Genomic DNA, 59,041 nt, shown 5'->3' with positions numbered 1-59,041 from the left:
AAGTTCAATCCCTGAGCTGACAAGGTACAAATCTGTCATTCTGCCCCTGAGCAGGCAGTTAACCCACTGTTCCTAGGCCGTCATTGAAAATAAGAATTTGTTCTTAAATGACTTACCTAGTCAAATAAAGGTAAAATAAATAAAAATTCAATGCTTAAGTACTCTAAAGTTTTACACAGTATCTTTTCATCTCTTTTTTGCTTTCGTTAAAATAATAATAAAAAAGACTTCCAAAATGTTTATTTTCAACTACTGTACAGTACATCTATACTACCTTTTAGTTGCACTTCCCCCCAGTTCCACCACCACAGGTAAAACCTTGCTGAGGTGATCAATGTATTTGTTGCATTGTTTTATCGTCAGTTTCTTGCTTGTAGGCTTGGAAGAGTTAAACATTTTTCACAGTAAAGTAGGCTAATGAATGCAACAAATTGTTGCTTACTGGAACACCAAAAGCCATCCAATTGATATAACAGGATTTGAAGCAATAGCCTACCCACGTGTGGTCAACTATTTCAGCACCGTTTCGTGCTGCTCTGAGACAAGCATGCGGACTGGTCTTTTTTTATTTCACCCTGAAACTTTGTTTGGGTATTGGTTAGCTTGCAATTGTGGGGTGGAAATGTTAGGATTATTTTTGCTCTTAGTAGCCTAATCCCAACCGTTCACGTTGTACATTACCATATTCCCTAACGGAAACACTGAGGGTTTTGTTTTTTGGTGGAAGAGAGGTGGACCAAAATGCAGCGTGATTGTTATTCATGTTTTTTAATGAAGAAAACTATACATGAATAAACTAACAAAACAATAAATGTGAGAAAAACCTAAAACAGCCTATCTGGTGACAACAAACACAAAGACAGGAACAATCACCCACAAAACACTCAAAGAATATGGCTGCCTAAATATGGTTCCCAATCAGAGACAACGATAAACACCTGCCTCTGATTGAGAACCACTCCAGACAGCCATAGACTTACCTAGAAAAACCCCACTAAGCCACAATCCCAATACGTACGAAAAAAAAACAAGACACAACACACCACATACAAAACCCATGTCACACCCTGGCTGACCAAATTAATAAGAAAACACAAAATACTAAGACCAGGGCGTGACATACAGCCAATATTAAAAACTGTCAAATGCTTCTCAAAGATGCCCTCTGCACTAACTAGCATTACTGGCAAAAATGGCTGACACCGAATAACGTGCCATTGAATTCTGCGGTAGCCCGCAAGGTGTGCTGTAGTATGACGCAACTTTTTTTAAAGAACCGCTGTAGCTGATATGGCTGACTTGGTTAAACAAACGTGGTTTCTACTGACAATTGAGATGTAAAACTATGGCATAAGGGAATGGCGAGCGGATAAGAGGCAATCCATAATTCTATTGTAACGGAGATGCTGTGAGTCGAGAAGCAGGTGCAGGTGAAATGTTTAATAAAACAATAAACATGAAACGAGAACATCACAGTGGCGAAAAGCATTGGAACAATAGTGACTGTGGACAAACGTAAGAGAGGGACAGATGAATGTGAAGTAATGAGGAAGGTCATGGAGTCCAGGTGTGAATCATAATGATAAACAGGTGTGCGTAATGATGAATCCCAGGAACGGTGGTTAGCAGTCAGGCAATGTCGAACGCCGAGTGGAGGAGCAGGACTAGACGTGACAGTAACCCCCCCCCCTGACGTGTTCCGGGCGGCAAAGGTGGAAATCATGGATGATGTTGGGATCCAGAATATCCTCAACCGGAACCCAACACCGCTCGTATGGGCCATACCCCTCCCAGTCCACCAGGTACTGGAGCCGACCCCCACAACGCCGGGAGTCCAGTAGGGATCTGATAAAATATCCCTGACTCCCCTCGATGTCCAGGGGGATTGGGGGGGATGTCGTGGGGGATAGCATCGGCAAGGGGACCAGGAACCACCAGCCTGAGGAGACATATGAAAAGTGGGTGAGATGCGATAGTGACTGGGAAGCTATAATCTATACGTTGACCCTCCGGAGAACCTTGAACAGCCCCACAAACCGGGGGCTCAGTTTCTCTGTCGAGCAGGCAGAGTGGGAACAAGTTCTCATTTACAACTGCGACCTGGCCAAGATAAAGCAAAGCAGTGCGACACAAACAACAACACAGAGATACACATGGAATAAACAAACATAGTCAATAAGACAATAGAAAAAGTCTATATACAATGTGTGCAAATGAGGTAGGATAAGGGAGGTAAGGCAATAAATAGGCCATAGTGGCGAGATAATAAAAATATAGCAATTAAACACTGGAGTGATAGATGTGCAGATGATGAGCGTGCAAGTTGAGATACTGGGGTGCAAAGGAGAAAAATAAATCAAATAACAGTATGGGGATGAGGTAGTTGGTAGTTGATGACCGCAGCAGCTTTCCAATCTTTGGGGATCTCAGATGATACGAAAGAGAGGTTGAACAGGCTAGTAATAGGGGTTGCAACAATTTTAGAATAGATTTTAGATAATTTTAGAAAGAGAGGGTCCAGATTGTCTAGCCCGGCTGATTTGTAGGTGTTCAGATTTTGCCGTTCTTTCAGAACATCAGCTATCTGGATTTGGGTGAAGGAGAAATGGGGGCGGCACAAGCTATTACTGTAAAGAAATACAGTATGTTAGAGTCATTTTTACAGGAGGCTTACGAATAACAGTTAATAACTGTATTTTTCATCATTTGACACATAATGCAGTGCAATCTATAGCATTAATGCTGTAAAACACATGCATGTTATTATACTGTGCATAATACAGTGTTTTACTATTGAAATTACAGAAAAGTCTTACAGTATAACTAAATAGTTAGTTTACAAACGAATGTAAAAAAATGTACCTCATAGCAGTTTGTCAGACAGAAAACTCTCGCGAGCAGTCATCACCAGCCGTCTGCTTTCTTAGATACAGATAATGTGATTGGCAGACATGATCAGCAGCGATAGTACCATGGACAGTACACAATCTTTGATTGATTTACAGTTTAGTACTCAGCGGCATTGGCCTGTCCAGCTAGCGAATATAAAATTAAGTATTTGGAAATAATTGCAAGAATTGACATTGCCAACAAAAGTAAATGAGTTAAACAAATATACACCGCATTTAAAAAACAACCCCTCACTCCTTGTGAGGGGCTGGTTTTACATGCATGCTGACTTTGGTTGCCAGCTGTTCAGTGTTTCCTCCGAACAGATTGATGCGGCTGGCTTACGGGTTAAGCAAGCATTGTGTCAAGAAGCAGTGCGGCTTGGCGGGGTCGTGTTTCGGAGGATGCATGGGTCTTGATCTTCTCCTCTCCCGAATCCATACGGGAGTTGCAGCGATGGGACAAGACTGTAACTACCAATTGGATATCTCGAAATTGGGCAGAAAAAGGCGTAAAACAATATATACAGTACAGTATATAAAAAATATTTAAAAAATATGGAAATAACATGCCAAAAAAAACAGCTCCTCCCTCGATAGAGATCGATTGTCTCAAAAACGAAAGCAGGTACTGCATCTTGGTTTGGCCCACCACCTATGCCGGTTAGTGTGCGTCAGACACGGATCTACTAAAACAGTGATTTTGGCAGACAGCATAGGCAGAAGCTCTATAGAGATGAGATTAAATCAAAATGTCATCAAATAAAATAAATGGAATATACGCAACTGAAACATAAACCACAATAAGAGTTACAAAATAAAAAATTTAGAGGTGGAGAAATTGTTGTTTTCTCTAATGCAAGTCCTATTTGGTGAAAACTCTGGAAGTTTTAGTGAAGTACTATGACAAACTATGAGTAGACCTATTTTGTTTGATACAGTGGAATGTATTCATAGCAGTGGTATTTCGCCTGCGTGTCAGACGGGGCTCCTGTACACAGAGAAGACTGTGTGGGTCTCCTTCTCAGTGGGGTCAAACCACAAGTAACATGTGACAGAAAAGCGCTGACCACACAATGTGACAGACTGATGGGAAAGGAAATTAGTCTGTGATCACAAGCAGAGACAGTTGCATATGTACAGTGGGGTCTGCAATTATTGGATGCCTTGATAAAGGTTAGCAAAAAATATAATACACACCATTGGTGTGCATGGCCAAAGAACTCTATTTTAATGACATCTGACCATATCACTGCCTAGAGTTTGATAAATGCCAATGTCACTTGGATTGGAACCAGTACCTGAAAATAAATCTTGTTGGCCACACACAGCAGCGGTGGGTTTTGCCTATGAAAGAACAATGCATAACGCAGAAAATACCTCATCCCTACTGTAAAATATGGTGGTGGATCTTTGATGTTATGGGGCTATTTTGCTTCAACTGGTCCTGGGGCCCTTATTAAGGTCAACGGCATTGTGAACTTTACAGTACCAGGACATTTTAGCTCAAAAAACTAATTTGAACACAGGATACAGGTCCAATAAAGTGGCACTTCCTCTGCTTGGTCAAACAGTTGCATTTTTTTTTTTACCTGTCTGATTCACTTCTCTAAATGTTGAAAAAGCAGAAGTAACACATAAACACACACACACTCTCTAACAATGATTACCTGATTAGCTGGACTTCTCTGATGCCAGAAAGACTGCAAGCACAGACACAGTTAGTATGCAAAGATACACATGACTCCTGAGTGTTTGCAGAACCTTTCCTGGAGGTGAGCATCTGTGTATCTCTGTCAGTTAGTCACACCCTCCCTAGCCATATATTTACGTTCCTTTATCTGAAGAGTGTAAGTTGACATTCAGTACACAGCCCTCATGGCTACAACTGTTGGCTTTAGCTCTGTGTCAGTGGGTTAATGTGGTATTGAGTTGCACAGACCACCTGCGTTTGATACCAGGCCTGATCTCATTGCAACCAGTTTTGCCCATATGTTATGTTATGTTAAGCCACACAGCACATATAGTATATACTAATGCCTTTGTTATATTCATACAGTCTTTTACAGTATTTGCAAAGTCTGTGGACATTTGAAGCTTGGCGTCGTGGTTCCTCCCACTACCTTTAGGAAAGGTTCTAGATGTGTGTTGTGTTATCTGTTGAGTTACCTCTTGCAGAACAATGAGAGTAGACAAGAGAGCGTGTCTTGTCTTTTACCTCTGGCACAAAGTATCTAATAATGAAACGTATTACTATTTTATTATTTTAACTTTCGTTGCTTTTCTACCACTTTTCTCTCCCATCTCTCTGCCCCTCTTTCCCTGTCCTTTATAGCCTGTCCCTTTCCTACCTCCCTCCCTCTCCCTGTCGAGGAGGAGCAAAAAGGAAAACCAGAACTGGTCTCGCAGTGACAACATAAATCAATTGATGACACACTCCAGTCCTTCCTTAAAATAAGACTTTGAAACAATATGAACATATGTTAAGGGTATTATGGGAGAAATAAATGTTGCGCTTGTGCCATCATTTCAGGCTTCCTGTGTTGGTCATTTCCAGTCTTTCTCATGGGGTGGCAGGAAGCCCAGTGGTTAGAGTGTTGGACGAGTAACTGATTAGTTGCAAGATCAAATCCCTGAGCTGAAAAATCTGCAGTTCTGCCCCTGACCAAGGCAGTTAACCCACTGATCCTAGGCTGTCATTGAAAATAATAATTTGTTCTTAACTGACTTGCCTAGTTAAATAAAGATACAATAAAAATAGGGGCCTCAATGACATCCACTGATACAGACCAGTTCAATAGATATGCATTGAGTTAGTATCAGGATAATCTTTCTTGCCTTTTGTCCCAAATCCCAATGTGTAGGTTAAAACAAATGGAACGTATCTTTTAAACCAATTCACTACCGTGTTTACTATGCTACTGCTCAGCCAAAGCCTCTTCAGTATTGACTGTTCTGTTGTTTAAATGTCAGTTTTAGGTGCCTGCCCTGCCTGTATTTGTTAAAGCTGTTAATTGTTAAGCTTGTCAGTGGATAGCAGCTGTGTATAATATAAATATCAGGTGTTTGAGATAAACCCAACTACTCCTTCAAAGCAGTGGTGGTTAGGCTACAAAATGAAACAAAATGTCCATAGGTTTATTTTTCCTTTCACCATGTAGATTCTATTGAAACATTTCTGAGGGGTAGATATTGATGTCCATTTCGACTTAGAAAGGGATCTCGGGTGTCATTTTACTCTTCGCAAAATGCAGACATGATAAAGCGTAGTTCAGGTCTGGCTCCAAACCCATATTCATTATCCCCAGCACCATGACACCAGTGACTACATGTGAAAGGACACGTTTTAAACTCGGAGACACGTTCCAAAGAAGATCCTACAAGACATGCACACGTCATATAAGTGTTTACTGAGTGACAACTTGTTTAAAGATAATATTTACCCTGGTTCATCTCAAACAGAGAAGGTGGATCTAGAGAGCACAAGACTGTCGGGTGGATCTAGAGAGCACAAGATGGAACTGAAACCTTTCAAGACACAATCTGTAACTAGTTTTTCAGCCCAACGACATCTCCATCAGTTGGTTTTGCTCTGACGTTCATAGATGGAGCTATGGACATAATGAGTCCATGACACCTGTCACGCCCAGGTGTCGCTCATCTTCCCCATTATCCCCTGTGTATTTACACCTGTGTTCTCTGTTGCCAGTTCGTTTTGTTTCGTCATGCCTACCAGCGGTTTTCCCTCTGTTCCTGTCTCTTGATTGTTCCTCTTTTTCCCGGTTTTGAACTTTTCTGCCCACCCTGAGCCTGCCTGCCATCCTGTACCTTTGCCACACTACACTGGATTACTGACCTCTGCCTGACCTGACCCTGCCTGCCATCCTGTACCTTTGCCACACTACACTGGATTACTGACCTCTGCCTGACCTGACCCTGCCTGCCATCCTGTACCTTTCGAAATTGAGCTCAGGTGTATCCTGCTTCCATTGATCATCCTTGAGATGTTTCTACAATTTGATTGTAATTTCAATTGATTGGACAGGATTTGGAAAGACACATACCTGTCTGCTTAAGGTCCCACAGTTGACAGTTCATGTCAGAGCAAAAATCAAGCTATGATATCAAAGGAATCGTCCGTAGAGCTCCGAGACAGAACTGTGTTGAGGCACAGATCTGGGAAAGGGTACCAAAACATTTCTGCAGAATTGAAGGTCCCCAAGAATACAGGGGCCTCATCATTCTTAAATGGAAGAAGTTGGGAACCACCAAGACTCTTCGTAGAGCTGGCCGCCCGACCAAACTGACCAATCAGGGTAGAAGGGCCTTGGTCAGGGTGGTGACCAAGAACCCAATGGCCACTTTGACAGAGCTCCAGAGTTCCTCTGTGGAGATCGGAGAACCTTCCAGAAGGACTACCATCTCTGCAGCACTCCACCAATCAGGCCTTTATGGTAGAGTGGCCAGACGGAAGCCACTCCTCAGTAAAATGCATTTGACAGCCCACTTGGAGTTTGGCAAAGGCACCTATAGGACTCACAAACCATGAGAAACAAGGTTCTCTGGTCTGATGAAACCAAGATTGAACTCTTTGTCCTGGCTGCCAAACATCACAACTGGAGGAAACCTGGCACCATCCTTACGGTGAAGCATGGTTGTGGCTGTGGGGATGTTTTTCAGCAGCAGGGAATGGAAGACTAGTCTGGATCGAAGAAAGAATGAACTGAGCAAAGTACAGAGAGATCCTTGATGAAAATCTGCTCTAGAGGGCTCAGGATCTCAGACTGGGGTGAAGGTTCACCTTCCAACAGAACAACGACCCAAAGCACACAGCCAAGACAACGCAGGAGTGGCTTCGAGACTGAATGTCCTTGAGTTGCCCAACGATTTCCAGGACTTGAACCCAACTAAACATCTCTAGAGATACCTGAAAATCGCTGTGCAGTGATGCTCCCCCTCCAACCTGACAGAGCTTGAGAGGATCTGCAGGGAAGAATAGGAGAAACTCCCCCAAAACAAGTATGCAAGCCTGTAGTATCATACCAAAGAAGAAGGCTGTAATCACAGGCAAAGGCACTTCAACAAAGTACTGAGGAAAGGGTCAGAAAACTTATGTAAATGTTATATTTCATTTTTTTACTTTGTCATTATGTGGTATTGTGTGTAGATTGATGAGGGGGAAAAAACGATTCAATCAATTTTAGAATAAGGCTGTTGCAGTGAATGTTTCAATTAGGGGACAGAGTGGTGCAGCGGTCTAAGGCACTGCATCACAGTGTTAGTGGTGTCACTACAGACCCGGGTTCAAACTGGCTTGCCTAGTTAAATAATTCTTAAATTGTTTTATTAAGATGCTGGTGTTGTCTATTTCTCAGCAAATGAAAGACAGTTTGAAAACGTAACACATCCCTCTGCCCCGTTAGTGCATGCCAACCACCCCTAATTCACAATTTCAAATTCCAGTCAAGCCCCTGCCCATCATTACCACATGGTGCCAGGTAACACATAAAGCACTTTGGAATGGTGTGGCTAATGTTTTTTATTGATCCAATATGGTGTGTCCCCTTATAACCCAAGACAGCAAGATAATAAATTCCATATAAAACACTCTTAGTAAAATATCAACCATATTGTCCATACAGTATTCCTGTAGTGACGTAGTCTTCTTTGACTTTGCATACGTGTTTTATTATATTCTCCTTTGACAGAGAACAGAGGCATGCTTTATCAGGTGAGGTTAGCTACAGTTAAACCTAATGTGATAAAGGCACAGCAAAACCAAGATGGAGGTGAAAATACACTGTGACCTACGACTCTTAAAGTCTGAGAAGGTCACATCCAGACCTAAAATAGAAATGAGGAATGGGGGTAAAGGAGATTGAGAGCATGGTTTGTGGCTTGAGCTGTATTGCGTAAGAGAAGCTGTACAGTGCTGGAGGAAGGTACCACATCGCTCCTATAAGCAAGTGAGAATGAGAGTGACTGACCCATATAGGCTACTGACTACAAAGAGAACAGACAGAGAAGCGATAACCATACGCTATGGTGAGAAAGAAGCTCATTTCTACATAGCATGCAATGCAATCGCACATGCACACATGCATATTCATGCAACCACAATACTATGGGGATGATGAAGAGTTTGATGGAATCCATGTGGGTTGACGTGTTCATTTTGATACATGTGTATTTGTAGTCTTATTTGAGCAACCAGAAGCATCTACCACACTCTCTCTCCATTTGTGCGTGTTGTTATAAGACTAACGTCAGGGGCTTATTCAAAGAACCTTGCAGATAGAACTGTGATGTACAGGAGATCAGAAGTCGTTTGTGTAGGCCTATATTCTGTAAAAGACATTCCTATCAGCTATGCTTCTGATCATATGTAAATAAAATGACCACACCACAGTCATAGAAAGGGACATGCAACTCTGATGGTAGCTGCAGAATGCTGGATAACTTTCAAATATAGTATTTTTTAATCCTGCATAGTGTTGAAAATATATAGAATCTGACAACTCAAACAATTATATTTCTACAAAGGCAATTTGTTTTTCAGTTATTTTCACCATGCAGTTCTGGACGTATTTATTCCATTTTCTTTTGTACTGCGTTGTTTTGTCTTGACACATTTCTAAAATGTTCCATTCTCTCACAATAGACATTAACATTCAGTTACCTTCATTGTAAATGTACACAATACCACAATATATCTGCTCCTTCTATTCTCTTTCCCCAATGCACTAGACAACCAGTTATTATAGCCTTTAGCCGTACCTTTATCCTACTCCTCCTCTGTTCCTCTGGTGATGTAGAGGTTAACCCAGGCCCTGTAGCCCCCAGGTCCACTCCCATTACTCAGGCGCTATCATTTGTTGACTTCTGTAACCGTAAAATACTTGGTTTCATGCATGTTAACATCAGAAGTATCCTCCCTAAGTTTGTTTTATTCACTGCTTTAGCACACTCCGCCAACTCTGATGTCCCAGCTGTGTCTGAATCCTGGCTTAGACAGGCCACCAAAAATTCAGAAATTTCCATCCCCAACTACAACATTTTCCGCCAAGATAGAATTGCCATAGGGGGTGGAGTTGCAAAAGGGGGTGTAGTTGCAATCTACTGCAGAGATAGCCTGCAAAGTTCTGTCATGCTATCCAGGTCTGTGCCTAAACAGTTCGAGCTTCTACTTTCAAAATTCCACCTTTTCAGAAATGAGTCTCTTTTATAAACCCCCCTCAGCCCCCAGCTGTGCCTTGGACACCACATGTGAATTAATTGCCCACCATTTATCATCAGAGTTTGTACTGTTAGGGGAACTAAACTGGGAAATGCTTAACGTCTGGCCATGCTTTCCACCTGGCTACCCCTACCCTGGTCAACAGCTCTGCACCCCCCACAGCAACTTGCCCAAGCCTCCCCCATTTCTCCTTCACCCAAATCAAGATAGCTGATGTTCTGAAACAGCTGCAAAATCTGGACCCCTACAAATCAGCTGGGCTAGACAATCTGGACCCTCTCTTTTTTATCCGCAGCAATTGTTGCAACCACTATAACTAGCCTGTTCAAACTCTCTTTTTTATCGTCTGAGATCCCTAAAGATTGGAACGCTACCGCGGTTATCCCCCTCTTCAAAGGGGGTGACACTCTAGACCCAAACTGTAACAGACCTATATCTATCCTACTCTGCCTTTCTAAAGTCTTCAAAAGCCAAGATAACAGATAGATCACCAACCATTTAGAATATCACCGTAATTTCTCCGCTATGCAATCTGGTTTCCGAGCTGGTCATGGGTGCACCTCAGCCATGCTCAAGGTCCTAAACGATATCATTATAGCCGCCATCAATAAAAGACAATACTGTGCAGCTGTCTTCATCGACCTGGCTAAGGCTTTAAACTCTGACAATCACCGCATTCTAATCGGCAGACTCAACAGCCTTAGTTTCTCAAATGACTGCCTCGCCTGGTTCACCAACTACTTCTCAGATTTTAACTGAACAGAGTTCAGTGTGTCAAATCGGAGGGCCTGTTATCCGGACCTCTGGCAGTCTCTACGGGGGTGCCACAGGGTTCAAATCTCGGGCCCATTCTTTTCTCTGTATACATCGATGATGTCGCTCTTGCTGCTGGTGATTCTCTGATCCACCTCTACGCAGATGACACCATTCTTTATACACCTGGCCCTTCTTTGGACACTGTGTTAACTAACCTCCAGATGAGCTTCAATTCCACACAACACTCCTTCCGTGGACTCCAACTGCTCTTAAATGCAAGTAAAACTAAATGCATGCTCTTCAACCGATCGCTGCCCGTACACGCCTGCCCTTCTAGCATCACTACTCTGGACGGTTCTGACTTAGAATATTTGGACAACTACAAATACCTATGTGTCTGGTTAGACTGTAAAATCTTCTTCCAGACTCACATTAAGCATCTTCAATCCAAAATTAAAACTAGAATCAGCATCCTATTTCGCAACAAAGTATCCTTCACTCATGCTGCCAAACATACCCTCTTAAAACTGACTATCCTACTGATCCTTGACTTTGGCGATGTCATTTACAAAATAGCCTCCAACACCCTACTCAGCAAATTGGATGTAGTCTATCACAGTGCCATCCGCTTTGCCACCAAAGCCCCATATACTACCCACCACTGCGACCTGTAGGCTTTCGTTGGCTGGCTCTTGCTTCATATTCGTCGCCAAACCCACTGGCTCCAGGTCATCTATAAGTCTTTGCTAGGTAAAGTCCCGCCTTATGTCATCTCACTGGTCACCATAGCAGCACCCACTCATAGCAGATGCTCCAGCAGATATATTTCACTGGTCAAAAGCTAACTCCTCTTCGGCCGCCTTTCCTTCCAGTTCGCTGCTGCCAATGACTGGAACGAATTGCAAAAATGACTGAAGCTGGAGTCTTCCCTCACTAACTTGAATCAGAATGAAAACGCTAGCTGATAATACTTTTCCTGAACGATTTGTTCTTCAAAAGCTGTTTGCGGTCTTGAAAAATGACAGTTAGCCCTGTCTTCCTGGTACTAATACCGGGGCAGGCATTCATTTCTTAAATTCTTTGATCGCCTGAAGCAAGAATGTGTCAAGGAATTTACAAAATGTTCAATCACACAAAGACTACTAAATTGAGCTGTGACTTAGGTCTATGATAGTGGGTTGAGAGTACTCGTACCCCGAGGTGTTGTGAGTTTTGGGTCTTGGTATCAGTTTTTGTGTTTGCTGAAAGCCAACTATTTTCTGCTCTGCTTGTGTAGCTAATTCTTCCTTGCCTGGGAAGGATTTGTGTCTGCTAAAATCCACTACTTTCTGCTCTGCTTGTGTAGCCCTGTGCTTCCTTGCTTGAGCAAGATGCCCAGTGGTAAGATTAAGTTCACAAAGGCAAACCAGCCGAGTTTGAACCTCCGGCCATAACCTAGGGCATGTAGTTTCACAATGCAAATTAAAGATACTCAGGAGTGCTGTCCTGTTTGTCCTAGGTAGAAACACGAGGCTTTGGCTCGTACCAATTTGTGTGACCATTGCCTCCGGCTGCGTTCAACTTCCATTGAGTGTTGGGCTGACTTTGTGAGAGAGATTGAGACTGCTGACAAAGGGTCTTCTGGTGAAGAGACCTCAGAAATTGTTAAAGATTTTGCCGATGAGCTAAAGGCAAGGTGTGATACCCCTCTTTCGGTCAAGCTGATGAAATTGTGTGCCGCTCTATGGGACTCCCAATCACAGCCAGATGTGATACAGTCTGGATTCAAACCAGAGTCTGAGATGCAGTGCCTTAGACTGCTGTGCCACTCGGGAGCCGTGTAGAGGGTATGGAGGAGGCGGGGCTTGTTTGCACAACGCTGATGGATGGAAAGCTGGCAAGTTACTTAGCTCAAGATGCTGACAATCTTAGTCTAATGCTTCTGAATAAACACTGTCGGTTCTCAAAGCATCAGCGGAACAAAGGGTACCAAGCTGCGGGAGTCGCTGACAGGTTGTTGAATGTGGTTAATATGCTATAGATGTATCAAATTGATTTGCTGCAAGAGTTTAACAAGAACATGGAGGTGGGGTTCTCATGGCCCGGGTAGTGACTGCAGCGTCATCGTGACCGAAGCATCCTTACTGAGATATGGAGTGCTACTCAGAAAGAGGGATTTGGTAAACAGCGCAAAGAATGCTGCATATTAATTCCCTAGAGATAGACAGTTTTGCTATAGCTGAGGTTTTTATTTCAGATGTTGGAGGACCAGTATGTGCTGGTAAGGTCTGTCATCAAGCAGGGGGATGTGGTCTCTCTTTCTCCTAAACCTGGCACGTTATCTGTTCTTAAGGAGCAGTGCAAATTTCCTGTCGCTCAGGGTGATGTATCTTCACAGATATCTCTATGGCATGGAGACTGCACCCCTCAGTGGTTGAGTTTCTTTGGTGGACATTTTGACGTTCTTGCAATAACTTTTTGTGTAGGGCCTTTCTTTTTCCACATTGAAGGTTTAAATGGCAGCCATTTTGGCGTGTCATGTAGGAATTGATGGCTTTACCCCGGGGTCTCAGCCTCTTGTGTGCAGTTCCTGAAAGACGTGCGTCAGCTCAGACCAGAGTCGAAGGCTATGGCACCAACCTGGGACCTGGCTTTGGTCCTGGACGCTCTATGTGAGCCTTATTGGACTGTGGCTCAGAAAATCCTTTCCTACAAGACTGCCCTGCTCATGTCCTTGGTGTCGGCCAAGCGTGTTCGGGATCTCCACGAGCTATCAGTACACCCTTCCTGTTTGGAGTTCGCACCTGGAAACTCCAAAATGATGTTACATCCTAATGCACCTTTTGCTCCCAATGTTATGCCTACTGTATGTCTTACAGGTCCCACTTTTCAAACTATTCCCTTTCTCATCTCCTCCATATGTGTGTGGCAGCTTCTTGGCTATTGTTCAGGGGCATGACGATTGGTGATAACTGTGCTGCAGTGAATTGGGGTTCCACACATAGCTTTGTAAGGTTTTATAGCTTGGATTTATCTTCTCCCAGTGTTGCTCATAGTGTTAGGTAGCGTACAGGTTGTGCAGTCTGGTAACCCTTATCTGGGTTACCACAGTTCCCTGTGAGTTTGAGCCTTGTGCTGCCTTTAGGTGTGGTAGCACCTAATGTGCACATTATCAGGATTACCTCAGCTTTCTGTGGATTTGAGCCTTTGGTTGCCGTGGCAGCGTGCGAGTATATAGATTTCAGGTTACTGTAGATTTCCTGTGTGTTTGGGCCTCGGGCTGCCATGGTTCATCGACTCTAGTCGATGCTATGCAGCGCACTTGTGTGTTTCACCAAGTCATGACAAGTGTTCTAATGTTTTGGACTTGAGGTTCTGACATTTTATATTCGCAAGGTGAGTATTGTTTTTGAAACCATGGGGTCTATGGAATTGGTCTATATGTGGTTCTGACAGTTCAGGCTTCTTGGGTAAGTATTAGTGAAAAAGGTGGCTTCTGTAACTAGGGCTGCACGATATAGGCAATTGCAATTTAACTTGCAATATATATCAAAACACTTGGATGAACTATTGGAATAATCGAAGTAGGATGATGTATATTTAGAAGCAAAGTGGAAAGCAGCATCATTCTTGTTTGCAACCATCCGTTGACTGCATTTGACATAACAGAACAGCATGCAAACGTATAGTAAATATTACAGCGAAGAGGAGGAATTGTACTGTTTGAGTGGCGGGGCCGGCTTGTTGTGTGTGAAAAGCAGCCGCAAGAGGGGAAAAAACGGAGTAAAAAAAAAGAAAGGACGCGATACACAGCTGGGTGTCATTTCAAAATATTGCATGTCATATGGATATCTGAATTCAATTAATTGTGCAGCTGTAATCTCATTTGGAGCCGGTGGAACCTGTGTGTGCTTCGACTGCTCGGTGTAACCATTATCCCAGAAACACTTGACCCAATCCAATTTGCATACCTTCCCAACAGATACACAGATGATACAATCTCTATTGCACCCCACACTTCCCTTTCCCATCTGGAGAAAATGAACACCTACTTGAGAATGCTATTCATTGACTACAGCTCAGCGTTCAACACCGTAGTTCCCTCAAAGCTCATCACTAAGCTAAGGACCCTGGAACTAAACACCTCTCTCTGCAACTGAATAATGGACTTCCTGATGGGCCGCCCCCAGGTGGTAAGGGTAGGTAACAACACATCTGCCACGCTGATCCTCAACAATGGGGCCCCTCAGGGGTGGGTGCTCAGTCCCCTCCTGTACTCCCTGTTCACCCATGACTGCATGGCCCACACCATCATTACGTTTGCCGACGACACAACAGTGGCAGGCCTGATCACCGACAATGATGAGACAGCCTATAGGAAGGAGGTCAGAGACCTGGCCGTGTGGTGCCAGGATAACAACCTCTCTCTCAATGTGAGCAAATCAAAGGAGATGATTGTGGACTACATTATCATCGACAGGGCTGTAGTGGAGCAGGTTGAGAGCTTCAAGTTCATTGGTGTCCACATCACCAACAAACTATCATGATCCAAACACACCAAGACAGTTGTGAAGAGGGCATGACAAAAAGGGCACAACAAATCTCCCTCAGGAGATTTAAAGGATTTGTCATATGTCTTCAGATCCTCAAAAGGTTCTACAGCTTCACCATCACTATTTTTTATTTAACCTTTATTGAACAAGGCAAGCGAGTTAAGAACAAACTCTTATTTACAATGACGGCCTGCTCCGGCCAAACCCAGACGACACAGTGACAATTGTGCACCAGTCATGGCCAGATGTGATACAGGCTGGATTTGAACCAGATACTATCATGACATCTCTGGCATTGAGATGCTGTGCATTAGACTGCTGCACCACTTGGGAGCCGAATTTAGCCTCTGTTTTGAATATTGGCCAACTGACAAAGCTCACACTTCCTCTTGATCTTTTTCTGACACTGTAACAGGATCAGTGAATTGGGAAACGCCCCCATTATGTATTATTGAAGGAGAATTATTATTATGTTCTATTTAGCCTTTGTTAATCCAGGTTAGTCTCATTGAGATAAAATATATTTTTCAAGAGAGACCTTGTCCAACCAAGATAGCAGCAGGGGTGAGCAATGTTTGATACAAATATCAGACATACAGTAACAACTTACAGACATAGACACACCATAAAAAAGTTACATTTACATAGACAGACATACATTTCAATTACAGAAACATATAATCGTCTTAGATTTGTTTTAAATCTATCATATGTACCACAGCATCAAGTCCGAATGACAATCACATTCCTTAGAAACATGTGTCAACCAAACATTCAAACTCCTCCAAGGAAACAAGATTCTGGAGATTCATGCTGGTCCGGACAGAATTACACAGAATTACACAAAATCACTGGAATTAGTTGCTAAAATACTGTTCTGATTTCAGTAACCATTAAAAGTAAGTAGTGAGACCGTAGCTGGTATTTAATTTTCGGACCTTATCAAAGAAGTTTTCCAAAAATGCCCTTCTAAATCATAGTGTAACAATGTGTAAGTGTAGTAGAGTCAACGACGAACAGCCAATAGCACTATAGAGATCACAGTGATGTGTCAGATGCTTTTGGTTGCTAATAAACCTAAGAGCTGCATGATACACGAAATCAGGGTTGTGCTTGAGGTCTGTTTATACATTACATCACTGTAGTCCAAGACAGACAGGAATATACTCGGTACCAGCTATTTTCTGGCCTCCAAAGAAAAACAACCCTTATGCTGGTTATAAAAACCTATTCTCAACTTGATCTTCTTTACCAGGTTCTCAACATGATTATGGGAACTCAGCTTCACTCGCTCTATGGAATTTCCTTCCAAGGAAGTAATGACATGGTTTTCAGAGTGTTTAGTAATTGGAAAAGACAATGTGTTTTGTTTTAGAGGAATTCAGAAGGAGCTTCAAATCATACTGATTCTGTTGACGGATGTTAAAAGCTGTTTGAGCTTTTTCAAAGTCAAAGTCAAACTGCTGCCACTTGAATAGAGAACAGTGTCATCCTCATAGAAATGTACTGTACATCAAATCAAATGTATTGGACACAGACACATGTTGTTATTGCAGGTGTAGCGAAATGCTTGTGTTCCAACCTCCAACAGAACAATACACACAAATCTAAAAGTAAAATAATGGAATTAAAAAATATATAAAGATTGTGACAAGCCAAGCCAAGTCTGAATGGCATTTTCTGAAAATACAGTATGTACATTATGAAATGAGTAAAACAGTATGTAAACATTATTAAAGTGACTAGTGTTCCATTTAAAGTGACCATCAGCTCTATCAAGTCTTCCAATGTTGTTGGGTCCACCAACAAAATGAAGAACCCTTTGGATCAAATTAAAAGTATGGCAAGTATTTAAGATGCATTTAATGGTATCAGACTGTTGTTCTTTAAAAGGAAATGTCTGTCACGTAGAGAAGCTAGATAGCAGAGCGATAGATAAGATGTTGAGGAAACAGGCAGTGGGATTCACGTAAAACGTCAATGTGGTCAGAACAGTAAATGAGATGGGGAAGATGGTTGAGAATGCTGTGAATGTCTCAATAATGATACTGTTATAGCGTGAGAAGAAAAAAGCTGTGGGTTATGAGGGTATCGCAGTTGTCATAGTGTCATAGTTGAGTGTATGAACGTGGTGAACTGTTCTTGTTCTGGTTAAAAACACTCCCGTAGAACAAGAAAAGAGACGTCTTTAGTACATCTGAATTAACTGACAACTGCTAAATGGTTTAACTAGCTAACATAACCCTCTCAAAATAGGTCGACATGTCTTTTTTGGCCCGGTGTATCTTAAAAAAGTTATAGTTCACCCTATTACAGAAAGAATGCACACAGGATAAGTGCATCTATAACACACTTTTCAGAGACAAATTAACAGGTGTTACCTTTGATGCGGTTTCATCATTTTGAAAAACACTGCAAAGATTACTGGGTACACCACCAAGGCTGCCGCTCTGAAAACAGGATAATATCTCCCTCCATGCCCCTCCTCTTTTTTATGTTGTTTGTGAAAAGCAAATACAGTAAACTCCACCCACCAATGGGAAAGCTTAAACTAACAAACTCAATGTCTGGGCGCTCTTGTCGAGTATCTCAGACTATGTCATGTTATTTGAAGATGATTTAGTGGAACCAGTTGGATGATTGTATGGACTGTAGGCTACAATGCTGTTTTCTCAAAGAAAAAAACTGAAGGTGACGCTGCTGCATCTCTTCGGTATGTGCCCCTTGATTATTGTGACTGTGGTTGTGGAGACTTGAGACTAGAGACAGCTGTGTTAAACTCATGTGTGACACCTTTAGACATTTTTCCATGTGATACAGAAACCTCATATATATATATATATATATATAGGTAATCTATACATTTAGGCTTATTAGTCTTATTAGTTATGTTCCCAAATTTAATTACTATGTCTGCAGGCTTGGCTACCTGATGCTTTATACAATGTTATGGGACTTCCACTGTTGTTCCAGGCGTAGCCTACACCCTCAAGTTACACAGCTGATATAAAAAGGAGGCATCGACCCATTTGCTAATGTTTTAGGGAGTTTTTACGTGCAAAAGCATTTACACAAGCATAGCTATAAAAAGCAGTTTGATGGTGGGGGCTGGGTGCTGTTTCTTTTCCGTTTTTTTCCTTCTTTTTCATTTTTCAGGGGGTGTTACACCACCACTACATCCCGTGGCTATGTTCACAAGCGTTGATGGCTACACCTAACAGTTGTGTGGAAAAAAATTGTGCAGACAAACTCTGTTGTATCTCATAGAGAAAGCGAAGTTGATCAAATTGAGTAACTCAAGGTGACTTTATCTGTTTCTCTGGGACTAATGATCTGACTGCAACCAATTTGCCTCTTATTTGAATGTTGGGCTTGAAGGGGTGGCCGAGTAGTCTAGTGGTTAGGGCGTTGGACTAGTAATTGGAAGGTTGCAAGTTCAAACCCCTGAGCTGACAAGGTACAAATATGTCGTTCTACCCCTGAACAGGCAGTTAACCCACTGTACCTCAGCCATCATTGAAAATAAGAAGTTGTTCTTAACTGACTTGCCTAAGTTTAAAACAATATATAATAATGTGAGCTCATGCAAGTCATTCCCCTCTGTGTTCAGGATGGAGAAGAGAGGGCATTTCCTCTTGGTAACAAGATTTTATCAACTCACTGCATTAGATATTTGTCCAACTTCCCTAAAGTGCTGCTCTTAAACAACTTCCCCTTTTCTGAAACTGTAATATGAACAACTGTGTTTATGTTTCGTATGACGTTTTAAAACATTATTGTCATGATAAGAACTAGAGTTGGGAATCTCCTCCATGGTGTTGTATGATTGAATGACAATGAGCATACTGTAGGTCCATCAACTAAATGAAGAACCCCCGTAGATCAAACATTCAGGGCCTGTTTCCTGGACACAGATTAAGCCCTGGACTAAAAAGTATGCACAATGTAGAATCTCCGTTAAAACAGGGGTTTAGTCCAGGACTAGGCCTAATATGTGTCTGGGAAACAAGCCCTCAAAGTATTTAAGATGTAGTGTGAGAAGGAAATGATGTGGGTTTTCAGGTTTTGGTTTTGTCTGTCAGATCTATCTTGAGTTTCTTGACTGAGGTGCTTGTGAACTGTTAAGGGACTGTAAGGTATTTATAATGAGGGATACCTGGAGAAAATTGGACCTCTCTGAAATGAATATGGATGACCCATCAGTAAAATGTATTTTTACACTCCCTGACCGTTTGAAATGAGAAAAATGACCCTCCCCTGTATCCAAAATAGATTTGTGCTGTCTGCGGGCATGGGAATATAAAAGCATCTGCTATGCTAAATTAACAAACTAGGCGTGCACACCACATGATACTCAAACCAAAGACTGGACAAACTCGTGTTTCTTAAAGTTCATTTAAAGGCACCGTAGAATGACTGTATAGCTTAATAAAGCATTTTTTGTGTCATTATTGTTTAATTCTAAGTAATTGTTATTGGAAATGTATATTTATACAGCCTAAATACAAAATGCATAGGCATGTTGCTAAGGATCGATTTTCTCCTACAATGGCATACCCAAATCTAACTGCCTATAGCTCAGGACCTGAAGCAAGGATATGCATATTCTTGTTTCCATTTGAAAATAAACACTTTGAAGTTTGTGGAAATGTGAAATTAATGTAGGACAATGTAACACATTAGATCTCATAAAAGGTAATACAAACAAAAAAAACATGCAAGGCATACATTGAAATATGACTCTATTTGTAACTTCAATGTTGTCTTCAACATGGCAGCAGTGTGTGTGCAACGTTTCAGACTGATCCAGTGAAGAATTACATCACTACACAAAATGTTGCATTAAGTCTGCGAGGGGTTTACGTGATAAAAGTTTGCCGTGATAGCTACTGTAAATTGGACACTGCAGTTAGGTTAGCAAGAATGTAAGCATCCTGCCCATTTAAGGCATGTCTATGTCCCAGAAAGTTGGCTGTTGTTCTAATCATTTTATCTCATATTGAACAACAACTGTCCCGGTTTAGCCACACTGATCCTGTAGAGGTTTTAAAGGGCTGTTGTTGATGTGTTCTTGAAATGCTGAGCGCTCCTGCCTTCCTGTAGTGTCACAAATGCTTCACAATTAATTTCTCAAATGGCAGGCTATAGCCTTGAAATAATATGAATATAGCCTAAATAATTCATTTTTGTTCCTTCCTAGACTACCTGGCTTACTCCTGACTAGAGATATGTTGTTTAATAGCCTGTTGAAATGTGCAACTTCAATTGATAGTGACAGAATCACACATTACTTCCCAAGCAAAGTAAATGTGTCTCCTCGACTATAGAAGGTTGAAGCGCAACCTTCTAAGTCATAAGTTAGGTTTTCATCCAATTTGGACAGATTTTCATGCAAATACCCTAGAATCTGCATAAAGAAAATCTGCACACCTGTGGTGTTTTTCCACAAAATTGACTTTTCACAGATAAAAATCAGTGTTTGATGACGTAATGAACACAAAATGCACTTTTTAGTTTAACTTTTCATTCACCAAATAAAAATCGAAAGTTCAAAAGTTTCCATTGCCTTTTAAACTATACCAATAGTATAGTTCCTGAAAGACGTGCGTCAGCTCAGACCAGAGTCGAAGGCTATGGCACCAACCTGGGACCTGGCTTTGGTCCTGGACGCTCTATGTGAGCCTTATTGGACTGTGGCTCAGAAAATCCTTTCCTACAAGACTGCCCTGCTCATGTCCTTGGTGTCGGCCAAGCGTGTTCGGGATCTCCACGAGCTATCAGTACACCCTTCCTGTTTGGAGTTCGCACCTGGAAACTCCAAAATGATGTTACATCCTAATGCACCTTTTGCTCCCAATGTTATGCCTACTGTATGTCTTACAGGTCCCACTTTTCAAACTATTCCCTTTCTCATCTCCTCCATATGTGTGTGGCAGCTTCTTGGCTATTGTTCAGGGGCATGACGATTGGTGATAACTGTGCCGCAGTGAATTGGGGTTCCACACATAGCTTTGTAAGGTTTTATAGCTTGGATTTATCTTCTCCCAGTGTTGCTCATAGTGTTAGGTAGCGTACAGGTTGTGCAGTCTGGTAACCCTTATCTGGGTTACCACAGTTCCCTGTGAGTTTGAGCCTTGTGTTGCCTTTAGGTGTGGTAGCACCTAATGTGCACATTATCAGGATTACCTCAGCTTTCTGTGGATTTGAGCCTTTGGTTGCCGTGGCAGCGTGCGAGTATATAGATTTCAGGTTACTGTAGATTTCCTGTGTGTTTGGGCCTCGGGCTGCCATGGTTCATCGACTCTAGTCGATGCTATGCAGCGCACTTGTGTGTTTCACCAAGTCATGACAAGTGTTCTAATGTTTTGGACTTGAGGTTCTGACATTTTAGATTCGCAAGGTGAGTATTGTTTTTGAAACCATGGGGTCTATGGAATTGGTCTATATGTGGCTCTGACAGTTCAGGCTTCTTGGGTAAGTATTAGTGAAAAAGGTGGCTTCTGTAACTAGGGCTGCACGATATAGGCAATTGCAATTTAACTTGCAATATATATCAAAACACTTGGATGAACTATTGGAATAATCGAAGTAGGATGATGTATATTTAGAAGCAAAGTGGAAAGCAGCATCATTCTTGTTTGCAACCATCCGTTGACTGCATTTGACATAACAGAACAGCATGCAAACGTATAGTAAATATTACAGCGAAGAGGAGGAATTGTACTGTTTGAGTGGCGGGGCCGGGCTTGTTGTGTGTGAAAAGCAGCCGCAAGAGGGGAAAAAACGGAGTAAAAAAAAAGAAAGGACGCGATACACAGCTGGGTGTCATTTCAAAATATTGCATGTCATATGGATATCTGAATTCAATTAATTGTGCAGCTGTAATCTCATTTGGAGCCGGTGGAACCTGTGTGTGCTTCGACTGCTCGGTGTAACCATTATCCCAGAAACACTTGACCCAATCCAATTTGCATACCTTCCCAACAGATACACAGATGATACAATCTCTATTGCACCCCACACTTCCCTTTCCCATCTGGAGAAAATGAACACCTACTTGAGAATGCTATTCATTGACTACAGCTCAGCGTTCAACACCGTAGTTCCCTCAAAGCTCATCACTAAGCTAAGGACCCTGGAACTAAACACCTCTCTCTGCAACTGAATAATGGACTTCCTGATGGGCCGCCCCCAGGTGGTAAGGGTAGGTAACAACACATCTGCCACGCTGATCCTCAACAATGGGGCCCCTCAGGGGTGGGTGCTCAGTCCCCTCCTGTACTCCCTGTTCACCCATGACTGCATGGCCCACACCATCATTACGTTTGCCGACGACACAACAGTGGCAGGCCTGATCACCGACAATGATGAGACAGCCTATAGGAAGGAGGTCAGAGACCTGGCCATGTGGTTCCAGGATAACAACCTCTCTCTCAATGTGAGCAAATCAAAGGAGATGATTGTGGACTACATTATCATCGACAGGGCTGTAGTGGAGCAGGTTGAGAGCTTCAAGTTCATTGGTGTCCACATCACCAACAAACTATCATGATCCAAACACACCAAGACAGTTGTGAAGAGGGCATGACAAAAAGGGCACAACAAATCTCCCTCAGGAGATTTAAAGGATTTGTCATATGTCTTCAGATCCTCAAAAGGTTCTACAGCTTCACCATCACTATTTTTTATTTAACCTTTATTGAACAAGGCAAGCGAGTTAAGAACAAACTCTTATTTACAATGACGGCCTGCTCCGGCCAAACCCAGACGACACAGTGACAATTGTGCACCAGTCATGGCCAGATGTGATACAGGCTGGATTTGAACCAGATACTATCATGACATCTCTGGCATTGAGATGCTGTGCATTAGACTGCTGCACCACTTGGGAGCCGAATTTAGCCTCTGTTTTGAATATTGGCCAACTGACAAAGCTCACACTTCCTCTTGATCTTTTTCTGACACTGTAACAGGATCAGTGAATTGGGAAACGCCCCCATTATGTATTATTGAAGGAGAATTATTATTATGTTCTATTTAGCCTTTGTTAATCCAGGTTAGTCTCATTGAGATAAATATATTTTTCAAGAGAGACCTTGTCCAACCAAGATAGCAGCAGGGGTGAGCAATGTTTGATACAAATATCAGACATACAGTAACAACTTACAGACATAGACACACCATAAAAAAAGTTACATTTACATAGACAGACATACATTTCAATTACAGAAACATATAATCGTCTTAGATTTGTTTTAAATCTATCATATGTACCACAGCATCAAGTCCGAATGACAATCACATTCCTTAGAAACATGTGTCAACCAAACATTCAAACTCCTCCAAGGAAACAAGATTCTGGAGATTCATGCTGGTCCGGACAGAATTACACAGAATTACACAAAATCACTGGAATTAGTTGCTAAAATACTTTTTGCCACTATCTGTTCTGATTTCAGTAACCATTAAAAGTAAGTAGTGAGACCGTAGCTGGTATTTAATTTTCGGACCTTATCAAAGAAGTTTTCCAAAAATGCCCTTCTAAATCATAGTGTAACAATGTGTAAGTGTAGTAGAGTCAACGACGAACAGCCAATAGCACTATAGAGATCACAGTGATGTGTCAGATGCTTTTGGTTGCTAATAAACCTAAGAGCTGCATGATACACGAAATCAGGGTTGTGCTTGAGGTCTGTTTATACATTACATCACTGTAGTCCAAGACAGACAGGAATATACTCGGTACCAGCTATTTTCTGGCCTCCAAAGAAAAACAACCCTTATGCTGGCTATAAAAACCTATTCTCAACTTGATCTTCTTTACCAGGTTCTCAACATGATTATGGGAACTCAGCTTCACTCGCTCTATGGAATTTCCTTCCAAGGAAGTAATGACATGGTTTTCAGAGTGTTTAGTAATTGGAAAAGACAATGTGTTTTGTTTTAGAGGAATTCAGAAGGAGCTTCAAATCATACTGATTCTGTTGACGGATGTTAAAAGCTGTTTGAGCTTTTTCAAAGTCAAAGTCAAACTGCTGCCACTTGAATAGAGAACAGTGTCATCCTCATAGAAATGTACTGTACATCAAATCAAATGTATTGGACACAGACACATGTTGTTATTGCAGGTGTAGCGAAATGCTTGTGTTCCAACCTCCAACAGAACAATACACACAAATCTAAAAGTAAAATAATGGAATTAAAAAATATATAAAGATTGTGACAAGCCAAGCCAAGTCTGAATGGCATTTTCTGAAAATACAGTATGTACATTATGAAATGAGTAAAACAGTATGTAAACATTATTAAAGTGACTAGTGTTCCATTTAAAGTGACCATCAGCTCTATCAAGTCTTCCAATGTTGTTTGGTCCACCAACAAAATGAAGAACCCTTTGGATCAAATTAAAAGTATGGCAAGTATTTAAGATGCATTTAATGGTATCAGACTGTTGTTCTTTAAAAGGAAATGTCTGTCACGTAGAGAAGCTAGATAGCAGAGCGATAGATAAGATGTTGAGGAAACAGGCAGTGGGCTTCACGTAAAACGTCAATGTGGTCAGAACAGTAAATGAGATGGGGAAGATGGTTGAGAATGCTGTGAATGTCTCAATAATGATACTGTTATAGCGTGAGAAGAAAAAAGCTGTGGGTTATGAGGGTATCGCAGTTGTCATAGTGTCATAGTTGAGTGTATGAACGTGGTGAACTGTTCTTGTTCTGGTTAAAAACACTCCCGTAGAACAAGAAAAGAGACGTCTTTAGTACATCTGAATTAACTGACAACTGCTAAATGGTTTAACTAGCTAACATAACCCTCTCAAAATAGGTCGACATGTCTTTTTTGGCCCGGTGTATCTTAAAAAAGTTATAGTTCACCCTATTACAGAAAGAATGCACACAGGATAAGTGCATCTATAACACACTTTTCAGAGACAAATTAACAGGTGTTACCTTTGATGCAGTTTCATCATTTTGAAAAACACTGCAAAGATTACTGGGTACACCACCAAGGCTGCCGCTCTGAAAACAGGATAATATCTCCCTCCATGCCCCTCCTCTTTTTTATGTTGTTTGTGAAAAGCAAATACAGTAAACTCCACCCACCAATGGGAAAGCTTAAACTAACAAACTCAATGTCTGGGCGCTCTTGTCGAGTATCTCAGACTATGTCATGTTATTTGAAGATGATTTAGTGGAACCAGTTGGATGATTGTATGGACTGTAGGCTACAATGCTGTTTTCTCAAAGAAAAAAACTGAAGGTGACGCTGCTGCATCTCTTCGGTATGTGCCCCTTGATTATTGTGACTGTGGTTGTGGAGACTTGAGACTAGAGACAGCTGTGTTAAACTCATGTGTGACACCTTTAGACATTTTTCCATGTGATACAGAAACCTCATATATATATATATATATATATATAGGTAATCTATACATTTAGGCTTATTAGTCTTATTAGTTATGTTCCCAAATTTAATTACTATGTCTGCAGGCTTGGCTACCTGATGCTTTATACAATGTTATGGGACTTCCACTGTTGTTCCAGGCGTAGCCTACACCCTCAAGTTACACAGCTGATATAAAAAGGAGGCATCGACCCATTTGCTAATGTTTTAGGGAGTTTTTACGTGCAAAAGCATTTACACAAGCATAGCTATAAAAAGCAGTTTGATGGTGGGGGCTGGGTGCTGTTTCTTTTCCGTTTTTTTCCTTCTTTTTCATTTTTCAGGGGGTGTTACACCACCACTACATCCCGTGGCTATGTTCACAAGCGTTGATGGCTACACCTAACAGTTGTGTGGAAAAAAATTGTGCAGACAAACTCTGTTGTATCTCATAGAGAAAGCGAAGTTGATCAAATTGAGTAACTCAAGGTGACTTTATCTGTTTCTCTGGGACTAATGATCTGACTGCAACCAATTTGCCTCTTATTTGAATGTTGGGCTTGAAGGGGTGGCCGAGTAGTCTAGTGGTTAGGGCGTTGGACTAGTAATTGGAAGGTTGCAAGTTCAAACCCCTGAGCTGACAAGGTACAAATATGTCGTTCTACCCCTGAACAGGCAGTTAACCCACTGTACCTCAGCCATCATTGAAAATAAGAAGTTGTTCTTAACTGACTTGCCTAAGTTTAAAACAATATATAATAATGTGAGCTCATGCAAGTCATTCCCCTCTGTGTTCAGGATGGAGAAGAGAGGGCATTTCCTCTTGGTAACAAGATTTTATCAACTCACTGCATTAGATATTTGTCCAACTTCCCTAAAGTGCTGCTCTTAAACAACTTCCCCTTTTCTGAAACTGTAATATGAACAACTGTGTTTATGTTTCGTATGACGTTTTAAAACATTATTGTCATGATAAGAACTAGAGTTGGGAATCTCCTCCATGGTGTTGTATGATTGAATGACAATGAGCATACTGTAGGTCCATCAACTAAATGAAGAACCCCCGTAGATCAAACATTCAGGGCCTGTTTCCTGGACACAGATTAAGCCCTGGACTAAAAAGTATGCACAATGTAGAATCTCCGTTAAAACAGGGGTTTAGTCCAGGACTAGGCCTAATATGTGTCTGGGAAACAAGCCCTCAAAGTATTTAAGATGTAGTGTGAGAAGGAAATGATGTGGGTTTTCAGGTTTTGGTTTTGTCTGTCAGATCTATCTTGAGTTTCTTGACTGAGGTGCTTGTGAACTGTTAAGGGACTGTAAGGTATTTATAATGAGGGATACCTGGAGAAAATTGGACCTCTCTGAAATGAATATGGATGACCCATCAGTAAAATGTATTTTTACACTCCCTGACCGTTTGAAATGAGAAAAATGACCCTCCCCTGTATCCAAAATAGATTTGTGCTGTCTGCGGGCATGGGAATATAAAAGCATCTGCTATGCTAAATTAACAAACTAGGCGTGCACACCACATGATACTCAAACCAAAGACTGGACAAACTCGTGTTTCTTAAAGTTCATTTAAAGGCACCGTAGAATGACTGTATAGCTTAATAAAGCATTTTTTGTGTCATTATTGTTTAATTCTAAGTAATTGTTATTGGAAATGTATATTTATACAGCCTAAATACAAAATGCATAGGCATGTTGCTAAGGATCGATTTTCTCCTACAATGGCATACCCAAATCTAACTGCCTATAGCTCAGGACCTGAAGCAAGGATATGCATATTCTTGTTTCCATTTGAAAATAAACACTTTGAAGTTTGTGGAAATGTGAAATTAATGTAGGACAATGTAACACATTAGATCTCATAAAAGGTAATACAAACAAAAAAAACATGCAAGGCATACATTGAAATATGACTCTATTTGTAACTTCAATGTTGTCTTCAACATGGCAGCAGTGTGTGTGCAACGTTTCAGACTGATCCAGTGAAGAATTACATCACTACACAAAATGTTGCATTAAGTCTGCGAGGGGTTTACGTGATAAAAGTTTGCCGTGATAGCTACTGTAAATTGGACACTGCAGTTAGGTTAGCAAGAATGTAAGCATCCTGCCCATTTAAGGCATGTCTATGTCCCAGAAAGTTGGCTGTTGTTCTAATCATTTTATCTCATATTGAACAACAACTGTCCCGGTTTAGCCACACTGATCCTGTAGAGGTTTTAAAGGGCTGTTGTTGATGTGTTCTTGAAATGCTGAGCGCTCCTGCCTTCCTGTAGTGTCACAAATGCTTCACAATTAATTTCTCAAATGGCAGGCTATAGCCTTGAAATAATATGAATATAGCCTAAATAATTCATTTTTGTTCCTTCCTAGACTACCTGGCTTACTCCTGACTAGAGATATGTTGTTTAATAGCCTGTTGAAATGTGCAACTTCAATTGATAGTGACAGAATCACACATTACTTCCCAAGCAAAGTAAATGTGTCTCCTCGACTATAGAAGGTTGAAGCGCAACCTTCTAAGTCATAAGTTAGGTTTTCATCCAATTTGGACAGATTTTCATGCAAATACCCTAGAATCTGCATAAAGAAAATCTGCACACCTGTGGTGTTTTTCCACAAAATTGACTTTTCACAGATAAAAATCAGTGTTTGATGACGTAATGAACACAAAATGCACTTTTTAGTTTAACTTTTCATTCACCAAATAAAAATCGAAAGTTCAAAAGTTTCCATTGCCTTTTAAACTATACCAATAGTATTGTCATTAGCAAATGTGTACTATTGTAAGGGGTGCGTACTGGCAGAGAAGTCAGGCGCAGGAGAGCAAGACTGATTTACAACAGTGCAGTTTAATAAATAAAACCACTGTAAACAGTACAATAAATCAATGGGCAAAATTCCAGACAAGGACATGGGGGACAAAGGGTTAAATACACCACATGTAATGATGGAATTGAAGGTGTGTGGTAAGACAAGACAAAACAAATGGAAAATGAAAGGTGGATCGGCGATGGCTAGATGACCGGTGACGTCGACTGCCGAACAAGGAGGGGGACCGACTTCGGAGGAAGTCATGACAACTATGGTCTTGGCATGTGCGCTGTAGCCAACAGATTACAGACATAGTGTTTAGGCTGTGCGGGTAAAGTCTACATCAGGTGTAGGCAACCCTGGTCCTGGAGTGTCGCAGGCTCTTCATGATTTTGATTTAACCTACCTGGAAGACCAGGTGTGTTGAATTTAGGATATCACTGAACTGCTGAATTACATCAGTTGGTCAGGTGTGGTGCCTAGTTGGAACAAAATCCTGCAGTACCTGCAGAACTCCAGGAACAGGGTTCCCTACCCCTGGTCTACATGATGAGATCATTATGGATTTTTTAAATATGTAAAACGGCAGTCAAGTATTGATCATAATGTCACCAGAATCAGATCCTCGATATTTATTGGAAAGAAGCATCAAGATCACAGTGCAATTTCAACACCCTGTGAAGTTCATTAGTTCTTTCATCTGTAGCCTATTAAACTGCATTGTTTCCGGAGTCGTAGTGGGAGGATCACACACGATATCATCGTGTGACTTCGATGTGATGGTTTTAAAATATTTTATATTTGCGCATAAATGCGTTTCCACCAGAGAAGAGCTTTGACAGGGATGAGCGGGAGCTGCCCGACCATAAAGGTGAGAGGGCCAAGATTCCAGAGGTGGCCGAACGGAGTGCTCGGTTTGGGATGTAGGGTTCGAGCATAGCCTGAAGGTAAGAAGGTGCAGTTCCCCTTGCTGCTCCATAGGCAACCACCAGGGTCTTGAAGATGATTCGAGCTTCGACTGGAAGACAAAGCAGAGGAGCGGGGTGACATGGGAGAACTTAAGAAGGTTGAACACCAGGTGGGCTGTGGGATTCTGGATAAGTTACAGGGGTTGGAAGGCACAAGAGTGGAGCCCAGCCATCAGAGAGTTGCAGAAGTCTAGACGGGAGATGACAAGTGTCTGGATTAGGACCTGCACCGCTTCCTGTGTATGGAAAGGCTGTACACTATGGATGTTGTACAGCATGCACCTGCAGGAGCGAGTCCCTGCTTTGATATTTACAGAGAACGACAGGGTGTTGTTCAGTGTAACGCGATGTCCTTTCCCGGGAGGAAGATCAGCTCCATTTTTGTCAAGGTTGAGCTTGAGGTGATTGGCCGCCATATAAGTTTAGATGTCTGCCAGGCAGACATGTTGCAACTTGGGTGTCAGAAGTTGGAAGGAGAAGAGCAGTTGCGTTTCATCCGCATAGCAATGATAGGAGAGACCATGTGAGGATATGACAGAGCCGAGTGACTTTGTGTAAAGAGAAAAGAGGAGAGAACCGAACCCTGGGGGACACCAGTAGTGAGATCACGTGGTGCAGACACAGATCCTCTCCACACCACCTGGTAGGAGTGACCTGCCAGGTAGGTTGCAATCCAGGAGTGTGCAGAGCCTGAGATGCCCAGGCCTGAGAGGGTGGAGAGGAGGATCTGATCGTCCACTTTGGCGAAGATAGAGGATAGATCTAGTAGGATGAGAAAGAGTCAGCTTGTTAGGGTCATGAAAAGCATTCTGAGAGAGATAACAAGAGAGTTGGTCAGAGACCAAGTGTTTTGGAAAGAAAAGAAAGGGATTACCGGAAGGTAGTTTGACATCAGAGAGGTCGAGTGTTGGATTCTTGAGAAGAGGAGCCATTGGCCATCTTGATGTCAGAGGGGCCAGTGGTTAGGGATGAGTTGATTAGGAATGGGAATAGGTAACAAATGACATGAACCTCCCCTGGACTAAATTTAAAAAAATACTAAACCTTCCCCTTGACTGAAATTGAAAAAGCATTTTCCTCCAGGTCACAACCACCCCCTAATTGGAAGAACACACCTGGCTGTTGACCAAGAAAATGCATTGAAGGGAAGGTAGCATAAAACTAACCACATATTTGCATTGGTATACGAATCCAAGTTACACCAAACTTGTCATTTCTTTAGTTATTACATAAAACCGAGTCATGTCGTAAAACAAATTCTGGGGTGTAATGTAATATGGAGACCCCAGAAAACCAGATTATTCCCTAGGATGTAAACTCCCACAGAAATAACTTCAAATTAAACCAAATCATTTGCACTCATTATTATTGGTTTCAATCAAATGCTTTGCTTCCAAAGAACTTTCTTCTTCTGGAAGTGTTCCAAGAGTTTCACTTTCTTCTCATCAGTCCAAAAGCCTTCAAGGAACCCAGAGTTTTCACATGGATTTTTTTTTAGCCAGAAAGAATCATATCTACACAGCACAACAATTGTCATTGGAAGCACAGTGTTTCCCTTCTGAATAATTATACTACCATCAAATATCCCCATCTCTTCATAATGTATCACATGACATAGACTAAGTCATAATTTAAATACTATCTTTGATGAGACTCTGTGGCAGAGCATAGCATCTGCTAATTGGGTTACACTATTCATTTGTTATGTTAACACTATAACATGTAGTAGCCTAACCCTTCTGTTGGAAAATACTATATTTCACTGTTGGCCGCATCTTGTTCTAGATAAAAGTGCATTGCACAAGCCACAACATGTCGCTCACAGTACATAATATGTATTTGAAAAGTACAATTAACTGAGTAATGGAATATGGGTTTACCGTTCTTAGAGTACTCAATCCTTACTATGAAGGCCCATGGGATGCTGCCTTCTGCCCTTCACACTCCTTCTTCATCTAGCAAGAGAAGGATGTGTTAGCAACAACTATTTAAAAAAATACTGCTACTACTACTAATAATAATAATAATCCACAGGTGGACAAAATGTTTGAGGACATAGATGTCAAAACATGAGAACCAGAAGATATTAAGGGTAGAAAAATAGGGAATAGCCGTTGTATTACTTTGATTAATGATAATCACTTCTTGCATATCAGTAACTGCCAAGACTGACTATAGCCTATAACGGCCTTAATCTGGATTTACACTGTACTAGGCATACTCTAATAGAGGCTCTGCAAATGTTTTGTAACTTTTAGCTGCTAAACATTTTCACTTTCTGTCATTTATTATTGCTCAGTTTAACACCTGGTAGAGTGAAAGCCAAGCCTCTGCTGACTTACACTGGATGACATTTTGTCATCAAACCCCTCTGCTTCTTTTGCCTCACAGACTGTGGACGTCGAACACATAAAAAAATAACAGGAATCAGACAATCATCATTTACAAGATGTGATTGAACTGTGCTGTGTCTAGTCAACTTTTTTCTTACCACCTCAGGTCTTATCCCAGCTTTGATGAGACTAGTACGTGCAACTTCCATTGTAGGCCTATTTACTCCCCAGGCTCCATTTTTAAATGATATGGAACCATCTTGGAAATCGTTGAAATGGTCTCTATGTGGACTGACATGGGCTGGGAATGTCATGCCAGATTAGGCCTTTGTCTAATTGTCTCTTTTGCTTGTGTCTTGTGTGTTTCTGTGCTCTCTTTATGTATATATGTGAGCTGTGGAAAGGATTTAAATCTTCTGAGGACGGTACACTTTGTCTAATCGAATCCAATTTTGTTATTCCTGGTAATACCTTGCCCTTCTGACTCCACATTGGAGAAATTCCCTTTTGATTAGCTGAGGTGATTTGATCAAGTGTGAAATGCTCTATCGAGGCACAGTTGATCCTTGATTGCGATACAGTTTTGGAAACCTTGAACATTCAACTTAATTATCATCCAGAAATAACCTTTAAAGTAGGCCTACACAAGATAAACTTAGTGTTTGCTGTTTTAACACAGATTTCTACAAAGATGTTTTGTTTTTACACAGCTTTGAACCAATGTTTTTTTTCATTCAGTGTCCTAGTTCAGGTAAATATGCAATGAAAACACTAATGTGGGAATCTGTGTCCAAACAATGCACAAATAGTGCATCATTTTGTATTTGTAAAATTATTTTGGGGTGATATGAAGGTAGAGTTACTGTAGTTGGCAAGATCATATTGCATGCAATGATTATTAGCCGGTTAGACAGACCATCGGCCGTCGGGAATGCTGTACACAGTGACTCCAATGGGATAATATTTTTATTTTACCTTTATTAACTAGTCAAGTCAGTTAAGAACAAATTCTTATTTTCAATGACAGCCTAGGAACAGGCTGTCAACTTCAGGGGCAGAAAAACAACCTTGTCAGCTTGGGGGTTTGAACTTGCAACCTTCCGGTTACTAGTCCAAAGCTCTAACCACTAGGCTACCCTGCCACCCCAATGAGAACACAATAGCTGTATGGCCTTGCTTTCTCATAAGCAGGTTAGACCTAGCTCTGATTCACCCAAGATGTGTTTGGTTTTCGCCAGGCATAATGGGAAGCTAGTCGTCCAAAAAGTTATACCTTTGACTCATCTGTCTGTAGAGCATTCTTCCAAGAGTCTTGATGATCATCCAAGTGCTTCCATTTTTGTTTTGTTTTTGTTGATGTCTGGTGAAAACCAAACATTGCATTCCACAGTAAGAACCTCATACCAACAGTCAAGCAGGTGGTAGTGTGATGGATTGTGGATGCTTTGCTGCCTCAGGACCTAGATGACTTGCCATAGAAGGACATAAATTCTGCTATGTATCAGAGAATTGTCTGTCCATCCGTCTGTGAGCTGAAGCGCAGCTGGGTCATGCAGCAAGACAATTATCAAAAACAGACAATTAAGTCTACATGAAAATGGTTTTAAATCAACACATTTTTAGTTTTGGATTGGCTGAGTCAAGGTCCAGACTCAATCCCAATTTAAATGTTGTGGCAGAACTTGAAACAAGCAGTTCATGCTTGAAAACCTACAAATGTCACTGAGTTAAAGCAGTTATGCATGCAAGAGTGGACAAAATTTCTCCACAGCGATGTGAGAGACTGATCAACAACTACAGGAAGCATTTGTGTAATTATGGTGTTATTGACGGTACGTTTGTTTATTCCATGTGTAACTCTGTGTTGTTGTTTGTGTCGCACTGCTTTGTCAATTGTCATAGGCACATCAGAGATCATATCATTCCCTTGAACTGTTGAGTAGTGTTACTTTTAGAGTTAAATATATCCAGCCTGAAAAAATAAGCAGAGTTCTGCTCTCCTTCTTCAAGCCATTTTTTCATTGATCTGAATGAAGCACCTCCTGCCTTAACCTTGTCAATTTCATCCAGTTTATTTTGTTGGTTAACTAACTTAGCTTTATCCGTATCTGAAAGACGATTAGGAGGTCTCTGGAAGAGTGAGGTATTTCTTTATGTAACATTTTCCTCTTCTATCCTTCTGGTCTTTGCAAGATCACTGCTATATTTTCTTAAATATTTACCAGTTTCAAAATTTAGAAGTTCCCAGTTTGTCCATATATTCACTTTTTCTCTGGGCTTTATTCCAAAAATGTATTACTAAACCAGTGAAATTAGACTATTTCATGTTTTAATATGAAGCTATTCAATTTCCGTTATTAAGCTTTTTATTGACTATCATTACAGGGCAATATTCACACTTGTATGTGAATAGCTCTATGGTCTGTTACAGGCGTGTCAATCATTTGAAAATAAACCATTTATTTAGCCCTCTGAATCCAGCCGATAGTTAATATGTGAACGCCTAGTATATGTTTTGTTACACCAGGTATTGGATCTCTCAAGAGGAAACTTCTCTCTCCATAAATCTAAATCTAAATCCAACTTCTGCAGAAATAACTTTATATTGGCATTCAGAGATGTAGACTGCCGTGGTGGCCACCTATCAAGATAATCATCTAAAGCAATATTAAAATCTCTACCTATTAAGAGTAAGGAGCTGGGAAATGTAGAATATCAATGTAAAATTAGATTTTCTACAGCCTCAAGGACAAAGTTCTTGTTTTGAGTTGTTCCCATAAATATTGACAGTATCCAAAATCATTTGACTAAATTCAATAATAAAGAAAAAAGATAATGACCTCTTGAAATACCAACAACCACACCATATGCATAGACCTTGAGTTCAAAAATCTAAATATACTTATAATTAACTGTCAATCAGCTAAATAAGAAATTGACTAGCTTTCAGTCAGCAACCAAAAATACCCCTGAAGTAGCCTTTTCCTATAAAATTACGACTGCAGTTTATATATAAATGTCTTGGAATATTTACATTTTGGAGAATCTCTTAAACAATGGGTTAAAGTTATGTAGTGTAACCCTAGGTGTAAAATAGTCAATAATGGCTACTTCTCAGAAACAAGTCAACTGTCAAGAGGAGTAAAACAAGGTTGTCCACCATCAGCATATCTATTTATTATGGCCATCGAAATGTTAGCTATTAAAATCAGATCTGACAATAATATCAAGGGCCTAGAAATCCAGCGCTTAAAAACTTGAATGCTGATGATTCATTGTTTATTTTAAATCCACAGTTTGGATCTCTCCACAGCCTCATAGATAATCTAACCTCTCTGGATTAGAACCAAATTATGATAAATGTACTATATTACATATTAGATCACAAAAAAAGACAACTTTTGCATTACCGTGTAGTTTACCAATAAAATGGTATGACGGTGAAGTGGACATTCTCACGCTGATTAGCTCTTCAGTCATATCGCAGTTTACCTATTTGCTTAGGGCCTTGTCTACACCTAGCGACTTGTTTTTTTAATTAGATGAAAGAAAGAATATTCCATTTGATTTGTAACGGCATATTTATATTATGGATATGAATTCAGAGGGCAGAAATTGTTAAAAATGAAACTGTTGTACCTCTCCCTAAAGGCTTTAATCATACAAAAGTTACACTTAAATCTGAACTGGTTCTCCAGCAGATTAGTAAGAATGTCTCAGCCCATGTTCAAGAATGGCTTTTTTTTTAACCTTCATTAAGATTACAACCATTCATTATTGGTTTCAGGTGTGATAGGCCAAGGCCAGAGTGACCCCAAGGGCCAAGACTGAGCAGCCCTGCCTAAATGGGTATCTCCCTTGATGTGGGCATGCTTTCAATACAGACTCCATTTATCATACAGTATTCCATATAAGGAATACAGACCTTATGAAAGTTGCACAGTATACCCTTAATTGTGTAATAAATCAAATCTAGTGATACATAACTTGACATTTCTACCATCCATTGTGACATTGTGGGAGGATAACCAACCTTCCAATTAATGGCAATGCATTTCTTAGCCGCTATAAATGCTAGGTTACACAGTTTCTTCTGATAACAGTCTCCAGTGTCAACATTTCAAAGCAAACAAAAACAGGATGTGGACATGCTGGGATAAAAGAACATACACTTTGCCAGAATTCATCCACCCTTCACAAGACAATAACATGTTCAAATATTTTTGTGCTTTACACCTCCAGCGGAATAATGCAATTTCTGAATGCATGATATTCAGTTTAACTTGCATATACAGTGGCAAGAAAATATATGTGAACTCTTTGGAATTATCTGGATTTCTGCATAAATTGGTCATAAAATTTGGTCTGATCTTCATCTAAGTCACAACAACAGACAAACACAGTCTGCTTAAATTAATAACACACAAATGATTGTTGTTTTCTTGTCTATATTGAATACATCATTTAAACATTCACAGTGTAGGTTGGAAAAACCCTAGGCTTTCTCCAAAAGCTCATTGGAATCAGGAGTCTGCTAACCTGGAGTACAATCATTGAGATGAGATTGGAGATGTTGGTTAGAGCTGCCCTGCCCTATAAAAACACTCACAAAATGTGAGTTTGCTGATGTGCCTGATGTGAACCATGCCTCGAACAAAAGAAATCTCAGAAGAGATGAACTTCTTCATGATCGGTGTCCCTTCCAAGGGACGGTTGAGCTAACGTATGCTAATGCGATTAGCATGAGTTTGTAAGTAAACAAGAAAATTTCCCAGGACATAGACATATCTGATATTGGCAGAAAGCTTCAATTCTTGTTAATCTAACTGCACTGTCCAATTTACAGTAGCTAATTACAGTGAAATAATACCATGCTATTGTTTGAGGAGAGTGTACAGTTTTGATCATGAAAAGTTAATAAACAAATTACGCACATTTGGGATGTCTTGATACAATTATTTTAACAGAAATGCAATGGTTCATTGGATCAGTCTATAACGTTGCACATACACTGTGCAATCTAGTGGCCAAATTCTAAATTGTAGCTGGGCTGGAATAATACATCATGTCCTTTTTTTTACATTTCAAAGATGATTGTACAAAAAAATACAAAAGAACGGTTGTTTTTTTCTATGTATTATCTTTTACCAGATCTATTGTGTTATATTCCCCTACATTCCTTTCACATTTCCACAAACTTTGAAGTGTTTCCTTTCAAATGGTACCAAGAATATGCATATCCTTGCATCACGGCCTGAGTTACAGGCAGTTAGATTTGGGTATGTCGTTTTAGGCAAAAATTGATAAAAAGAAAGGGGTGGATCCTTCATTTAAGCAGACTGTGTTTGTGTATTGTTGTGAATTAGACTCCAGGTCATTCCAAAGGGTTCACATACTTTTTCTTTCCACTGTAGTACATTCTATGGATGATCTTAAACTGCAGTCATTTGTGTCTGAGATTATATGAACATGACTGGGCATATCTGCATCCATTCATCATCATCAATAGTGTCTCCCTGGTCATCCACACATTTTTATTTGACATGTTTGGTGTCATCGGGAAAAGCCACTATCAACCCATGATACAGTTTGGAAATCAACTTAGAGGTTTGTCTGACTGCTTTAAAATAATTTTTATCTTGAAGCTTCTTGCCTGTCCAGTGTTTGCTGCACTGAGAGATAAAAGTGTTGTATCTGCAAAAGTTCCCCTCTGTGCAGTAACAGACTGGTCTTCCCTGACTGCCTGACCCTGCTGAGTCCCCTGTCACCATCTGATACTGTTCAGATGAGGCATGACAAAGAATTACCTTGGTGTGCATGTATACATTATATTATCCAAGAAAACAATCAATGGTTCAATAATTGAAAGTACCATTATTCCCAGATCACAGACAGTAGCCTACCCATCAACTCAAGATGGAACTTTGTACCCATTCACTGATTGTTATAATATATTGCAAAATTCGCATGAGCTCCATAGACAGATCTTACCTGGCTGTCTGACCCTGCTGGGAAACCTGTCACCATCTCATCCTGCTAAGACATGATGAGCATAGTGTTGTGTACTGACTGTGCACCATGACAGTGAAGCCTGTAGAGCTGTTAATACCGTGTCAGTGTGAAAAGTAGGGAGTTAGCTGGGGAAACTGATAGATCAATAACGTTACATTGCTATACCGACTAATAAAAACTCACATTACGTCGGAATATATATCTCTTTAATAGTTTGGCCGCTTTTCATTGTTTGATTCAGGTCTAGTGTGATTGAGTCAAAAATAATAGCTAAAGTTAGTGAGCTAGCAAGCTAACGTTTGCCAACTTTTGCCTAGCTCTAGCTAATGGTACATCATAACATTTACTTCGGTATACAGTGCCCTCCACTAATATTGGAACCCTTGGTAAATATGAGCAAAACAGGCTGTGAATTGTTTTGTTGTTGCTGTTTATCCTTATGGTCTTTCATTCAAAATGTTCACAAAAATCAGTAAAATTATTGAGAGAAAAAATGTATAATAAATGTGATAAATATTTCTCTCCGGAAACATGTGTCACAATTTTTTTTTCTTTTTTTCTTTTTTTCACCTTTATTTAACCAGGTAGGCTAGTTGAGAACAAGTTCTCATTTGCAACTGTGACCTGGTCAAGATAAAGCATAGCAGTGTGAACAGACAACACAGAGTTACACATGGAGTAAACAATTAACAAGTCAATAACACAGTAGAAAAAAGGAGAGTCTATATACATTGCGTGCAAAAGGCATGAGGAGGTAGCAGAATAATTACAATTGAAGATTAACACTGGAGTGATAAATGATCAGATGGTCATGTACAGGTAGAGATATTGGTGTTCAAAAGAGCATAAAATAAAATAAATAAAAACAGTATGGGGATGAGGTAGGTAAAATTGGGTGGGCTATTTACCAATAGACTATGTACAGCTGCAGCGATCGGTTAGCTGCTCAGATAGCAGATGTTTGAAGTTGGTGAGGGAGATAAAAGTCTCCAACTTCAGCGATTTTTGCAATTCGTTCCAGTCACAGGCAGCAGAGAACTGGAACGAAAGGCGGCCAAAGGAGGTGTTGGCTTTAGGGATGATCAGTGAGATACACCTGCTGGAGCGCGTGCTACGGGTGGGTGTTGCCATCGTGACCAGTGAACTGAGATAAGGCGGAGCATTACCTAGCATGGATTTGTAGATGACCTGGAGCCAGTGTGTCTGGTGACGAATATGTAGCGAGGGCCAGCTGACTAGAGCATACAGGTCGCAGTTGTGGGTGGTATAAGGTGCTTTAGTGACAAAACGGATGGCACTGTGATAAACTGCATCCAGTTTGCTGAGTAGAGTGTTGGAAGCCATTTTGTAGATGACATCGCCGAAGTCGAGGATCGGTAGGATAGTCAGTTTACGAGGGTAAGTTTGGTGGCGTGAGTGAAGGAGGCTTTGTTGCGGAATAGAAAGCCGACTCTAGATTTGATTGGAGATTGGAGATGTTTGATATGAGTCTGGAAGGAGAGTTTACAGTCTAGCCAGACACCTAGGTACTTATAGATGTCCACATATTCAAGGTCGGAACCATCCAGGGTGGTGATGCTAGTCGGGCGTGCGGGTGCAGGCAGCGAATGGTTGAAAAGCATGCATTTGGTTTTACTAGCGTTTAAGAGCAGTTGGAGGCCACGGAAGGAGTGTTGTATGGCATTGAAGCTCGTTTGGAGGTTAGATAGCAAGGTGTCCAAGGACGGGCCGGAAGTATACAGAATGATGCCGTCTGCGTAGAGGTGGATCAGGGAATCGCCCGCAGCAAGAGCAACATCATTGATATATACAGAAAAAAGAGTCGGCCCGAGAATTGAACCCTGTGGCACCCCCATAGAGACTGCCAGAGGACCGGACAGCATGCCCTCCGATTTGGCACACTGAACTCTGTCTGCAAAGTAGTTGGTGAACCAGGCAAGGCAGTCATCAGAAAAACCGAGGCTACTGAGTCTGCCGATAAGAATATGGTGATTGACAGAGTCGAAAGCCTTGGCAAGGTCGATGAAGACGGCTGCACAGTACTGTCTTTTATCGATGGCGGTTATGATATCGTTTAGTACCTTGAGCGTGGCTGAGGTGCACCTGTGACCGGCTCGGAAACCAGATTGCACAGCGGAGAAGGTACGGTGGGATTCGAGATGGTCAGTGACCTGTTTGTTGACTTGGCTTTCGAAGACCTTAGATAGGCAGGGAAGGATGGATATAGGTCTGTAACAGTTTGGGTCCAGGGTGTCTCCCCCTTTGAAGAGGGGGATGACTGCGGCAGCTTTCCAATCCTTGGGGATCTCAGACGATATGAAAGAGACGTTGAACAGGCTGGTAATAGGGGTTGTGACAATGGCGGCGGATAGTTTCAGAAATAGAGGGTCCAGATTGTCAAGCCCAGCTGATTTGTACGGGTCCAGGTTTTGCAGCTCTTTCAGAACATCTGCTATCTGGATTTGGGTAAAGGAGAACCTGGAGAGGCTTGGGCAAGTAGCTGCGGGGGGGGGGGGGCGTAGCTGTTGGCCGAGGTTGGAGTAGCCAGGCGGAAGGCATGGCCAGCCTTTGAGAAATGCTTGTTGAAGTTTTCGATAATCATGGATTTATCGGTGGTGACCATGTTACCTAGCCTCAGTGCAGTGGGCAGCTGGGAGGAGGTGCTCTTGTTCTCCATGGACTTCACAGTGTCCCATAACTTTTTGGAGTTGGAGCTACAGGATGCAAATTTCTGCCTGAAGAAGCTGGCCTTAGCTTTCCTGACTGACTGCGTGTATTGGTTCCTGACTTCCCTGAACAGTTGCATATCGCGGGGACTATTCGATGCTATTGCAGTCCGCCACAGGATGTTTTTGTGCTGGTCGAGGGCAGTCAGGTCTGGAGTGAACCAAGGGCTATATCTGTTCTTGGTTCTGCATTTTTTGAACGGAGCATGCTTATCTAAAATGGTGAGGAAGTTACTTTTAAAGAATGACCAGGCATCCTCAACTGACGGGATGAGGTCAATGTCCTTCCAGGATACTCGGGCCAGGTCGATTAGTGTTTTAGGGAGCGTTTGACAGTGATGAGGGGTGGTCGTTTGACTGCGGATCCGTAGCGGATACAGGCAATGAGGCACCCCTAGAAATTCTAATGAGTAAATCTAACTGAAGTATATTCCCAGTCATATTTTATGTTTTTAAGTTCACCTAAGTTATTAGGAATGCTTAAGTGGTAAGCAATGACTTCCTGTTTCACCGGGGTATAAATAGGAGGTGATATACAGGCCAAGTTCCCATATTTATCCATCGCTATGGTAAAGACCCGAGAATACAGTAATGTTGTGCAACAAAATGTTGCTGGGCTGCACAAATCAGGAAATGGTTAAAAGAACATAATTCAAAGGTTGAAAATGCCCATTTATAGAATAATAGTGAAAACTATGAAATAACACACATCAAAACTATGAAATAACACATATGGAATCATGTAGTAACCAAAAAAGGGTTAAACAAATCTACATATATTTTATACTTTAGATTCTTCTAAGTTGCCACCCTTTGCCTTGATGACAGCTTTGCACACTGTTGGCATTCTCTCAACCAGCTTCATGAGTTAGTCATCTAGAAAACCCTTGAATGACTAGGTGTGTCCAAACTTTTGACTGGTACTCTATATTTGAGAAAAAAATATTTGTTTTATGATAAGAATGTATTTTTTCTTTCAATTATTCTACTTTAATTAAAGGTTGGATTTGTGTGATTTTTTAAATGAAAGCCCAAGAGGATAAACAATAAAGTTTTATCACTGCCCATTTTGCTCATATTTGCCAAGGGTGCCAAAATTAGTGGAGAGCACTGTATATATTGTATCTGTCCCTAACAATATAAACAAAATCATACCGCTGCCTGTACAAAATATATTTCCACCAGTTCTGAAGTTATATGTTGCTGTAACAAGTAATGCATGCAAATATCTTTTGTCCTCTTTTGTCCTGGTAAATTTTGACTAAGATTAATGTGTTTCTCTATTATGTTATAGGACTACTGTATGTTCTGACCGTTCTGATGCGTGAACACGTATTTTTGTGATTATGTTGATTATTAAACATAGTCCTATAGCCTAACATAACAGTCTGAGGTGTTTTCCGACACTCGCAAAATCGATGAAATAGTTGTTTTTTACTAAATATGTTTTGTTTTAACACTTTATTAAACAGTGCATAAAGCTATACTCTGATCTTAGTTTTTTTTTGTCATATCAGTGTTTGCTTATCCTGGATGAGTATGACAACAAATAGACAAAAAAACACAGAGCACCATGTCAATGTAGGCATTTAGGGTTGGTTTCCCGGACACAAATGAAGAATTAACATTTTCATTTAAAGTATTTTTAGTCAAGAACCAGTTTGACGAAATTGTTGAATCTCTAATCAACTTTCAGCTTAGATCTCTGCTTGCTATGAAATCTAATCTTAATGTTCATAAGTCAGGCTTCTGAACAAGACATAGCACCATCTCGGCAGCATCACTGGATGTATATTAAGCAGTACTTGAGTAAAAGTAAATAAACCTTAATAGAAAATGACTCAAGTAAAAGTGAAAGTCACCCAGTAAAATACTACTTGAGTAAAAGTATAATATAATTTTGTTTGAAATATACTAAAGTATCAAAAGTAAAAGTATAAATAATTTCACATTTCTTAAATTAAGCAAACCAGATGGCATCATTTTCTTATTTATTTTAATGTACGGATAGCAAGGGGAACGCTCCAATACTCAGACATCATTTACAAACTAAACATGTGTTCAGTGAGTCATCAGATCAGAGGCAGTAGGGATGTCCAGGGATGTTCTCTTGGTAAGTGTGTAAATGTTATCATTGTCCTGTCCTGCTAAGCTTTCAAAATGTAAAAATAGTACTTTTGGGTGTCAGGGACAATGTATGGGGTAAAAAGTATATATATACAGTATATATATATATATATATATTATTTCGGAATGTAGTGAAGTAAAGGTAAAAGTTGTCAAAAATATAAATAATCAAGTAAAGTACAGATACCCAAACAAACTTCTTAAGTAGTACTTTCAAGTATTTTATTAAGTGGTCAATTGTTTGGATCAGTGTTCATTTTGACAGCAAAAATAGTGACTAAAATATTTCCAAACATTTCAAATATTTTTCAGTGGCAATTAACTTCCTAAATAGACCAAGAACAAACTATAGGCTAAAATAATTTTCATTTCAGTTTACTAAAACGAGACATCCCTAAATTATCTCTGCACAATGTGCTTTACAAAATTAAAAACAATAGCAGCATTGATTTAAATAGTGATGCCACAGTCTAGCTATGTTTTTCTCTTCCTTGTGTACAGCAGTAGGTTGCTTGTGTATAGCAGTAGGAGTTTCTAGTCTTGCTCATTCCTCTCACTTTCCCAACTGCATTTCATAGTCAGTTTCGGTGGAACCAAGTCTCAATCTTATCCTGAGAGAAAACGTCTTGGTTCTAGCTCTTACCGTTCAAAGGATATGACCCATGTTACCGGCGCTACGTTTTGGTGGGCCCCATTTTCATTTTTAAATTACAGACATAAGAGTACCAGACCCGAACACAGGGATGGCTAACTCTCGAGGTCCCGTGGATCACTACGGAATTAATTAAATCTGCATTCAGTTTTTTTGCGCCCCATGTATGAAATGATCTGCAGCGCTCTGCACCATGATGCTCTGGGGACTCTAGGGCAGTTCAGGTTGTACATTTTGTATAATTTGTGCATATGCAGGGCTCTCTTGAAAAATTGGTTTTAGTCTCAATGTGATTTCACTGTCAAAATAAAGGAAAAAAGAAGGTAATAAAGGATTGTGATTTCTTTTACAACGATGGCATTTCAGTGATTTGTGCCATTAACCGCAGAATAAGAATTTGCTGAGATAGTCTTTACTTCCATGTGAACTTAATTTCAGTATCTACACTGAAAGGTGCTGTCCAGAACATAAAAGGGTTATTCAGCTGTCCCCATAGGATGACCCGTTGAAGAACATTTTCTGTTTTCAACCCTTTTGGGTTCCATGTACAACCCTTACCCCCAGGGGGCTATACATGGAACCCAAAAGGGTTCGACCTGGAACCAAAACGTTTTTTTAAATATATATCTAGAACCAAAAATGGTTATCTTATGGGGACAGCCGAAGAACCCTTTTGGAACCATTTTCTGTAAGAGTGTATACTTTCTTTCCGAACTGTCACCATCACATCAGGCCTTTACAGTTTTTCCCGGTGGCTAAGACACTTTCAATGAAACTTTTAATGGAACTCCATCATAACCTAATGAGCACAACAGTATTATTTTTTGTCAAACTGTAAGTCATTACTCGTTGCTTTCACACAAAAATCTAATGCTCAGCACATTTTTTTGCAAAACAGTAAACACAACTCACTACAAAAGGCGCAAAACTCATGTCAATTTTTTTTAAACATTCGGTGACAGCTGATACAAATTACTCCCGTGAATGTGAACTTCTTCTGCGCACGTGCACACTTCTTTACACAATGTTCACTGAGCAATCAGTCCTTATTCATGCATTATAGAGATCACTCACCTCTGACTTACTGTTTGCAAGAATGGACCTAGTAAGAGGCCGAGGGCAAGGACAAAGGAGAGGTAGAGGGGCCCATAGAGGAAGAGGGGTTCAGATGTGTAGAGGTGGAACGTTTATAATTACCGTCCACATGACCAGATGTCCCTACTAGATGGAAAGAAAACCGGTTATATGCCAATCACTGCAGAGAACTGTCAAGCATGGATGTGCCATGCAAGGAGATGTTTTCCTCACTGAATTGCAAGGGAAAAGATCCAGGGTGATGTTGATGAAAACATGAATGGACCAAATGTAGTGTATACTGTAATGGGGTTGCCTTTTCTACATTGATTTGTTTTTGCAGTGATTTGTTAGCCTGGTGTATTTTATTTTGATTCTCTGTACATACTGTACAGCATCACTGCATTTGTGAAGGACAACATATTCATGCTCTTCAGTGACATTCTTTCTGTATTGGTCATCTTTGGTTAAATAATTTCAGGAAAAAATAATACAACCCGTGCTGTGATAATATATTAACTCGTCTTTTATGGTGCATACTATAATTATAGTAACAACAAATGGCACAGAAATATGAAAGAGGGTTAACTATGTTAGAGTATATTGATAGTTGTGCTTCTACACCTACATTGCTTGCTTTTTGGGGTTTTAGGCTGGGTTTCTGTACAGCACTTTGAGATATCAGCTGATGTACGAAGGGCTATATAAATAAATTTGATTTGATTTGATTTGATTTGTAATTAGTATTTATTGGGCCATTGTGTAACTATTGATAGTTGTAATTAGTATTTATTGGGCCATTGTGTAACGATTTATTGAACTAACTTTTCATTAGATAACAAGTTGTATGTTTTGATGGAGGTAGTACATTTTGTGTCATGTATTTAATGTTTTGAGAGTCTTAATGCATTTTGCAAATTAAATGTGTCATTTTGGCCAACGTGTTTCAGTTTTGGGCTGCATGTTAATTGTTTAGAAAACGTTAATTCTGTTTGGACACATTTTATCAAGAAAAACTGCAATTTGCTACATTGCTATTTTATTAGAGAATAACTATGATATTTAAGTCAATGCGTTGATATTGAGTCTCTCTTCCTCTCCACAGTACTCTGCTCAGCCCAGCATTCAGAACAGCCAGAGACTCGGCAGGTGAAGGGCATCGTGGGAACGTTTTTCTATTTTCCAGAAAGGGTGTTGAACTCTGGCAATTTACTTTATGGAGACCTTGGCAGTATTGCACAGGTGTACCCTGGTAAACAAAGTAATACAAACCTTGAGAAGAGATATAAAAACCGCCTTCACTGGAACAATGTTACTGGAGTCTTCACTTTGTCAGACCTACAAATAGACGATTCTGGGGTTTATACTGTGGAGAATACAGATAAAGGGAAGACAAAACAAATATTTCAGCTGACTGTGTACTGTAAGTGTGTGTGTGTGCTGTAAATTACAACATCATTAAAGTGGCAATCAGCAGTAGAAACAATACTAAAGCTGTCACCTTTTGGTTTGGTAAAAAGTTGAGGGATGGGTCTGGAGAACTGTAACCACTCTCAAATTCATAGACCAAGCTATGGATTCAAGGACTGATCAGCCATCATGTAAAAAATTATAGTGTGTAGACAGATAGTGTTTGTTTACAATTTCTTTGTTTACAAACACCGGAGTAAAACTTTTTTATGTGTTCTAAGCTCAAGAAGCATTTATAAATGTTATTCAAGAATCAATGGGTACATTTCATTCATTTCTAAATCCAAAAATGAATGTAGCAACTGCTCTTTGCTACATTAAAGAAGTTCCATTTCACTCATTCACATTTTTTCATTATTTGTCTTCCAGATGTTCTGTCCAAACCTCAGGTGACGGTCCATGATAACATCTCCTGTAGCGTGATGTGTTCTGTGGAGAACGGGAGAGAGGTGACCCTGTCCTGGTACAAAGGAGGGGAGATACTCAACCAGACCAGCAGCCCTGACCACAACATCACCCTCTCTCTACCTCTCAAGGTGGATGAACAGAACAGAGACTCTTACAGATGTGAGGCTGCCAACCCAGTCAGCAAGGAGACAGCTGTTGTTCCACATTCCTGTATAGAGAGTGATCCCTCTAAGGTGACAGGTACAGTAGCAATGTTATATTGCAGACATCCAGACAATACCAACTTCTATATGAAACAATAAGTATGGTAGAGCTCATTTTATGAAAACCAATGTTTTAATTCAAATATTGTTTTCTCTCTTTTTATATTAGATGGTGATGAGAGGACTCGAGATTGTCTTATTATTGCTGTAATCTGTGTTCTGGTTGCTTCAGGACTTGTTGGTTTTGCAATATATCTTAAGAAGAGGAGAGACAGACACTCACATGCAGGTATTTAGCTTTTAAGGGGTTGAGGTCATTCTCCTTGTCAAAGTCAAAACATCTTGTGCACAACCTTTATTAATTACCATTGATAGTGTTTTATAAATGTAGGAAATGTTTGCCTGAACAACAGATGCAGGTCAAATGAAGTGGTGTATCTTCCACACTTCCTCTGCTTGGTCAGACAATTGCATTGTCTCAGACCACTTCTCTAAATGTTGATAAAGGAGAAGGCACACACACACAAGCACAGTCTGACAATCATTACTTTATAGCTTCTCTGGTGCCAAAACGACAGCTAGCACAGACACAGGAATCCATAGTTGTCACGGTCTGACCTTAGTTAATTTTTTTATGTCTTTGTGTTAGGTTGGTCAGGGCATGAGTTGGGGTGGGTTGTCTATGTTCTTTTTTCTATGTTATATTTTCTACATGTTTGGCCTAGTATGGTTCTCAATCAGAGGCAGGTGTCGTTCGTTGTCTCTGATTGAGAATCATACTTAGCCTCCCGGGTGGTGCAGTGGTTAAGGGCGCTGTACTGCAGCGCCAGCTGTGCCACCATAGACTCTGGGTTCGCGCCCAGGCTCTGTGGTAACTGGCTGCGACCGGGAGGTCCGTGGGGCAATGCACAATTGGCCTAGCGTTGTCAGGGAGGGGTTTGGCCGAAAGGGATATCCTTGTCTCATTATGCACCAGTGACTCCTTTGGCGGGCCGGGCACAGTGCGCGCTAACCAATGTTGCCAGATGCATGGTGTTTCCTCCGACACATTGGTGCGGCTGGCTTCCAGGTTGGATGCGCGCTGTGTTAAGAAGCAGTGCGGCTTGGTTGGGTTGTGTATCGGAGGACGCATGACTTTCAACCTTCGTCTCTCCCGAGCCCGTATGGGAGTTGTAGCGATGAGACAAGATAGTAGCTACTAACAATTGGATACCACGAAATTGGGGAAACAAAACCAAAAAAGAGAATCATACTTAGGTAGCCTTTTCCCACCTGTGTCTTGTGGGTGATTATCATCTGTTTAGTGTGTCTGCACCAGACAGAACTGTTTCGTTGTTTTTGTTCTCTTGTTGTTTTTTTGTTATTAAGTGTTCCGTTCTATTAAATACCATGAACACTTACACGCTGCGTATTGGTCCGATCTCTCATACTCCTCGTCAGAGGAAGACGAATGCCGTTACAATAGTAACATGAGTCCTTAGTGTTTGTAGAACCTGTCTTGGGGATGAGCATGTGTGCATATCTGTCAGTTACTCCCACCCACACTGTATATTTCATTTACTTTATTTGCCTTTATAGATTCACCTGAAAGAAAGCAAGATGATGTTCAGTATGCAGAGATAACTCACATTAAACCAGCAGAAAACCAGGTTAGTAATAATTCTACAGGCTGATAAACATAGGAGATGTAATACAGCTGCTTTATCAGCCCTCATGTCTACAACTGTTGGCTTTATCTCTGTATCAGTGGGTTCATGTGGTATTGAGTTGCACAGACCACCTGAGTTTGATAACCGGCCTCATTGCAACCAGTTTTGCCCAAATGAAATGTTTATGTTGGACAATTAGAAGAGTAATGCCGTTGATCTTCCTATGTCTTTTACAGTATTTGCCAAGTCTGTTGATTTTTAAGCTTGGCTTCATGGTTCCTCCCACTAGATGTAGGAATGGTTCTAGATGTGTTGACTGTTGAGTTACCTACTGCAGAACAATGAGAATAAACAACAGAGCATCAGTCTTGTTTCCTTCTTCTGGTACAAAGTATCTGATGACGAAACATATGATCCTTTATTCTTTCCTACCCCCCCCCCCTTTCCTTGTCCCTCTCAATCCATCCCTCCCTCCCTCCCTCCCTCCCTCCCTCCCTCTCCCTGTCTAGGAGGAGCGAACAGGTATACCAGAAATGGAGTCACTTAAAGACAACCCTAACCTGACAGTTTATTATACACTCCAGTTACATCACATGCCTGCCAGCGAGGATGTTGACACTGCATGAAGGTTGAGAGAGAACAGGAAGTTAATGAGATGGTGACAAGATCATTCACATCCAAGAGAAGGCGTTACATCCTAAAGAGGACGTTAAGACAAAATTATAGTCAATATTCATTTTAGAAAACTTCATGGAGACACAGTTGTTCCTGGAGACAATTACCATTTAACCAATGCGCTGTTGTCATTTCAGTAATTTCAGACTTCCTTTGTTGGTCATTCTCACTGTCTTTTGTTGAATTGAGCCTTGATGAGATTAACTGATGCAGACAAATTAAATAACTATGCCTAGGGTTATTAGTAGGATAATCCCTCTTTTCATGTGCCCATTGTCCCAATGTATAGGTTAAAACAAATGGAACCTCTTTTAATACAATTCACTAGTGTGTTTGCTATGCTACTGCTGTGCCAAAGCTTCTTTTCAGTTCTGTCTGTTCTGTTGTTAAAATGTAGGTGCCTCCCCTGTATCGTTTTATAGCTGGTCATTGTTTAGCTTGCCAGTGGATAGCAGCTGTGTACATAAAAAGCAGATGTTTGGTGAGATAAAGCCGCCTACTCCTCAGCATAATGGCTATTAGGCTACGTTGGAAACCACCATATAGATTCTGTTGAAACACTTCTGAGTGGTAGATCTTGATTTGCCTTTTGACTCAAAGTGTTCTTGGTTGACATTTTACTCTCACAAAATGTATTGATGATTAAGTGTAGTTCAGATCTTGCTTTGACTACAACTGTGTTCACGCAGTTTGAATGTACCAGAGTCACAGTTTAGTTTATTATGATGGACCACTTATTGCTTGTCCTTATCTACACAGTATTTAGCTCAACAGGTTAATCTACCCATCGTGTCCGATTTTTAAAACGTTTTACAGTGAAAACACAACATTTATTTATGTTAGATGACCACCAAATTGAAAAACACACAGAGCGATATTTCACAGAGAGAAAGAGGAAGTAAGCAGAGTAGTACATGTTACGTGTCCGTGTGAATAATTTCTCATATTTCCCTCCTTTCAGAGGTATAACATTACAAAAAATGTAGGTGGCCAAAAATGTTTTAATAATCAGAAAAGAATACACAATACCCTACTGTAATCGATCAAACACAACAAATCATCTAACGTGATTTCACAATAGAGATAAAACAGTATTGTAGGCCTACGACTCACATAATAAACCATAGGCCTATAATTAATAGACAATGAGACTAGAACATAATGACCTGAAATAGCAGTAATAATCACAATAAGCTGGACAACCTCATCGACCAGGAGATAATAAGCTAGGCTAGGCTCAGTGACAAGGAGATAATAGGCTAGGATAGACTCAGCAACCAAGAGATAATAGGCTAGGCTCAGCAACCAGGAGATGGTAGGCTAGGCTAGGCGGCCACAAATGTTATAATTTAACACTTGCTGAGAGCGTCATAAATACATTTACTTTTTAAATTACTTAGCATTTATAAAGTTATGTCCGCCCGTTCTTGACTTCCTAAATCAGTCTATTTAACTTACTATCATGGTTAGAATCTTAAATATCACAAACAGAATATGTGTTATGAGCAGTTTTACGAGGACATGTCTTTTGGGGGGGGGGGGGGCTGATGGCCCATCGAAACTACACCTAAACTATATTTAAACTAATTTCACACATATAATAACAGTCAGCCTAAAGACAAGATTAAATTGACAATAGTCTGATGGGGCAGAATATGCATGCACACGCTCCACCACAGTCTTCACTTCCTGATCACAGGCCACACCACCGACTGGTGATTGGGCCTCATCAAGCAGCGCTTCAGAAAGACCAGAGTGAACACTTTGTCTGAGATTGCTGGTGTTGAGAAGGACAGCACTGTGACAGGGGTCAACATCCCACAGCTGGTTGGACTGGATGATGGTACGGTGCTGGTGGAAAGCTATGGCTGGCAACAACACCTGACAGATCATGCAGTACCAGCACTTCAGGTGAAAATAATTTTCATTGCATTGCATGAGGTTATTCTTCTTCTCTAAACTTGGGAGGTGAATTGATGTTGTGCAGGGTTGTAATGTCTTCTGATTTTTTTGTTGTTGTTATTCCCTGTTTTATTCCCTGGAGCATTCAGACTGTTGGGACCAGGTTTCTGCTGCGCAACGCTGACATCCTTCCTCCCATAGATGGTCTGCCTGTACAAGCACCACCCGGACTGGACACAGATAGACAAACTTATCTTTTTGAGAAGATCAGGGAGTTTTGCGACGAAGAGGCTATGGACATCACATGTCCTGCACCAAAGTCAAGGGCAGGACAGAAACAAGCTCTCCAAAATATAGATTCCCTTGTTCATGAGTGTTTCGGATGGACCAGTCATCAGCACTATCTGCAGTGCCTCTATTCAAACAACTCTCTCCTAACACACACGCCATACGTTGCTGCTGCAAAACAAAATTGCCTGCTGCTCAGCCACTGATCCGGTGGAGAGTGACGTGGGATGGGAAGCTGCCGAACCAGGCGAAGCAAGAAAACCTCTCAAACTAATCAGGACGTGAATGCCCAAAGGACTGGCTTAGGCACCTCCGGTTCCATCGGGGTTGAAATCCACCCCGACGTCACCAACAAAAAACAAACAAAAACTCCTGGACCGGCTGGGCGAACAAGAACTGACGATCCGGGCTGAGGCCCGATGTGGGATGAGTGCCATCCGAGCCAACCGGGGCAAGGAAACCGCTCAAGCCAGCTAGGGCGTGGAATCCCGACGAGCTGGCTAGGCACCCCTGGTTCCATCGGTGGCGACCCAGGGCCGATGCCACCATACCAACCGGAACGCCAGTGCTCCCCAATGGCTTCTGCATTCTGTCAAAAGGAATGACGCTGGAGAGAGGAAGCAGGTACAGGGAGTCAAACATTTAATATGGAACGAGACAGGAACAGCGTCAGAAAAAAAGCGAATCAGACAAATACAAATTAATGCAGAAGCCGGGGAACAGAGCTGGGGAACTGACAAACATAGGGGAGGTAATAAACAGATGATAAGTGAGTCCAGGTGAGTCCAATATCGCTGAAGCACATGACGAGGGAAGGCAGGTGTGCGTAATTGATGGCAGGAGTGCGTGATGCAGGGCAGCCTGGTGCTCTCAAGTGCCAGGGGAGTGAAGAGCGGGAGCAGATGTGACAACTAGGACCATACCCCAGGACTACCTGACATGATGACTCCTTGCTGTCCCCAGTCCACATGACCGTGCTGCTGCTCCAGTTTCAACTGTTCTGCCTTATTCTTATTTGACCATGCTGGTCATTTATGAACATTTGAACATCTTGGCCATGTTCTGTTATAATCTCCACCCGGCACAGCCAGAAGAGGAATGGCCACCCCACATAGCCTGGTTCCTCTCTAGGTTTCTTCCTAGGTTTTGGCCTTTCTAGGGCGTTTTTCCTAGCCACCGTGCTTCTACACCTGCATTGCTTGCTGTTTGGGGTTTTAGGCTGGGTTTCTGTACAGCACTTTGAGATATCAGCTGATGTACGAAGGGCTATATAAATAAATTTGATTTGAATTACATTCCCATTGTTCCTCAAAAATGCTGTGTATTGTATGATATACCATTTTGTGGTCTCTACTTTTATCCAATGTAAAAACATATGTAATTCAAATGCTGATACATAAATCCCAATCCAGGTGGTGAGTCACATGTGATGAGATTATTATGGACAAAAGTGCAGGATTATTTTAATTTGTCAAATGACAGCCAAGCATCGATCATCATGTAACCGGAATAAGATCCTTGATATTTATTAAAAGGAGCATCAACCTCATCACCATACATATTCTACCATTACCCATTCAAAGGCTCTTCAATATTTGTTCTTACTCATTCACCCTCTGAATGGGCACACATACAAAATCCATGTCTCAATTGTCTTGAGGCTTAAAAATCCATATTGTAGATAGCATACCTTGTGCATTACTTGTAAGTAAATAACCTTTATTTTGGTACAGATACAAATGAAATGAATAGCAATAGCTATATGTACTGTTAAAGATATTGAATATAGAATATGAAAGTATGTGAATCAGGGGTTGGAACCGGTTCAGGGAACAAAACTGTAAAATAATGGCATTTTTCAAAGAACAGAAAGGAACCTGGAACGTAAGTGACCCAGAACCGTTATTATTAAAAGCATGGGAACCGGTTAATAACGTAATTTTACATTCCAGGCACTTTTTTCTAGTCATACAACAAAATGCAACAAAGCACCTATGCAAAGCCCTCACTCTGTCTCTTAGAAACGTATGCTAGTGTCTACCTGCAAGCTGAAATGTTCACCTGTATGTGTTTAAAACTACCTGCCCCTCCCACCTCTAAAGCCTAGGCTAATGTACTGACATTACAAGCTTGATTTGAGATTACAAGTTTGATTCAGAAGATAGGGAGAGATCGTTTGCATTGTTTAGAGAACAATGGATTCACTTTTTCCATGCTAGTTAAGAATACTATAGGCCTAGTTTTCACGTTTCACGTTGGAGTTATTAACTACAAAAAGGTAAGACTCAAGCACAAGATAGCAGCTAGCTAGTTCAAACCTGTTATCTAGTTAGCTCAAAGGACATTGAAAGTTCCTCCATGGATGCCGCTCCACCTAGGTATTATTCTGTAGACCTAATTAATATAATGCATGTCATAACAAGATGCCCAGCGCTTCAAGCCTCCTCCTCAACCCACTCTAACTCTCTCCCCACCCGCAAAATTTCAAATCTTGCGCCATAGGCTACACTTGTCTGGCCAACACTCATGTACACAACTAGCTTGACTGCACTATCCGCCCTGATTGTTGAAGTCACTTCATGAGCTAAATGTGCAATACTGTTGATTTTACAGGTTAAGAAAGGAACAGAAAGAAAGGATATAAACCAGTACTTTTTTTTGGTTCGAATCGGTTCAGAATTTATTTTGCTTGTCAGAACAGTGGAACGAAACAAAACAAATTGTGGTTCTGTTCAGAATGCTGAACATAAAAATGTACGCAACATGTACAGTGTTGGTCCCGTGTTTCATGAACGGAGATAAAAGATTCCATGAATTTTGTGCAGAAATGTGTTTACATCCCTGTTAGTCAGCATTTCTCCTTTGCCAAGATAATCCATCAAACTGACAGGTGTAGCATATCAAGAAGCTGATTAAACAGCATGATCTTTACAAAGGTGCACCTTGTACTGGGGAAAATAACAGGCCGCTCTAAAATGTGCAGTTTTGTCGCACAACACAATGCCACAGATGTTTCAAGTTTTAAGGGAGCATGCAATTGGCATGCTGACTGCAGGAATGTCCAGAGATGTTGCCAGAGAAGGTAATGTTAGTTTCTTTACCCGAAGTTGCCTCCAACATTGTTTTAGAGAATTTGGCAGTACGTCCAACCGGCGTTTCAACTGCAGATCACATGTATGGCATTGTGTGGGCAAGCCTTTTGCTGATGTCTACATTGTGAACAAAGCGCCTCATGGTGGAGGTGAGGTTATGGTATGGCAGGCATAAGCTACAGACAACAAACACAATTGTATTTTATTGATGGCAATTTGAATGCACAGAGACGCCATGATGAGATCCTGAGGCCCATTGTCGTGCCATTCATCAGCTGCCATCACCTTCAGCAATATAATGCACGGCCATATAGCAGGGATCTGTACACAATTCCTGGAAGCTGAAAATGGCCCAGTTCTTCCATTGCCTGCATACTCACCAGACATGTCACTCATTTCGACAAGATGGCGCCGACAGAGATGGTTGCCTCGCTTCGAGTCCTTTTTTATGTATTGTTTCTTACATTGTTAGCCAAGAAAATCTTAAGTGTTATTACATACAGCCGGGAAGAACTATTGGATAAAGGAGCGACGCCAACTCACCAACTATACGACCAGGAATGCGACTTTTCCAAAGCGGAATCTTTGATCGGACTACCAGCCAGGACAGTGGATCTAATCCCAGAAGCCGACCCAAAACAACGTTGGCGCAGAAGAGGCAGATGGAGAGGCCTCCTGGTCAGGCTTTGTAAGCTTGCACCCCACTCACCACTTCAAAGTATACTATTCACCAATGTCCAGTCTCTTGACAACAAGGTAGACAAAATTAGAGGAAGTGTTGCATTCCAGAGAGACATTAGAGAGTGTAACATTCTCTGTTTCACGAAATATGGCTCTATCGAGATACATTGCCGGAGTTGGTTCAGCCAACGGCCTTCTTCAAGCGTCTCTCCAGCAGAGATAAACACGTCTCTGGGAAGAAGAAGGGCGGGGGTGTATGCTTCATGATTAATGACACATGGTGTAATCATAACAACATGCAGGAACTCAAGTCCTTCTGATCACCCAACCTAGAATTCCTTACAATCAAATGCCGGCCATATTAACTCCCAAGATAATTATTGTCAGTTATCTTCACAGCGGTGTATATACCCCCTCAATCAGACACCACGAACGCCCTCAAGAAATCATATATCCTGAGGCTGCATTTATTGTAGCTGGGGAATTTAACAAAGCACATTTGAGAACAAGGCTACCTAAGTTCTATCAGCATATCTGATTGCAGCACTCGCACGGCCAATACACTCGATTACTGCTACTCTAACTTCCGCGATGCATACAAGGCCATCCCTTGCCCTCTCTTCGGCAAATCCGACCATGTCTATCTTGCTCCTACCGTCTTATAGGCAGAAACTCAAACAGGCTGTACCCATGACTAGAACCATTCAACGCTGGTCTGACCAATCGGAATCCACACTTAAAGATTGTTTTGATCACGTGGACTGGGAAATGTTCCGGGCAGCCACAGAGAATAACATCGATCTATACCCTGACTTGGTGAGTGAGTTTATAAGGAAGTGCATTGGAGATATTGTAGCCACTGTGACTAATAAAACCTACCCTAACCAGAAACCATGGATGGATGGCGTTATTCGCAGAAAATTGAAAGCGCAAAACACTGCATTCAACCATGGAAAGAGGACAGGGAATATGGCAGAATATAAACAGTGTAGTTATTCCCTCCGCAAGGCAATCAAAAAAGCAACATGTCGGTATAGGGACAAAGTGGAGTCGCAATTCAACAGCTCAGACACGAGACTACAAAAATCACAGACTACAAAAAGAAAACCAGCCACGCCACGGACACCGTCTCGCTTCCAGACAAACTAAACACCTTCTTTACCCGCTTTGAGGATAATACAGTGCCTCCAACTAACAAGGACTGCGTGCCCCCTCTCCTTCTCTGTGGCCGACGTGAGTAAGACATTTAACTTCTTTGGGATAGGGGGCGGTATTTTGACGTCCGGATGAAAAGCGTGCCCAATGTAAACTGCCTGAGAAGCTAGGATATGCATATAGAAATGAATAGAAAACACTCTAAAGTTTCTAAAACTGTTAAAAGAATATCTGTGAGTATAATAGAACAGAAATGGCAGGCGAAACCCCGAGGACAACCCCCCCCCCCCCCCCCCCAAAAAAAAATTCAGCATAACACTGATTTCAATGGCTGGCATTTTTACTATAGGGCGAAATCCTCCCGGATTGCAGTTCCTAGATGTCAACAGTCTTTAGAAAGAGTTTCAGGCTGTTTTTTTAAATGAGAGAGAAGTAGTTTTTCTAAGGGCTCCCATTTTGGCTGTAGTGTTTCTATGCGCATGGCCGAGATGGCGTGTTATTTTTATCTCCTGTAAAGACAATGACGATTCTCCGTCTTAAATGTATTGTTTATTTGCGTATTAGGGTACCTAAGGATTGATTATAAAAGTTGATAGACTTGTTTGGATAAGTTTATTGGTAATGTTTGGGATGCATTTTGACCGTTGGAAACCGAGTGGATTATTGACTGAAGCACGCCAGCTAAACTGAGTTTTTATGGATATAAAAAACAAAATCAAATCAAATGCAAGTGTAGCGAAATGCTTGTGCTTCTAGTTCCGACCATGCACTAATATCTAACAAGTAATATAACCTAACAATTTCACAACTACCTTATACACACAAGTGTAAAGAAATGAATACGAATATGTACATAAAAATATATAAATGAGTGATTGCTGAACGGCATAGGCAAGATGCAGTAGATGGTATAGAGTACAGTATATACATATGAGATGAGTAAAGTAGGGTATGAAAACATTATATAAAGTGGCATTGTTTAAAGTGGCTAGTGATAGATTTAATTACATCAAGATGCAAGATGCAGTAGATGGTATAGCGTACAGTATATACATATGAGATGAGTAATGTAGGGTATGTAAACATTATATAACATCAAGTGGCTAGTGATAAATTGATTACATACATTTTTCCATTATTAAAGTGCCTGGAGTTAAGTCAGTATGTTGGCAGCAGCCACTCAATGTTAGTTGTGGCTGTTTAACAGTCGGATGGCCTTGAGATAGAAGTTGTTTTTCAGTCTCTCGGTCCCCGCTTTGATGCACCTGTACTGACCTCGCCTTCTGGATGATAGTGGGGTGAACAGGCAGTGGCTCGGGTGGTTGTTGTCCTTGATGATCTTTATGGCCTTCCTGTGACATTGGGTGGTGTAGGTGTCCTGGAGGGCAGGTAGTTTGCACCCGGTGATGCGTTGTGCAGACCTCACTACCCTCTAGAGAGCCTTCCAGGTACGGGCGGAGCAGCTGCCGTACCAGGCGGTGATACAGCCCGACAGGATGCTCTCGATTGTGCATCTGTAAAAGTTTGTCCAAATTTCTTCAGCCTCCTGAGGTTGAAGAGGCGCTGCTGCGCCTTCTTCACAACGCTGTCTGTGTGGGTGGACCATTTCAGTTTGTCTATGATGTGTACGCCGAGGAACTTAAAACTCTCCACAATCTCCACTACTGTCCCTTCAATGTAGACAGCGGGCTGCTCCCTCTGCTGTTTCCTGAAGTCCACGATCATCTCCTTTGTTTTGTTGACATTGAGTGTGAGGTTATTTTCCTGACACCACACTCCAAGGGCCCTCACCCTCCTCCCTGTAGGCCATCTCACCGTTGATGGTAATGAAGCCTACCACTGTAGTGCATTTGCAAACTTGATGATTGAGTTGGAGGCGTGCATGGCCACCCAGTCGTGGGTGAACAGGGAGTACAGGAGAGGGCTGAGAATGTACCCTTGTGGGGACCCAGTGTTGAGGATCAGCAAGGTGGAGATGTTGTTACCTACCCTCACCACCTGGGGGCGGCCAATCAGGAAGTCCAGGACCCAGTTGCACAGGGCGGGGTCGAGACCCAGGGTTAATGACGTGTTTGGAGGGTACTATGGTGTTAAATGCTGAGCTGTAATCAATGAACAGCATTCTTACATAGGTATTCCTCTTGTCCAGATGGTTTAGGGCAGTGTGCAGTGTGATGGCGATTGCTTCGTCTGTGGACCTATTGGGGCGGTAAGCAAATTGGAGTGGGTCTAGGGTGTCAGGTAGGGCGGAGGTGATATGGTCCTTGACTCGTCTCTCAAAGCAATTCATGATGAATGAAGTGAGTGCTACAGGGCAGTAGTCATTTAGCTCAGTTACCTTAGCTTTCTTGGGAACAAGAACAATGGTGTCCCTCTTGAAGCATGTGGGAACAGCAGACTGGGATAAGGATTGATTGAATATGTCTGTAAACACACCAGCCAGCTGGTCTGCGCATGCTCTGAGGATATGGCCGGGGATGCTGTCTGGGCTGCAGCCTTGCGAGGGTTAACACGTTTAAATGTTTTACTCACGTTGGCTACAGTGAAGGACACGGCCCGCAGGTTTTGGTAGCGGGCCGTGTCAGTGGCACTGAATTGTCCTCAAAGAGAGCAAAAAAGTTGTTTAGTCTCTCTGGGAGCAAGGCATTGTGATCAATCACAAAGGATGTTTTTTCTTTTTTAGTCCGTTATTGACTGTAGACCCTGCCACATACCTCTCGTGTCTTAGCCGTTGAATTGTGACTCCACGTTGTCTCTGTACTGACACTTAGTTTGTTTGACTGCCTTGCGGAGGGAGTAGCTACACTGTTTGTATTCGATCATGTTTCAGGTCACCTTGCCCTGATTAAAAGCAGGGGTTCGCTCATTCAGTTTTGCGCAAATGCTGCCATCAATCCACGGTTTCTATTTGGGGAATGTTTTAATAGACGCTGTGGGTGCAACATCACCGATGCACTTGTTAATAAACTCGCACACCGAATCAGCGTATTCGTCAATG

The 59,041-nt window shown here is 41.2% G+C and overlaps 1 protein-coding gene and 1 long non-coding RNA gene across 4 annotated transcripts; one reads left to right on the top strand and one right to left on the bottom strand.

Annotated features, from left to right (window-relative positions):
* Positions 1 to 1,420: 1,420 nt before the first annotated feature.
* LOC116376537 (uncharacterized) lies at positions 1,421 to 17,924 on the bottom strand. Its single transcript, XR_004211965.1, has 2 exons — positions 17,795 to 17,924; positions 1,421 to 1,939 (listed from the first exon to the last, which is right to left on the bottom strand). It is a non-coding gene; the product is annotated as an uncharacterized LOC116376537 (long non-coding RNA).
* Positions 17,925 to 25,511: 7,587 nt separating this feature from the next.
* LOC109900347 (leucine-rich repeats and immunoglobulin-like domains protein 1) lies at positions 25,512 to 49,485 on the top strand. 3 transcript variants are annotated; one of them, XM_031837645.1, is made up of 6 exons: positions 25,512 to 25,698; positions 45,626 to 45,669; positions 46,360 to 46,638; positions 46,771 to 46,890; positions 48,180 to 48,250; positions 48,760 to 49,485. In XM_031837645.1, the coding sequence occupies exons 1-6, from the start codon at positions 25,622 to 25,624 to the stop codon at positions 48,874 to 48,876; spliced, it is 708 nt and encodes a 235-aa protein (XP_031693505.1). In that variant the 5' UTR covers positions 25,512 to 25,621; the 3' UTR covers positions 48,877 to 49,485. The 3 variants fall into 3 exon arrangements, with proteins under 3 accessions (XP_031693505.1, XP_031693504.1, XP_031693506.1); XM_031837644.1 differs by having other exon boundaries at positions 45,626 to 45,943; XM_031837646.1 differs by lacking the exon at positions 45,626 to 45,669 and having other exon boundaries at positions 25,513 to 25,698.
* Positions 49,486 to 59,041: the final 9,556 nt, after the last annotated feature.

This window comes from Oncorhynchus kisutch, linkage group LG12, assembly GCF_002021735.2.
Source record: "Oncorhynchus kisutch isolate 150728-3 linkage group LG12, Okis_V2, whole genome shotgun sequence".
Classification (NCBI taxonomy): Eukaryota; Metazoa; Chordata; class Actinopteri; order Salmoniformes; family Salmonidae; genus Oncorhynchus; species Oncorhynchus kisutch.
The sequence above is the reverse complement of the archived record's forward strand: the minus strand, read 5'-3'. Positions and strand labels throughout refer to the sequence as shown.

Coding starts and splice junctions, on each gene's coding strand:
- LOC109900347 (XM_031837644.1), top strand. CDS start 25,647: ATGCTGTTTTCTCAAAGAAAAAAACTGAAGGTGACGCTGCTGCATCTC. Junction 46,891..48,179: donor AGACAGACACTCACATGCAG/GTATTTAGCTTT, acceptor TTGCCTTTATAG/ATTCACCTGAAAGAAAGCAA. Junction 48,251..48,759: donor TTAAACCAGCAGAAAACCAG/GTTAGTAATAAT, acceptor CTCCCTGTCTAG/GAGGAGCGAACAGGTATACC.